Source organism: Quercus lobata, chromosome 1 (assembly GCF_001633185.2).
Source record: "Quercus lobata isolate SW786 chromosome 1, ValleyOak3.0 Primary Assembly, whole genome shotgun sequence".
Taxonomy (NCBI): Eukaryota; Viridiplantae; Streptophyta; class Magnoliopsida; order Fagales; family Fagaceae; genus Quercus; species Quercus lobata.
Window position 1 is genome coordinate 40,194,811 of NC_044904.1, and position 72,089 is coordinate 40,266,899.

The 72,089-nt window shown below is 36.6% G+C and overlaps 3 protein-coding genes across 5 annotated transcripts; all 3 read left to right on the forward strand.

The window, feature by feature from the left end:
- Positions 1-13,588: 13,588 nt before the first annotated feature.
- LOC115990147 (LEAF RUST 10 DISEASE-RESISTANCE LOCUS RECEPTOR-LIKE PROTEIN KINASE-like 1.1) lies at positions 13,589-25,416 on the forward strand. 3 transcript variants are annotated; one of them, XM_031114004.1, is made up of 4 exons: positions 13,589-14,535; positions 23,494-23,526; positions 23,950-24,204; positions 24,353-25,416. In XM_031114004.1, the coding sequence occupies exons 1-4, from the start codon at positions 13,773-13,775 to the stop codon at positions 25,315-25,317; spliced, it is 2,016 nt and encodes a 671-aa protein (XP_030969864.1). In that variant the 5' UTR covers positions 13,589-13,772; the 3' UTR covers positions 25,318-25,416. The 3 variants fall into 3 exon arrangements, with proteins under 3 accessions (XP_030969864.1, XP_030969873.1, XP_030969867.1); XM_031114013.1 differs by lacking the exon at positions 13,589-14,535 and adding an exon at positions 17,623-18,079; XM_031114007.1 differs by lacking the exon at positions 13,589-14,535 and adding an exon at positions 21,742-23,172.
- Positions 25,417-34,582: 9,166 nt separating this feature from the next.
- Positions 34,583-40,625, forward strand: LOC115990164 (LEAF RUST 10 DISEASE-RESISTANCE LOCUS RECEPTOR-LIKE PROTEIN KINASE-like 1.1). The gene is made up of 5 exons (XM_031114022.1): positions 34,583-34,815; positions 36,025-36,728; positions 37,604-37,636; positions 39,080-39,334; positions 39,477-40,625. Exons 2-5 carry the CDS (start codon positions 36,035-36,037, stop codon positions 40,463-40,465), a joined length of 1,971 nt encoding a protein of 656 aa, XP_030969882.1. The 5' UTR covers positions 34,583-34,815; positions 36,025-36,034; the 3' UTR covers positions 40,466-40,625.
- A 5,811-nt stretch (positions 40,626-46,436) lies between these two features.
- LOC115990186 (LEAF RUST 10 DISEASE-RESISTANCE LOCUS RECEPTOR-LIKE PROTEIN KINASE-like 1.1) lies at positions 46,437-49,304 on the forward strand. Its single transcript, XM_031114039.1, has 4 exons — positions 46,437-46,869; positions 47,000-47,035; positions 47,511-47,759; positions 48,193-49,304. Exons 1-4 carry the CDS (start codon positions 46,617-46,619, stop codon positions 49,113-49,115), a joined length of 1,461 nt encoding a protein of 486 aa, XP_030969899.1. The 5' UTR covers positions 46,437-46,616; the 3' UTR covers positions 49,116-49,304.
- Positions 49,305-72,089: the final 22,785 nt, after the last annotated feature.

A 72,089-nucleotide genomic window follows, 5' to 3' on the forward strand; every position in this document is an offset into this window, starting at 1 on the left:
AGTTCCTAAACCATTGGATTTGTTGCTCTCGATGTTAATGAGAGAAGGAGAAACATTGAAGACTTACTCCAATTATTATTGGGAGCTTTATAATGAAGTTGATGGGGATTTTGAGGATGTCATTGTACGGACTTTTAAGGTGGGTCTTCCTATGAATTCCGATTTGTGGAAGTCACTTACCATGAAACCCCCTCGGAATGTGCACCAATTAATGAACCAGATTGAAGAGCATAAAAGGGTCGAGGACAAACAAGGTTCCGCTAGAGGTAAAAATAATGCTTCTACCAATGATCGGAGGGATAACTCAGGAGGCCAGTTTATGTCTTCCCGACCAAGGAGGGAATATTATCATCAAGCGTCTCTTGATGGTGCTACTCCTCAAATGGTGAACTCGGTGTTCAAGGAACCGATATACCAAGTTCTGGATAAAATCAAACACGAACCATATTTTAGATGGCTATACAAAATGGGGGGTGATCCCACTAAAAGAAATCAAAGCTTGTATTGTCATTATCACTAAGATCGGGGTCATATGACTAAGGACTGTAGGACCTTGCAAGCCTTTTTGGTGAAAGCGGGCAAATTGAAGCAATTTCTACAACAGTCTAATAATTAAACAAACCAACCTGGGAGTGGATCGCATAATGGTGGAGTCCCTCAGGTATCTTTGTTGACAATAAATGTTATTTTTGCAACCATGAGAGAAGAACCTCACCCAACTAAAGGGGTAATGCTGATGTCGGTGCAGGTGGGAGGCCCTGAAGGGGAAGCCTTGAGTAAAAGATGTAAGGTCTCGAATCAACCAATCATAGGTTTTTCTAAGGATGACAAGTTGGGAACCATTCAGCCACATGACGATGCTTTGGTGGTGACCGTGCAGATAGTGGGGTATGATGTCAAGAGGGTGATGATTGACTAAGGTAGTGGGGCTGAGATAATGAACCCAAACTTGTTTAAGGGTTTGGGTCTCAAACTTGAGGATTTGGACCAGTATGACTCTCCGTTGATTAGGTTTGATGGGAGTTTCACTATTCCAAAGGGGAGGATCCGATTACCCGTTTTAACTGGGGATAGGATGGTAAGCATGTACTTTATAGTAGTAGATGCCTTTTCACCATACATTGCCATTTTGGCTAGATCGTGGTGTCGTGCTATGAGGGTAGTTGCATCTTCGTTGCATGTTAAGGTGAAGTATCCCACTAATGGAAGGGTGGCTAAATTGGTGGGATGTTAGTCAACAGCTAGGCAATGCATGGTGGCAACAGTGAATCATCACGTTACTGAGTTGAGTTCCTCCGAGGTTGTCTTGACGTTGTAGCAATCACAGCAAGGGTCGCCGGCATGCTCGGACAGTTCAATATTGTGTGAGGAGTTGGAAAGGGTCATTATTAGGGAAGATGTATATCGAAATTTTCATGTTGGATCTTTACTCCCAGCAAAGGATAAAGTGCAGTTGGTGGAGTTTTTGAAAGAAAATCTTGACATCTTTGTGTGGAATGCATATGAAGTGCCTAGAGTTGATCCTAAATTTATTTATCACCACTTGAATGTTAACCCTAGAGTTATTCCGAAGAAGCAAATACCTCAGCAGTCCTCAAAGGAACATGCCGAAGCTATTAAGGACGAGGTCCATAAGCTGAAATAGGTTGGAGCAATTAAAGAGGTTTTCTACCCTGAATGGTTGGCCAATATGGTGGTGGTAAAGAAGAAGTTGGGAAAGAGGAGAGTATGTGTTGATTTCACAAACCTCAACAAGGCCTATCCAAAAGATCTATTTCCTCCAGAATTGATCAATTGGTGGATGCAACATTTGGGCATCCGAGGATAAGCTTTCTGGACACTTTCCAATGTTACCACCAAATTCTTTTGGCATTGTCGAACCAAGAGAAAATTTCCTTCCTCATTCCAACGGGAAACTTCCATTATAAAGTAATGCCATTCGGATTAAAAAATGTTGGGTCGACATATCAGAGAATGGTGACGATAATGTTTGAGAGTCGGTTGGGAAGAAACATGGAGGCTTATATTGATGATATGGTGGTGAAAAGTAAAGAGGAGACAGAACATTTGTCAAACCTCGGTGATATTTTTGCAATCTTAAGGCAACACAAGCTACGTTTGAATGCTTCAAAATGTTCCTTTGGAGTCGGATCAGGAAAGTTTATGGGATATATGATAACTCATCATGGGATAGAGGTTAACCCCGACCAAATTAAGGCCATTCACGATTTGCATCCACCTTGGAACCTGAAGGAAGTTCAGCACCTAACCGGAATGACGGCTGAATATGTTTATATTAAAGTCTGTAGAATGGTGTAGACCATTTTTCCAGCTATTGCATAAAGGGAAGGATTTTACATGGTCTGAAGAGTGTGATAGATCTTTTGCGGAGTTCAAGGCATATTTGGCCCATCCACCAATCTTGTCTAAACCAGAAAATGAGGAAGTTTTATATGCTTATATGGCTGTAGCTTAGCATGCGTTGAGTTTGGTCTTGATACGTGTGGATGAAGGAGTTCAGAAACTAGTGTATTATGTAAGTAAATCCCTACAAGAGGCTGAGGTTAGGTATCTTCACTTGGAAAAAGGAATTCTAGCTATCATTCACACCATTAAAAAGCTACCTCATTATTTTCAGGCACATACTGTGGTTGTTTTGACTTAGTTGCCCTTACAGGCCTTGCTCCAAAAATCAGATTATACGGGAAGGGTAGCCAAATGGGGGGCCATGCTCGGAGCATTTGATGTCAAGTACATGCCTCGAATAGCTGTGAAGGGTCAAGTTCTAGCTGATTTAGTAGCAAAATTTACTGAGGAACTAGGAAGCTCGGAGGTGGGGGAAAGACTCGAAGGGCTTGTGCATTTGGAAATGGTAGTAGCTCAATGTACCTAGCAGTTATTCGTGGATGGTGCAGCAAACAAGAAGGGATCAGAAATAGGGGTTGTGATGGTTTCACCAGATGGTATTACCTTGGAAAAGTCACTTAGGCTCAAGTTTTTAGCAACAAATAATGAAGCAGAGTATGAAGCTTCGCTGGTAGGTTTGAATGTTGTGTAAAAGAATGGTGGCAAGACCCTAAGACATATTATGATTCAAGACTGGTAGATGGACAAGTCCTCGGAGAGTATAAGGCGAAGGATTTGAGGATGCTTTGGTATTTAGGTCGAGTAAAGCAATTGTCAAGGGAATTTCATTCTTTTATGCTTGAGAAAGTTCCTCGAGGTAAAAATTCCCATGCTGATTCACTCGTAACTTTGGCCACGGTTAGTAGGGTGGACTTGCCTCGGATCGTACTCATTGAGAGTTATGTGTTGCCTGCTTATAATGAATTGCTTCTAGTGGAAATTAATTCTACGAGGGTAGGCCCTAGCTGGCAAGATCCATTGGTCGCATTTTTGAAGGATAGAATTTTACCCGAGGACTGGGTTGAGACGGAGAAGGTTCGTAGGAAGGCGTCAAGGTTTTGGCTTTCTGAGGACCAAAAACTATACAAATGCTCATATTCGGAACCATACTTGTCGTGTTCATCCTGAGGCAGTGGAAATATTGTTAAAAGAATTACAGGAAGGGATTTTTGGCAGCTATATAGGGGGCAGATCACTTGCTCATAGAGCTTTGATGCAGGGGTATTGGTGGCTGAGCATGCAAGAATGCTCACAGGAGTATGTTAAGAAATGTGATCAGTGTCAGAGGTATGCTCCTAACATTCATTAGCCAAGAGGACTACTGAACCCACTGAGTAGCCCTTGGCCTTTTGCCTAATAGGGATTGGACATTGTAGGACCTTTCCCTAGAGCCACAGTGAATCGGAGGTATCTCCTGGTAGCTACTAACTATTTTACTAAGTGGGTAGAAGCTGAACCATTAGCAAATATCTGAGATCAAGTTGTAAACATGTTTGTATGGCAAAATATCATCAAAAGATTTGGGGTCCTGAGCACCCTTGTTTCAGATAATGGACTTCAGTTTGACAGCAAGGCTTTTCAGAAATATTGTTATGAGTTAGGAATAAAGAACAGATACTCTACTCAGTCATATCCTTAGAGTAATAGGCAAGCTGAGGCCACTAATAAGGTTATATTGGATGGTTTGAAGTAGAGATTGGAAGATGCAAAGAGAAAATGGGTGGATGAGTTACCTCATGTTTTGTGGACGTATTGCACAACAACAACAAGATCCATGGGTGAGAACCCTTTTTCCATAACCTATGGTGCTGAGGTAGTCATTCCTACAAAAACAGGGTTCCCAACTTTGAGGTTCAACCAACCCCTTGGTGATGGCAATGAGCGATCCCTTGCTCATAGCCTTGATTTGGCTGAGGAACTAAGGGAGGTGTCTATAGTCAGGTTGGCACAATATCAACAATAGCTTAGGCAAGGGTCCGAGAAAAAGGTAAAGGTTAGAGCTTTTATTCCAGGGGACTTGGTCTTGCAAAGAGTTGTTGGGAGTGCAAGAAACCCCTCTCGGGGAAAATTAGGTCCTAATTGGGAGGGGCCATATCGAGTAACTTCAGTAATTGGAGTGGGGGCTTATAGGTTAGAGGATTTGGATGGACTTGTTGTACCTCGTCCATGGAATGCGAACAATTTACGAAAGTATTATTTCTAATCCAGTAGTATTGTAAGGGTTTATATTTTATATGCAATTTAGATGTATTTTTAAGACTCTTCTTGTCCCACTTATGTTAAACAGAACATTGGCTAGGTTCGACTCCTCGGGTCACCTGCCATGGGTAAATTAACACTTAGCTTATTTTTATGTTAAATAGAACCATGGCTAGGTTCAACTCCTTGGGTCACCTACCTTGGGTAAATTAACACTTAGCTTATTTAAGGGTCACCTGCCTTGGGTAAATTAACACTTAGCTTATTTTTATGTTAAATAGAACCATGGCTAGGTTCAACTCCTCGGGTCACCTGCCTTGGGTAAATTAACACTTAGCTTATTTTTATGTTAAATAGAGCTTCGGCTAGGTTTGACTCCTCGGGTCACCTGCCTTGGGTAAATTAATATTTGGATTATGTTTGTTTTGTTCAATCTAACCTTGGTTAAGTTCAATTTCTCATATCATCTACCTCGAGAAATTAACACCTCGGTGCAAATACTTAATTTTATATGGGCACGATAAACAAATAGTAAATCATGAAACTATAAGTACAAGTTAGTAAGGCAAGATTTTAACAAAAGTTTTCCATTAAAAGAAGTTTAAATGAGTACATATATAAGATAAGGTAAGTAAAGACAAAATGCCTTCTGCAAATAAATAAATAAATAAATAAATAAAACCAAAAAAAAAAAAAAAAAAACAACAACAACAAATAGTCCCACTATTGCATCCCCTAGGCCTTGGGAGTCTTCTGTGTCCCTGTGTGCTAAGCTGCACTTCAGCAGTTGGAGTTGGAGCAAAGGGAACCACCTTAGTTACTGAGACAGTTGTGGAGGAGTCTCTTGCTGTTTGAGGCACCTTAGCTACCACCTCGATGCTTTGTGGAGTAGCTGCACTGAGCTTAGAGAGAGGTGGCTTGGGTTATTTGGTCTTAGCAAGGATAGTGTGCTTGGCTGCTGTTCAGCTGGTTTGGATTAGATAGGAGCAGTAGTGCTGGACTTTGGTGGGAGGTTCTCAGTAGAGCTCGTTGGAGTTGGGCCAGAGGTACTGACAGAAGGCTGAGTGATTGGATGCACCTTGATTGCTGGAGGGTAGAAGGCTTTCTCTAGATTCCTTAACTTTGAATTGGGGTCTATTTCGGTAACATTAAGGGCCTCAATCCAGGTTTAAAGGCAAAAGCTATAGCACACAATAGGGAGTTGAGATTTGAGGTAGGCCTCAGTCTCCTTCTACCCTTGGTCATATGCGGTTTGCTTAACCTTGTTTAGCTCCTCATCTTTCTAGCTTAGCTCTTTCTTCAGCTCAAAAATGGTAGACTAAGCAATTGCGAGTTGGCTCTCTACCTCCCTTAAGTGTAAGAGTTGCTCCCGAGCTTGCCTCTCCATGCTCTCTATTGTAGCTTCAGCACTCTTTTTAGCCTTATAGCATTCTGCCAACTTGAAGAGAGTCTCCTTAGGTTCTTGTCTGTTAAGGTCAGAGAATTTTGTGTGACATAACGCTTGGACTCCTCTTCCTTCAAGTCACAGAATGCCTAATCAACCCACTTTTCTGCTACATGTGTTGCTTGGGTGGCCTATGCGTGAATAGTTGAGGTAGAAATTAGTAGGAAAGTATGCGTAGAATAGACAAGAACTAGGTCCTTCTTTACGAAAAGAAGGAGTTCTTGCTTCTTCAAGTTTCAAAGTTCATCCATGTCTTTGGGGAGAAGAAGCGATTATTCCACAGCATTGGCCACATAGCCCGCTCTTCCGCTGTCGAAGTTAGGGATTGAAGCATCTTCACTGAGAGGTGAGCTGTCCAATTCAAAGGTAGGATTCTAGTTCGGAACCCGAGATCGTCGCTTAGAGACAGCGTTTAAGCTTTCCCCTCCTTTTCTTTGTTGGGCTTGGGTCATCCTTGCCACCTTGGTGGGCTTAGGAAGGGTCTCCTCTTGGACTTCGCCCTTTTTGATAAGGCCTTTGCCTCCTTTCTTTTCCCTTTTTCATTTTTTATCAACTGGTTCGGTTTGTTCAGGGGTAGGAGGAATTAGAGTTAGAGCCTTGGGAACTATTGGGGCCTTAGGAGCTGTGGTCCTAGCATGGGATTCTAGTAGAGAGAGTAAATCTGGTAATCTTTTCTCTATCATCATCCCTTCAAGCACTTCGATAGCCTCTTGGTCCTCACTAACTAGGGTTGTAGTTGGATGTGGGCTGAGTCATTCCTCCTCGGACTTGTTTGTACGGTAAAAAACCTCAAAATCCTTGTCTCCGACCGAATTTTCAGTGTTCTCCTCTGAAGTGTTATCCTCAATTTCTATCTCAACTTCTTCGTCTGAGGATATAATTTCCACTACGACAAGTTGAGGATCCTTAAAGGTAGGAAGCTCGACTAATTGTGTTCCCTCTGGAGGAGGCTCGCTTATAAATCCTTCAATGGCCACGTCAACTAGGGCAAGACGAGAGTCAGGCCTTAATTACGTGCTTGGACACTTGGAAGCGATTGGAAATGGGTTTAAAACCTAGAATCACACGAATTATGTGAAGCTGTCCGTCTCAGTGTAGGAAGATCTCGAACCTTAGAACCCGGTTCAGTAGATCGAAGTTCACCAAGCTTCATCTCTTGGTAGTATCTTTTTGATCTTAGGAAGAACAATTAAGAGTTCATGTTAGTTTGCAAGTCGGACAAGCTCAAGTTTTGGCAAGTAAAAGAAAAGTATATATACACAAAAGTAAAATGATGAAATGGCGAATATGTAAATAAACTGTTTATAGAATTTCCTAAGCTAACATAGACTTTTTAAGTGTCCCTAAGCCATCCCACCTGGAGTTCCATCTTGGGTAGGACAATGGAGTCTGTCATGCCACTCGCCTAAAACGATGAGAAAGTCCTCGTCCATGCCTTTGTTTGTCTCGGGGAGGCATGAGATTAGCCTAACGGTGGGAACCCTAGTTTTTAAGTAATATCCCCCATCGACACCTTTCTAGCAACTGTACACCTAGTTTACGTCATGATGGGTAAGATATATACCTAACTTTTCATTCAGTGCGTCTACACTACCTAAGATTCTAAACATATTTGGAACACATTGGGTAAGGCACAATCTAAAAAGATTCAAAAAATCCCTAGTGACTCTACCTATAGGAATCCTCATACCCCCTTCAATGAAGGCAATCATGGGAATCGCGACGACTCCGATAGGCCTCTTCTCGTGCCATTCACCTAAGTTGCAATGTCGTATTGACACATTACTAGGAATCCTATAGTATCTCTTAAACTTCTCTCGGTGTTTGGGAGTGTCAACAAAACTAAAAAATCTACCCATTTGGGAAAAAGAAAAAAGAAATCTACTAGTATGAAAAAATAAGGGAAGAACTCTTGTTAACAAAAAAATGCACACTTACAAATTCGGGGAAGAAGGACTCTTCGGACGAGGTTATCAAGTGCGAGGAGTGTATTTATGTTCTATTTTTGCTTCTAGGGAGGCAAAATGGAGATAAGAACCTCTCATATCTCTATATATAGGCTGGGAAAAAAGGAGAGGTAATCTTCCTGCCCCTTCTGATGACGAATTTAGAGCCGTTTGATCACGATCTGTAGAACATGGGAAACAACAGGCTGCCTGTTGCATTTATTGCGGAGTTGTGGATTCCGAAGCGTTAGGAGCGGGACACAGTTAGTTGAAAAGACGTGCTCACGTGGGAACCTATTCACGAGTGTGCCATTGTTAACAATTTTTATTAGCCAAAACCTCACTTTTCTAGGTTAGGAATCAAAAATGAGGTTCTAGGGGGCTATTGTGGGGACAAGGATCCCAAATTTGATTTAAATGGGCAGTTAAGGTAATTTCTAAGGATGCATCTCAGACCTCGGGGACGAGCACTAGTTATGTGAGGCGCATAAAATTAAAACATCAAAAAAGAACGAAAGTAGACTTGGCACGAAATACGAGAAGGATGAAGAAAGAAGGGTATAAAAGCCATCCCCTCCGCATTAAACACAAGACAACCACTCCTTTGGCCACATTAATGAGGAAATAACTATGAATAGTGGTGGCATAGCTAGGATTACAGGGTAAAGCTTGCTAGTATGTTTTGGATGGAACAGGAGTTCTAGTAGTAAAATCTTAGCCTTCCAAGTGTAAGATTCAGATGAGTTGTAGCTGGGGATAAAAGAAAAAGGAAGATCCAGATGCCAGGGGAGAGAAAAAAAGGGAGAGAGAAAAAAAGAGAGAGAAGAAAGAGTCTATTTCTCTGTAACCACAACCTCGGACTACACCCGAGAACTAGCACTTGTATTTTTTCTTAACTAGTTCTTAAACTGTGAATTAAGAGAAGAGGCATCCTTTTTTATTCAATTCTATGACATAAACCTTCTAAGTTTGTGCATTGGATATCATGATCAGATTTGACTTCCCATCTCTAAACAAATTCATTGTGATAGCAAACTGTAAAATCCTCATTTATTTCCACAAGTTGATGAACTGCATTTTTGGCCGTTACAGTAATTATTAAAAAATTTAAATTATATAAAATATAATAAAAAGAAAACTTTATGTATTGAAAAAAAAAACACACACACACACACACACACACAAATGCATAAAATCTTACCATTTCTTTATACAAGTTTACTTATTTTAAAATGGGTAAATTGCAAATTACACTCCTAAATTTCAGGGGTGTTTAGATTTTATACCCTGAAGTTTTAGAATTTGGATTTTATCCCATGAACTTTAGAGATGTTTGGATTTTACACTTTAGTGTTTCAGAATTTGAATTTTACCCTCTAAATTTTAAGAATGTTTGGATTTTACTCCTTAATAATAATAATAATCTTTTTTCATGGTTAAGGTGGTCACAAGACCACCCTGCCTTTAATGTGGAGCCGCCCCTAAAACCATGCCAATTAAATAAGTGTCCTAAATCCCTGATCCCTATCCATAATTAGGCAAGCATGTCAGGTCTCTGTTAGGGTCTTAAAGCAGCGCTTGGATCTTCCAGGCTCACCTTCTCAAGATCCATGCCTTGTAAAAAAAATTGTGAGCAAAGTTGTTTCTAGACTTACTATTGTTTATTTTTGGTAGTCGAACACTTGAACCCTTGACTACAGCTTACTTATGTGGTTAAGAAATGATAAATTTATATATTTATTTATTTAATATAAAAACTTGATTATTGTATTTTGAAGGTGCAAATAGTTTTCTCATTCCACGGTACACTTGGTGCTCCTTTTCAACTTCTCGTAGTCGGATGAAAAATACTAAACCTCCCATTTTAGACTTTTTTTCGATAAACACCTCCCATTTAGGACTTGTGATCAAAGGGTTGAACTTAATGAAGAGGCCTAACAAATGAAAAATTAAGGTAGAGGACCAGAGGTAACGTCTTGAGTGGCTGTTCAAACTTCAAAGTGGTCGGTTTGACTTAGTGGTCACGATCGAAAGAAGGACCACATCTCTGCTTGACAAGTGAACCCACTGCAACTTGGTGATCACGTTACGTTCACTCAATGAGAGATTTTTGAGAGAATATATATATATATATATATATAGAAAATATTTTTTTTTTCGTAATATTTTTAGATATTTTCTTTCTACTAATATTAGTGTTGTTTATAAAAGAACGGGAAATGATTGTGTACTCCCGGAATACTATAAATGCGTACTCCTCACCATTCATGTGAGAAGGGGAGTACACATTTATGATACTTCGGGAGTACCTAATAATTTTCCTAAAATGACTTATTTAAATAGGGGATAAATTTCTCTAAAAAATACAATACTTTAGAGATAGAATTAGACATGACAAAATATGTTAGAATTTCCTGACCTAACTTGAAAAATACCTAACCCAAATTTGATTTATTTTTTTATTTTTTTTTAATTCGAAGCAAAAAGGGTTGACTTGTGATCCGACCTGTTTTGTGCAGGTCAACCTAACCTGACCTGAGACTCGAACCATTTAATAAAAAAATTTTGGTAAAAAAAAAAAAAACAATATTGATTTAATTGTTTGTTGTGAGTTTTAAGGAAACAATTAATACTCTTACATAACATAATACAAATAAATTGAAAGATGAATTGTTGATGCATTCTATAACGAGTAAAGATTTTTTTTATATCAAATAACAAAGTAGATGCCAAGTTAATCTGGTTACAGTAGAGTTAAAAACATATATTTAAAATTATAGACATGTATGAAAAACATTCATAAGTGTGAAAAGAGTGAAGCCAAAGTATCAATGAAATTAGCATAAATTATGAATGTGTAGGCTTATTTTTTAATAATTCATGTCTAAATAAACGATTTCTCAAATTAGATTATGATATTTCCTAAAATGTGTGTTGCTTAATCATGACATGATATTCATAAAAGATATCATGTATAAATAAGTAAACAATCAAACTTTAATGTATATTCTCAAACTAAAAGAGAGTGTCAATCACAATTGATAATAGGTTATAAAATTAGTTTTTAAGATTATAAAGTTCTTATATGTTTTTATTATTTGTCAAATTAGTTATCCAATAAGAAATTTGTAATTTTGTTTTATGTTTTGGGATGTTGATATTGTGTAGAAATGAAACTTGTGTATTTGTTTTACTTATCTTTTGTACTATTTTGTTTTGGTTAGTAATAGGGGATTTGTATAATTTTAAAATTATTAAAAAAGTATTAATTTGTTTAGCTGAGCTCATTCTTGATATGAGTGAGAAATTCAAAGTAATGCATTTATACCAAGTAATTTGCTGTGTGACTTTCCAAATAACAAATACACGTTGTTTTCTTTGTAAAAGAAATAATTCATATAAAAGGTAGTAGTCAACCCAACCCAACAAGCAATCCAATTTGACCCGACCTGAATCCAACTTGACCCGCACGTTTGCTAAATCTAGATAGAATAGGCCCAATGGGGGATATATTTTACCGGATTGGTGGTTGATACAGAAAAAATTCTGACCAACACAAAACGGGCAAATCATAAAAAGTTCCATGGCATCTTTATTGCATATATACGCTTTGCCAGATTTAATTTGTTTAATATAAAAAGTAACTTCATGAGATTAATATATATATATATATATATATATATATATAGTAACTTTATGTACTCATGGAGTAGACCAACTAAATATTAACACGCAAAGGTAGGTCACATGACCACATAATTGTTTTAATCAGGTGCATATGGGCCCAAATCTTGTGTTTATGCAAGGACATTTCACAAGTTCTCCATTTGAGGATTATATTTAAAATTTTATCTCTTCATCTCCTCCAAGACCTCCACTTATTTACTTGACCGTCAAGGGGAAAAAAATTAGAAGAATAAAATAATATTTTGAGCTTTATGAGGTTGTTTTATATTAAATGTCACTATTATGAAATTTCAAATTACACCCTCTACTTTTAAAAAGGTTTTGACTCCAACGTGGACAAACTACACATAATGTCAATGACCGATCCATGCATACAAATCAATGGAGATGGAGGGTGGCCATGAAAAATGTTATTAATGACATAATGCATGAAAAATAAAAATTATTTTATTTATTTTTGTTACTATTTATAAGCCTCACTGCATTTTTTGGTATTATTCATGGTCTTACTGTACTATTTCAACTAACTTTTACTTTTATCTACAGTACTTTCAGTAATAAATTTTCAGTTTCAGCAAAATAAGCGATATCCAAACAGACCCAATATGTAGTTAATTTTGTGGTGGATGGTGGCTGTCAATTTGGTGTATTAGGTCTCTCACATGCACCAATCCACACAAATCAATGGAGATGGAGGGTGGCCAAGTCCAAATGTATAATACCTAGTTTGGGTTTTGGCTAGGTTGTAACCACACTAAATGAGTTTGTTTGGGTACGATTCAGCTCTCTCTCTCTCTCTCTCTCTCTCTCTCTCTCTCGGAAGATCACATGATCAATTGGATGAGATTTGTGTTTGTAATCTGATTGCGTTGATTAGAAATTGGAGATTTCTAGGGATCATGTATGGGTCAGTTTGAAATTGTGTTTGTGATTTTGTATCCTTGTGAATTTTTGTTTGTGAATTGGTTTTTGGCTATGTAATTGTGTGTGTGTGTGTGTGTGTTTTTTTTTTTTTTTTAAATAAAAATTATTGTGGATCTCACGCCCATAAACCAAGGAAGTTAATATTGTACCAATACTGGTCATATTGGGGAAATATATTGTATGAGCTATTAAACTGATACTGGTACTTCTTCAAAATGTGTTGGATAAAATACTAGATTGTATCGACTGTATTAAGGATATTTTGGGTGTTTCGGCCGGTACAATAAAAAAAAATTTTGAAAATATGAAAAATTGGAAAAATTGGGTTAATTTACCTGAACTAATTTTTACACTTGTAAAATATGTGAGTTTTTAATTTTATATTGATAAACATAAAAATTAATAAATTCATTCTTACATAAATAAATTAATACACACACATATGTAACAATAATCTCAAAATAATACAAAAGTTTTAACCGGCACTAAAATATTTTGTTCCTTTGACTAAACTGAAAAGGCTTCCGATATAAAATTGACTCCATTGTCAGAAACTTGTGGGTGTGCAATATTGTGTGGCCGAAAATGGTGAAAGAATTTGGAGAGAGAAAGTGTTTTGCTACTAGTTTGGAAGGAGAGAGAAAAAATAAATATTTAAATGAAATTGGGAATAAATTACTGAGGCCAGCCAAAGTAGGAATATTTGAAAAATGGTTAGTTAAACTAGAAAAAATTTAGTCTCTTTTTTTTGGGGTTTTGCTAAAAAACAACTAGGCGTGTGGTTTTGTTGTTTAGTCAGTAGTCGCTGCTTTATACGTAACTAAGTAAATAAAGTTTGAGGATAAACTCTACATTAAAAGGTTGAAGTCAGATCAAGTTGCAAAACATTCAAATGCATAATAATGATAATATATACATATAGTTCACCAAAAAAAAAAAAAGAAGAAGATAATATATACATATAGGAATGGCTTGAATTTTCAACAGTCTAAGATTTGAGGCGGATATGGACAATCCCCATCCACTACTTCAAGTTGCAGCTAGCAGGTCAAATTCATCCCCCTTAAGGCTTAACTCCACTATTTCCTTCTCTTTCCTGTCACCATAATACAATAAATCTTCTCTCTAGCAATATCTCTACCCTCCACGATTTTTAAGATCCACAGATGAGTCAAACAAACTTGCTTCCCACCCTTCTATCACCCATTTCTCCGATGATAGTCCTATGCATCCTCTTCTTTTCCCTTGTTCCAAAAAAATCCCTAGGTGCAGTGGACCCATACTTCCAAGCCTGCAGTGTTCCTAAAACCTGTGGTGATGGGCAAGCCATAAGATTCCCATTCTACATCCAAGACAAGCAAAACTCCTCTTGTGGCTACCCTGGATTCAACCTTTCTTGCAACAATAATGGTCATCCAACTATCCTCATATCCAATACCAATTACACCATCCATGAAATTTTCTTCCAAAACGAGACGCTTAGAGTCTCAAACTCTGCCTTCTCAAATCCAAACTCCAGTTGTATACCTTCTATAAACAGCATATCCCTTCCGGGTGGCCGGTTCGATCTAGCACCAAACCAAACCAATCTAGTTTTGTTTTATAATTGTAACTCTTCGGTGCATGAGAGTTGGCCTTCAGAGTTTTATCCTAGTTGTTATGGCGAAAACGACACTGTTCTGGCCCTGTCTGGACAGGACCGGAAGCTGATCAGCAACGTATCAATGGAGTGCAAGTCTTCGGTTCGAGCACCGGTTGACGCATATGGAGGTGGGATTGGAAAGTCGTTGAGAAATGGGTTTGTGCTAAAATGGAAAGCCAGCAACTGTAGCATTTGCGAGGATAGTGGAGGGAACTGTGGGTTCGATAATATTATGTATCATTTCAAGTGCTTCTGCCCAGACAGGCCTCATGCTTGGAACTGTCCTGGTCAGTTTTTCTCTCTAGAAATTTCTCTTTCTTTTTGGTAATAGGAAATTTCTCTTTCTCAGTCTAGTCTTGGCATTATTATGAAACATTTGAAACTTACTGTCCATTAGCCAAATGTGTCACATACTAGGCTTACCATATCCACCTGTTTTTACTTTTAGCTTTACGAGTGGTTTGCGATCCAATCAGGCCAAAATGAAAAGACTTCTGACTATTGAGTATATATGTTTGATTCAGCGCTTGCGTCTGCGTGTTTTTTTTTTTATGCACGCGTTTCACCATTTTAGGAGACGTATATTATTTTGTATGTGATGCATTGTTTACAGGACCTATAATCACTTTATTTGTAAAAAAAAATATTAAAAATAAGTTTACGATATTATTTATATATTTAAAAATAATTTTATTATAATATTTTTAATTTTTAGCTTTTTAGCAAAATAAGCTGTTTGGATACGGACTCAAGTTTAAACTTTTGTAGAACAGTAGAAGTAGAAGTAGAACAGTAAATTTTACTGGAGGATGAGCTTTATCACACTTCTTTACAATTTCCATTCCTTTTGTCAAACAAGCAAAATACCGTCATCTCAAACAATCGAAACCCCCCGTGTTCTTATTTGATTATATATGAGAATGAGAAGTTTATCAAAAAATATATGAGAATGAGAATAGAGAGATTGTAATTTAAGTACAACGAGTACAAACGCTGGTCCAAATTATAAGAACATTGACCCAATTTTATAAATTAAATTTGGGAGGAACTTAGATAACTGCATGTGATATGGGTACTTTTATTATTTTAATGTCAATTTGGACTAGACGTCCAACTTAGGTTGCTCTTCACGTTGTATCAAAGGTAAAGTTAATACCCGTGAAAAGCTGTTTCTAGTTCAAAATTCAGATTATCTTCATTTCTTTAATTAATGCCCTATCGGACAGACTCAAAAGCGTGCTACCTGCCTTTTAAGTGATTATTCTAATTAAAATTGGGCTTGTTGTTTAATTATATAGAATAATATTTAACCTCTTTATTATATATTATCCAATAAAAAAATATCTCTCCCTAACTAGCTTAAGTAATCTTTTCGGTGGTATAGTGGTCCATTACTTTATCAAAAGGTATTGTGGTCCAATATTTGCATGGTTTATATTAATGAATAGTCTTGATATAAAATAATGTCTCTGGAAAATGTGGGGTGGAAGTCATTATCATACAATTAATATTATAGGGTCGGTTTATTCTCTATCATCAAATTTCATTTCTGCATCTTTCTCAAAAATATATATATATATATATAATAAAATAAAATTCTTTTCTGCATCCCTACATGTAAATTTCATCAGATTCACCTCCTCTATAATTAAAATTGCGTAAAAACAAAAGGGAAATTATTCAATATTCTTAAGAGTATATTCCCTCTTCTCGTGTGAAGGGGTGAACTGAATTTTGAACTCCCTATATAAGATAAATGGATCTTACTTTGGAAGTGCTGAAACTTGCTTGAATTCCACGTACCAACGGGTCATTTTAACTATTTTTATTTATTTATTTATAATTTAATAGTTACATGGAGATGATTTAAACTCTGAATATTTCCATTAAAAACATCAAATGTGCTAATTACTTGTGTTACAATTCTCTTAGAGTCTTAGCTTTTTATTATAAATCAAGAGACCAACTGATTTTTAATATAAATAGAAAAACCACCGAAAGAAACGAATCTACATAATATATAACTTTTTGTTTTTGTTTTTGCTTTTGTTTTGTTTTTTTTGTTTTGTTTTTTGAGAAGAAGAGTCTACATAATATGAGTGCATGCATTACAATGCCAACGATAAATTATAAGTTTATAACCCATTATTTCAAATCAAGCACCAGCATCAGGTACTAATTTTTAAAGTCGTTGTCTTACGATTTAATACTACTAAACCCCTAATTGATGCGTGAAGGGCACACTTTCAAACTCAATTATTGGATATCAGTTGTCATTTTATTTCCAAATTGATAGGGAGGAGAAAACGGACTTGGAAGGTATAATTTCAGTTTATATTAGAGGAGACCATCAGACCCATGCCATTTTAACTTTAAATACTTCAACTCCAATTTTATGTCTATTTCTATTTCATTTAAATATTATTGTTCAGATATTTTATTTTCTTTTCATCCGTCCTTTCCCAATTCAACATTTCCGAATCAAACCTAACCACTCATCCAAAATCCACAACCCATTTGAACTTGCATCGATTCACAAAAATAAACAAAACAAAACAAAACAAAAATTTACAACCCAATCAATCCACAACCAACATCAACCCCAAAAAATCCACAACCCAATGAACCAGCAATAATCCAAAATTTTGTAGTTTTTGTAGTCACAGTGAATTAATGGTGGTTGTGGTAAGGTCTCGGCAGTTGAATCTGTTTGTGTGGTAGTTAGATCTATTTTTGTATTAGAGAGAGAGAGAGCTTTGGCGATGAAGAGTGTTTCACTAGAGTTATTTAGGTACTGTTCATTTGTTAAATTTTCTTAGTACAAAGTTGAGCCTAATGCACGATAGTTTTGGGTGACTTTAGTTATAAATTACTAAAACATTAGTTTGACTAAACTAATAAGAGTGCTTTTACATTACAAGTACCTATTTCAGATTCCGTGCAACAATGTACATGAAGATTTTTTTTTTTTTTTTTTAATTTTTAATATGAAATTTGATGATAATGATAATTATTAATAAGCATTTGTTATGATTGTGTTTATATATGAAATTATATATTTTACCATTAGGCATTTATTATGATTGTTTGTGTGTCTTTTTTTTTTAATGGGTGTTATAATTGTATTTGTATATTCGGGTCCGTTTGAATTGAGCTTATTTTTGCTGAAACTGAAAACTGAAACTCAAAACACTGTAGCAAAATAATTTTTAAATATGTGAATAGTATCGTGGGACCTATTTTTAATGAAAAAGTTGCTAAAAAGTGGAATTTGTGGGTCCGTAAACAATACACAAATGCACTGTTTACAGTAGACTTGGTCAAATAATACAGCTGAAAAAAAAAAAAAAAAAAAAAAACTGGAAAACGCAACATTGTATTTCAGCCACTTTCAACGCAATCCAAACGCCCTATGAGTCATGTGCATTGCATGTGACAAGAACATATCCCTTCCGGGTAGCCGGTTCGAGCTAGCACCAAACCAAACCAATCTATTTTTGTTTTATAATTGTAACTCTTCGGTGCATGAGAGTTGGCCTTCAGAGATTTATCCTAGTTGTTATGGCGAAAACGACGCCGTTCTGGCCCTGTCTGGACAGGACCCGAAGCTGATCAGCAACGGATCAATGGAGTGCAAGTCTTCGGTTCTAGCACCGGTTGAAGCATATGGAGGTGGGATTGGAAAGTCGTTGAGAAATGGGTTTGTGCTAAAATGGAAAGCCAGCAACTGTAGCATTTGCGAGGATAGTGGAGGGAACTGTGGGTTCGATAATATTATGTATCATTTCAAGTGCTTCTGCCCAGACAGGCCTCATGCTTGGAACTGTCCTGGTCAGTTTTTCTCTCTAGAAATTTCTCTTTCTTTTTGGTAATAGGAAATTTCTCTTTCTCAGTCTAGTCTTGGCATTATTATGAAACATTTGAAACTTACTGTCCATTAGCCAAATGTGTCACTAGTACTAATAATTCACTCCTCACCAGTCACCATGCCTCTATACTTCCTAGCTAGTTCTTTCCTCCTAGTGTTGTTCCTCAATCATGTCCCTCCTAATGGTCTTACACAACTCATTCAGTTGGAAGGCATTTTTCTTATTTAGGATCAACATCCTCATCTTTTCCTTCTTGTTAGAGTCTGTTCTGCCATCAAACAGTACAAGATATGAAGCTTGCAAACCTACAAATTGTGGTACCGACCCAAACATTAACTTCCCCTTCTATGTTTTTGGGACGGAAACAGATCGCTGTGGCTACCCAGGTTTGGGAATTGTCTGTAATCGAGGTAAGCCTGTTTATAGGACCCTCGAAAGGCAATATGTCATCCAAGATATCTTCTATGAAAACCAGACATTTCGGCTGGTTGATGAAGAATTCTCGCTAATAATTCTTGCTTTCCTCCTCCTTACAAGTTCTCCTTTGAACTCTCTTTCCTTGAGTTCACTCCCAATGATGCTAAACTGTTTTTCTTTAATAACTGCACGGCACCACTTTCTGCTAGTTTTGAGACATCTTTGATTCCATGTTCTTCCAGAGACACAAATAGTTCTTTTGTTGCGTTAGTGAAGAAGAATGAGCAATTGAGCGAGAGTACTGCCTGTAGGCCTTCTGCGATTGTACCTGTTGAAGTGGAGGGAGGGAATTCTAATCAAACAATAAAAAAATGTTGACATTGAAATGGAGAGGAAGAGGATACAATTGTGCTGACTGTCAAAGAAGTGGTTGGCGATGTGGGTTTGAAAAGGGAAATGCCGTATGTTATTGCCTCAGTGGAAAGACCCATAAGCTTTATTTCTTTTTCTCGATGAATTAGCTTTGCTTCTTTATCATTTGATCTAGATCTTATTCTTATACTAGCCTTATTCTTATTCTAGTCTCATCATATACTCTTTGCATTCAATGAATTTTTTGTTTTTGGTTAGTGTCATAATTTTCTATTCATGTCAACTTTTTTTTTTTTTTTTTTTTTTTATACAAATAAGAATTTTTACTCTAACCTAATATAAGTGTATATGTGTATAAGTCTCTCTTCTAGAGACTTAAACTCCGACCTTTACCCCCACCTCACAAACATTTATATTTGTAGAGTAATCACCGCACCAAGGGTGCGCGGTAGTTCATCTCAATTTTTAGATTATGACACAACATAAAAATTAAATAAAAGAAATAAGTAAGTCTTGATAAAGTAAAAAAAAAAAAAAAAATATTATGCGATCTTGAAGGAAATATATAAAGTGGACTGAAAAGTTTTTTTTTTTTTAATTTTTAATTTAAATTTTGGATAAGTTTGTTTTGAAGACAGGGGAGTGTCTTATTTTATAAGCATTTTAAATAGAGTTAGAGATATATTTTTATTAAATTATCTCCAAATTTTGTCTTTGTTAAACATAAAGTCTATGTGTATTTTTGAATTACGTAAAAGTTATCCAAAGAGGATAATATGGTTATATAGATAGTATGTATAAGTTACAGGAAAACTATAAGAGCCATAATTGGCGTGTGGGCAGTTCAAAGTTAGTTATGGTTATATAGATAGTATGTATAAGTTACAGGAAAACTATAAGAGCCATAATTGGCGTGTGGGCAGTTCAAAGTTAGTTCCAGGTTCTTTCTCAAAAAAAAAAAAAAAAAAAAAAAAAAAAAAAAAAAAAAAAAGAAGTTAGTTTCTGACTTTTAGGTGGGCTCAATTTGGGTTCAGCCGAGTTTTATTCGACTAGTTTGATAAACTTCATCCGGGGCATTACAGTTTCACATAGGGCCTATAAAATGGCTACCCAACCCATGCGAATAAATTCAAGGTAGTGAAGCCCAAGGCCGACTAGTCATGTTAAATTTATCACCTCGTAAATGGGATCAAATCCACAGCTCTTCAAGTCCACGATGTTACCGTTTTGTTTTTTGTTTTTTTGTTTTTGTTTTTTTTTGTATAGAATATGGATTAGTACATGGTGGTACTTAAAAAGTTATATTGTTATTTTTAACACCATCAAATACCAAAATGCGATTACATTGGTAGGGTCAAAGTTATATTTTTTGGCTCCACAGCTATAATGCACAGCTACTTTTAGCTTGGCACTATATCTCATAGGTTAAAAAAAAAAATTATTAAATTGTTATATTCACATTACTTTTTAATAAAAGAAAAAAATCTCTTTTGATTGTGTTCACACTACCTTTTAATGATTTTTTTTATATTATTTTAATCAAATGACTAAAAATATAAATATATTAATATTAAGTGTATTGTAAAGTAAAAAAGAAAAAATAGATAAAAAAACTTTTTGTAATATTATATTGCTAAATTTATGACTCCACATGTGGAACATGTTGACGTGACTCAATTAGTTACACACACAAAAGTAAGGTGCATAATTTTTATTTGCCCTTTGTTTTTTATTGGGTAGGAAGTCAAGCTCAGCTTTTTAGTGAGTCGGTGTGTCGAACCTGATCTCATCCTTGGGAATGCCTGAGGCGTTATTAAGGGTGTGTTTGGATAGAACTTATTTTGCTGAAATTGAAAACTGAAAACTGAAAACTGAAAACACTGTAGCAAAATAATTTTTAAATGTGTGAATAGTACCGTGAGACCCATTTTTAATGAAAAAAGTTGATAAAAAATGTAATTTATGGGTCTGTGAACAGTGCATATGTGCACTGTTCACTACAAAAGTCAACAATTGCGGTTACTGTTCATTGAACAGTAACCGCAATACTCCAAATGAAAACGCGTAAAAAAAAAAAAAAAAAAAAAACAGAAACGCAACGCAACGCAAAAAAAGTCCAACCCAAACACACACTGTGTGTGTTTGTATCGAGCTTTTGCGTCTACGTTTTGCGTTTCCTGCGTTTCAGTTTTTTTTTTTTTTTTAGCCGCACTTGTTGACTTTTTGTCCGTGAACAGTGCAAGAATGCACTGTTCACGAACCCACAAATTTCACTTTTTATCAACTTTTTCATTAAAAATGGGTCCCACGGTACTATTCACACATTTAAAAATTATTTTGCTACAGTGTTTTAAGTTTTAAGTTTTCAGTTTCAGCAAAATAAGTTCTATCCAAACAGACCCTATAAGTTAAAATGCCTACACAAAAATTTTCGTTTGCTTTGATATTTGTTAGTTGTTACAGACTTTTGTCTTTGTCAATTTCGGTGTGTGAGATAGAAGATTCCTACTTGATTGTTTTTTTCTTATACCTGTACCTCATTCATTAAGCAACAGAGAAAGCCCCTTGGTGTCAAACGTTGATGCAGAAAATTATAATCGCCAGTTGTTGCATTAAGCCCCATTTGTCTGTCTTGATTACAAACAAATTTCATAGCTTCACTCCACCTGCTCATCTAAAAATACAGAATTGGGATAAGCTAGAGAAACGAAAAGGCACACACATCCCTCAGGCCGCCCTAATGAATTTGAGAAAGAGATGGAGATCTGAGAGAGCTAGGAAAAGAATGGCTACAATTTTTGAAACAATTCTGAACTTAAATATTTATCTATATATATATATGACTTTACAATAACTGTACGTTCCTTTGTCAATTTTCACACTCTTTAGTCTTTTACTACGTCTCATATTTCACTAACAACTCACAATGACCGCAACTGAAGGAAAGGCCTATTTTCTACCCATTACATAAACTTTCAGAAATCAGATGTGACCATGACCAGGATAAAAATGTTTGATATGTCCCTCTAGCACCCACCACGTTAAAATTTTTCAAAGATGCCAGATGCTTTTACTCTTTAATAAATGGATTTCTTTTTTTCCCACACAAGATTGCCGGAGACTTTTCCAAAGTTTGTGGACCACACAGCAAGCTTTTTGGTTTATCATGAGAAAGACGCGTATTTTACTCAAACCAGCAGAAAAGATTTCATAACAAAGTTTTGAGTGTTGAGAGGTTTTGAGGAGTCAAGGAATCAAGTTTTTCCACTGCGGCTCAATGGGGAAGGTGAGTAGGAAACTCTCTTCTGTTGACTTCGTAACTTGGCATATATGAAGGGATTTCCCGATGCACATATCATGTTTCACATGTACTTCCACCTTGCTCTAACTTTTAGTCTGCTTTTACAAGTCTTTCATACCCAATTTCCAAGTCAGCTACTGCGTTAACCAGAGAAATTACTTATATTAGTGACTTAAGATGAAAAGAAGCTACAAGAACACGTAGTTTTGATTAAGAGTAAGAGATTCTTGGTGGTGATTGGAATCTTGAAATGGCTTCTGTCTTTCTGTGTGTTTTTTTTTTAATCTCGCACCTTGTGTTGCTTTATTCGGCTGAAGGAGAAGAGATATACCCACCAGGCTGTCCACCCTTTTTTTGCGGAAAAGTCGGCACGATTCGTTTTCCATTCGCCAATGACACAAGCCCAGAATGCGGTTTGCTCATCTTACATGATTGCGGAGATCCACATCAAATGAAAACCCCGAAGATCAAACTGGAGAGGAATGGAACACTACTGTCGTACAATGTTGAAACCATCTCTCAGGCTAATATCATACAGTTTAAGGACCCACAATTGCAGTCTGTGTTGGATTCCAATCGTTGCGAATCCTTAAAAAATTGGACTCTTCCCAGTCCCAGATCTCCATTCATCTCTTTTCATCTAGTCTCACACAACCTGACCCTGTTCAAATGCAACCGCGCTCTCAATATTCCTCCCCCTACAGGTTTTAATAGAACAAATTGCAGTAACTATGACATCTATTATAGTCCTCCACATTATAATTTGACGCTCTCTCCACCTAAATGTCCAATTATTCAGCTCCCATGGAACTGGCAATATAAAGGTAATGACCTGTTTAGATTGTTATCTGCTGAGATTTTTCTTGAAGTGCGTGTGACTAGAGGTTGTCGCGAGTGTCATATCAAAGGTGGTCAATGTAAGACTGACAACAAAGGAAAATCTTATTGTACCAAAGGGACGAAAGGTATGGGTATAGGAATAATGCAAATCTATTTGGATGTGCACGACATACATTCACGAAAAAAGCACATAAATTTCTTTATAAATTTTAGGTAGTTGTAGTTATTCCTAATACATGTACTGCTATTTCCGCCCAAATTAGTTTCAAATTTGAGTTATGAGACGGAAATAATTTTGTTCAATAAAACTTATATTAGATACATATGACACAGTTTTGACTGTTTTTTGTGTAAAGCAGTTAAGATTTCCATGCATGCCAATTTGGCTGCGTCACATTAATCCTCATTGTTAAACTAACACCATATTTGTATATCTCTTCTTGCAGGGAATAGCAAAAGGGTATTAGTGATTGGATTTGGTAAGATGCCTCAATCATATTACTTCTTGAATTTGATATTCATACATAAATAGAAATCCAATTATTCTTCCTGAAAGTGATAGATTTTGCTTTTAATCGCATCTAACTTGTCAGTTTGAAGAGATCATTCTTTTCCCCTTCACTGGGTATGGCTAGCAATCAAAGCTTTAGAGCATTAACTTCATGCTAAATTTCCTCATTTTCTCCACTGCTGTAATCCCAGAGGATTTGCATTGTGCTCTCAAATATAATGATGAATAATGAGGATAACATCACAAGACTTACAAAGATGTCCTTAACTATTAAAATTTATGTGTCCGCATGAATACCTTTGTAAACTTCAATATAAAATTTTCACTCTCATGAATTTCCTTCATTGCTGCCCGACATTCTAAACTTAAATTCTTCCTCTCTTTGCTTTAGCTACTGGATGCTCGACCCTCATAATTTTCTTGGTCGTTGGCGTTGCTATCTGGGTTGTTTACAAGAAAAAACACCCTTCGCAAAAATTTCTTTCAAAGACTACTTATTCTGATAGATCCTCAAGATCAGACCTGGAAGGGGGGAGCGTCTATTTTGGAATCCCTGTTTTCTCCTACACAGAACTTGAAGAAGCTACAAACAATTTTGATATTGAGAAAGAACTAGGAGATGGAGGATTTGGAACCGTCTATCATGGTAAGATGATAAACACGCTGCTTCAGTTTCAAGATCACCTAATTACAGCATAAACTTTTCAAGCAAAAGCGAAAAAAAAAAAGGTATAAAAATTAAAAGAAAAAGACTTGGCATGCATCTTATTACATGGTCTGTTTTTCTCAATTAGGCAAACTCCGTGATGGGCGGGAAGTTGCAGTCAAGCGCCTATATGAACACAACTACAGACGAGTAGAACAGTTCCTGAATGAAGTTAAAATCCTTACGCGCTTGCACCACAAAAATCTTGTCTCCCTTTATGGGTGTACTTCACGCCATAGCCGTGAACTACTTCTTGTGTATGAGTTCGTGCCTAAGGGTACTGTTGCTGATCATATTCATGGCGATCGGGCAACATCAGGTTCACTCAAATGGGCAACTCGTTTGAGCATTGCCATAGAAACTGCCAGTGCTTTGGCTTATCTCCACGCTTCTGACATCATACATCGTGACGTAAAGACTAATAACATTCTCCTTGATGACAACTTTTGCGTCAAAGTTGCGGATTTTGGGCTTTCTCGGCTGTTCCCCAATGATGTCACCCATGTCTCTACTGCTCCTCAAGGGACACCGGGCTATGTTGATCCAGAATACCACCAATGCTACCAGCTTACTAGTAAGAGTGATGTTTACAGCTTTGGAGTTGTCCTCATCGAGCTCATATCATCTCTGCCAGCTGTTGATATGGCTAGGCATAGGCCTGAAATTAATTTGGCTAACTTAGCCATAAACAAGATTGAAAAGTGTGCATTCCATGAGTTGATTGACCCACATCTTGGATTTGAGTCGGATAATGAAGTTAAAAGGATGGCCATGTCGGTGGCAGAGTTGGCCTTTCAATGTATACAAGAGGACAAGGAAATGAGGCCTTCCATGGATGAGGTTTTGGAGGCTTTGAAAAAAATTCAAAGCGGTAACAATGATCCAGAGGAAAAGGCATATGATGATGCTGGGATCTTGAATGTGCAGCAAACAGCTTCACCGGATTGTGATGAGGTTGGATTGTTGAAGACCAAGCAACTGCCGCCACCTTCACCAAATGATGTGACTGGTAATTGGACTAGTAGGTCTACCACACCTAATGTGAGTGGTTAAATTTCTTCTCCCTTATAATTTTTCAAGTAAATGATAAGATTATGTTTATAGAATCATTATCAGTGCACAGTGGGTTGAAATTTCATTTTCTTCCTTTTTTTTCTTGTGTTCATATAAGGCATATTATTGATAGGTAATGTTTGAGGGAATGTGCATATTTAAATTGAGTTATAGTGATGTTCATTTTTTGTAGAAATTTTTGATTCACACCCCCTACCAACCCGCCACACCACCCCCAATACTTCCTTGCTCAGGTGTCAGTGACAATGCCCAATGGATGTGATACAATCAAATGATAATGTTTGAGGGAATATGCATATTATTAAGTGGAGTTATAGTGATGTTCTTATTTTGTAAAATATTCTGATCAACCCCCTCCCCCTCCCTCTCCCCAGAAACCCCTTTCGCTTTTGATTAACTTATTTTCGGAACTCGTACCAAATAAGAAATATGTAGTTGACTACATGGTTTAAATGGATAATATTTTGCCAAGAGCTTTGTAGTTCATTTGACTCTTCTTATTTCTAAATAAAACATTCATGGTTTAAATCTCTCTTTCCATTGTAATTATTAAATTTATTAAAAAGAATTTTTAATACTTTATCGCTCAAGCATCGATGGCAATGCCCAATGGACGTGATAAAATCAAATGTTCTTGTTATATAATTGTGGCTTCAAGAACATATATGCATATCAATAAATTAATCGCATTTATGTTTTTCTTCCCATTTTATAATATACTAGCCGCAGACCCACGTGATGTGTGAGAATATAAATATCATGTAATGAGGTATAATATATCATTTTATCATTTTTTTGTGCATTTGATTAATACTTTTTTTAAGGTGAACTGTATTCTTCTAATTTCTTTTGTAGTGTATTATATTTACCTAATATACAACTAAACTTTATAATTTTCAAATTTATTATTCAAATTTCTCATCCGTTAAGGAATAAGGAAATTATCATAATAATCAAAACTTATCATAAAATTAAAATGTTATCTTAACCTTAAAATGAAACTAAAGGAATAAAAAATAGATGTAATAATTACTGGGCATATTCAAATTTATAGCCATGTATATTATGTTTTGATATAAACTCAAATTCTAATTAAAAAAAAAATTAATTATTAACTCAAATCAAAATTCAACCAAAGCTATAAAAGGAAAATTAAATACTTTTTGATGGGAGATTAAAAAAACACAATACCAAAACACATTTAAAAAGAAAAAAGAAAAGAAGAAGAACCATAAACATTAATTAGAGTTATAAGAAAGAAGAAAAATCCACCAAAAGAAAGGAGAGAGAGAGAGAGAGAGAGAGAGAGAGAGAGAGAGAGAGAGAGAGTACTCATAGTTTTTGTGTGAGAAAAATATGGATTGAATGGGAAAAATGATATCAAATCTATGCAAAATAAAATGGGGAGAAAAAAAGAACGAAGAAAGTGTAACGGTAAAATAGAAAGTAGTAGGGAGATAAAAAGGCAAAAATGAATGGAAAAAGTTGGAAAAAGTGTAATAGTATGTGTGAATTAATAGGGAAAAGAAGAGTTTTTTTATTTTCTATTTTTTTAATTTTTTTTTTTTTAAAGAATAGGGAGAAGAAAAGTTTAAAAAGAGAAAAGAAAATATAGAAAATAAGTGGATGATATGGTTGTTGATGTGACTCAACAAGAGCATAGTAATAATGAATGCTAACCTTTATCTTTTAGATATGTGTGGGTGTGTGGGTGTGTGGGGGGGACAAAAAATGTGGCACCCAAGGCCTAAAGGCTAAGAGTTGGGCTTTGGATGTGAGTCAACTACAATTAATTTGTTTAGAGATAGGTATGACAGACCAACACATGGATTCCTTGTCTTTCAGCCTAACCTGGGGGAATATGGTATCAAACAGAAAGAAAAAGAAGGATTTGAGCATAAAAAGCCTAAGTCTTGTATTAATATTCCCTCAATTGGCCGAGGAAGGTGTTACATAGCTTATAACAACTCAAGTGTGAGTGGTTTTTCCCTAATATTTTGTTCCAATCCCCCTTAATAAGGTTTTCCCTTCAGTTTATAGCCGCTTGCTCTTGATCTTGACCCTTTAGGTGTAGGGTGGCAGATTTCCCCCAAATACTTGTCCCATCCTTCCTTTGGGGGAAGTGTAGGGTGTGTTATAGGTTGTCCAAACACTATTCAGGTATCACCTCCTTCATAAATGCAACTATCCTAGTTGGTGCAGTGCATTTAATGCGGAAGTGATGGGAAACTTCTTCATCACAACTCTCGTCCCCTTTTCTTCATCCCTTACCAAGGCGACTTGCCTCAGTTTGAACCTTCTAGTGGTGGTAGCATTCCTCTCTCCCTCCTCGGGTCGTGAGAGATCTTGATTTGATTCCCCTCTCCTAGCATTTTCTATCAGCTTGTTAGGCCCATACATTCCTCGATCGTGGCCCAAATGGGGGTACTGCCCTCAGATACCCCCATAATGGGCCTGAATCCTCCTCGGTTGCGGCCCAGTACTACTGGACCCCCCCCCCCCCCCCCAACAATGTATATATATATATTAAAAATAAAATTTTTTTCCATCACCTTCATTGTCATAACTTGTGGGTGGATTAATATGTTTAAGTAAAAATTGCCACCCCTAGTCACAATCACTAACTCCACCACCACCATCCTCCCAAGTCTGGTTTAGTGAAGGTGAGAGTGAAGGGTCGGCCCTTTCAGAACCCCAAATAATTCTTTCTTTCATTTCTCTCCCTTTTTTTTTTTGGGTCAAAATAAGGGGGATGGAAAATGAGGGAGAGAAAATAAGAGGGAAAGTGGATTTTTGAGTTGTTTGGTTGAGGTAGAAAATTGGAGAAATTTTGGTGGGGCCCAGGAGTTTTCTCCTCGAGTCCTTCAAAACACAATCTCCCTAAAATGGGGAGAAAGTTGGGCAAAAATGTTTGGCCAAAATGCCCACGTTACTAGCTCCATTGTGTTCTACTATACTGCCATTGTGTTGACTAAAGATCTAATTCAATAAATTATAATTCATAGTAGTATAGCATAGTATTTTACTAAAGAATTTTGTGTGTGCCAGAGTGTGTTTTTAATTTAAAATTTGAAAAACAAATAAATTTTAATTTCGCAATTCTAATTTAAATTTAAAAAAATGAAGAACCTTTTTTTCTTTTCAGTTTTAAAGATTAAGAAAAAAAAAACTTGTAGTAACTTTTTCAATTTTTCTTAAATTTTCTTGTCAACCAAACACAAGATCATCAATAAACACAAAACTCAAACACGGTGCAAACTCATTTTTCATTTTCCTATCTCTCACTCCCTCTCGGGTCAAACATTCAAACTCCGCTCTCTCCTTATTTGCGACGATTGCCAGAGCTAAAGGCATTAAACACTAATTGTGAAGGTTGCTCTATGGGAGTAGTAGAGGGAGCAATAGCCAGAACATTAAGCTTATTTTGGGCTTGAAGGGTTGTAAGACGAGCTTCTTTTCCAACTAACTCATTTATAGCAGTATCAAGAGAGGGAGGAGGACTACGATTAAGAAGTTGACCTTGGATAGGCTCATTGTCATTGTGAAGTGACATTAAGAATTCATAGAGACAAAATTCATCTTGAACAGTAGTATATTGCTGAGCATCCTTTGAGCATGCCCAAGTTGGATTAGAAATGTCAATTTGGTCTCAAATGAAGCGAAGCTGATCATAGTAGTCATTGATAGCTTGCCCTGGTTCTTGCCTGAGCTGATGCAACTCAACCATTAACTGATATTTCATGGATCCGTGAGAAGTGGAGTATCTTTTGGCCATCATAGCCCATGCAAATTTTGCATCGTCAAAGTTGCCCAACAAATTGGAGATGAAGGAAATGGAAGTGTTCCGAATCCAAGTGAGAATCATGTGGTTGTGACTATCCCATTCAACCATATGACTGATGAAGGTAGTATCTTCTTCAGTTGCCCCCTTGATAGGAATAGTGATTGTACCAACACAATATTGCTAGAGCATGCGACCCTTAAGAAAACTATGCATAACTTGAGACCAAGATAAGTAATTCTTATTCCCCTCCAATATAGCATTGATGGGGCGAGGAAGAAAAATATCATTTTTATCCATTTATAGACACAATATGCAAAAACAAACTGTAAAAATGAAATCTACGTGAAAAACAGATTAAGGAGAACCTGGACTGCAAAAGTCAACTCTAGAGAAAAAGTCAATGTCAAAGTCAACTCTCGGTCAACAATCAAAGTTAGCGCATGGTCAACGGAGATGATGCCAGCAAGATGACATAAGCAGTTGACGTCAGCAGATAACCGGATGCTGACGTAAGCTAAGACTGATGTGGCATTGATGATGTCATGGGTGATGTTAGCTTGGAGCAGTTAATGGCGCGTGAGCTTAGATGTGAAGTGCTTGGGTGGCGCGTGTGGGCGTGTGAGGACTCCAATGGCTGTGGGCTTCCACAAGTAAGTAGATTAGCGCAAGACGATCATAGTGGTACCTGCTAAAAAATTAATCGAAGCAATATTCGCGACGGTGATGAAAGGAGCAGTGGTCTTTGCGGTGTGGGACTCCTTAATGGTGGCGGTTGCAGGTCCGAAACCTAAGGACGACGGCTGAGAGATGTTGGAAGTTCAACAGCGAGTGGCTACGATAGCTACTGTGATGGCAAAAGCGATGTTGAGAATGGAGTAACCCCAATAGAGACAAGACTGCTAAGAAAAGGTCAGAACAGTGGTTTTGATACCATGTTAGAAATACTGAATGAATAATATTGTATTTCTCAAGTAATAAAACAAAGTGGACCTAAGGCCCATGGTCTATTACACACTAATAGTTTAAACTAACACCATTTTTGTTTCTATCTTCTGTTGCAGAAAATAAAGAAAACAAAGTGGTGATAGCATCAAAGTTTTCAGATCTGGACCGTTCATTGAACCGTAAAAGGGAGAGGTTCAAGGTTTTTGAGGTCGAACCGAAGTCGAACCGTGATGACGTCATAATTAATTTAATAATTAATTAAAACCTAAATATAGATATTAAATTTATAAAACTAGAAAATTTGACAATATATCTATATATTCGAGGGAAATTTAATGATTTTCAAGCATATATTTAATAATTAAATAAGAAAGCTAATAAAATAAAATAATAACCATGAAAATATTAAAATTTATGATTAATTTTTGAAGTAAAGTTGAATATCTTTGAAGGATTTTAATTGTAATTTTTTTTTTTTAATTCCTTGTAAGAGATGAATAATTTAATTAAGTAGAATAAAATTATGTTAAGTTGTTTTTTTTTTTTTTTAATTGCTAAGGGGTTGGACCGTACGGTTCTCACCGGTTCGTACGGTCCAATCCCGGTTTTAGCGGTTCATGGAATTAACAAAAAATCCGGTTTTTTATGCTTAAAAAACCGGTTTTCATCCCGGTTCACGGTTTTCATGGTCCGACCTCCCGGTCCGGTCCGGTTTTGAAAGCTATGGATAGCATTAGGTAAGATGCCTTTCATTTTGTTGAAATTGAAATTCATACATGTGCTTGCTCGGCCAACCATAACCAATTATTCCATCTTAATGTGACATGTTAATATGTTATGTTTTCATCACAACTAAGTTGCCAGGTTGCAAGCCATTATTCTTTTCCCCTTTGATGGTTATGGTTGACTATCCAAGCTTTAAAGCACGAATTTCATATTTCATGGAATCATTAATTTTTCTAAGTAATGCTATCAGTTTGATAATGGCTCCATTTTCTCCGCTGCCACAATTATTAAGAAATAGAGTATGAAAAAAGATGAACTTTTTTATTATTATTGTATGTGAATATACATCTGTAGTTTCTTTTATATATACAGGAGAAAGCACAAGAAAATACAACTAAAACTAACTAAAGATTAACAAGACTCTCTATATGAAGCAACAAATTACAAAAGCACATGTGAGGAAATATGTTGAGGAAAAAAAAAAAAACTTTAATACTCCCCATTCAAGATGGAGTGTAAACATGTGAACATCCGTCTTGCCTATGAAACCATTGATGAAGAAAACAGAATCGTGTGCAGCAGAACCGGAAAGCTTAAGCTCATTAAGGCCAAGATCTTTTGCAACGTGAAAAGAGGCACTAATGAGATCGCACGAGAGGGGCAGCACTGATTGCGGTAACAAAAGAAGGATGATTACTAGTAGGGGGTGTTCACAGTGCAGTGCAGTGCAGTTTTGAGTCATTTTTAGCACTGCACTTTGCGATGCGGTTTAGTTAAAACCATAATTACACTGCACCTTAGTTATTTTTGCGGTCACATGTGCAGTGCGGTGCGGTTTAAAGTTTAGCCAAAACCATAACCACACCGCACCTCATTTTTACAGTCACATATGCGGTGCGGTGTATAAGATGCGGTTTGAATGATTTGAAATTTGTATATATTTCAAATTTTGGGCTTTTTCTACACAGTCCAAAACTAATTTTTCTCTTTATTTTGGTCCAAGTTTTAAACTATTGAACTAGTTTTTCTTTATTTTGGGCTGGTTTTCTTAATCAACACTTGCTAGGGTTATTAAACTTTTTTTTTTTTGGAAAACTAGGGTTATTAAACTATTAATAATATATTTAATATTAAAAATAATTAAAAATATTAATATATAGAGAGGGTGCGGTGCGGTTTTCTTATTATAAAATCGCAAACCGCACTGTACCATGCGGTGTGGTGCGGTGCGGTCCGGTGCACCATTACTTGCGGTTATACTTTTTTGGTGCGGTTTTTGCGGTTTTTGCGGTTTGGTGAACACCCCTAATTACTAGTGCACAAACTCTAGTGTACACGTAAGTACACACAAGTCACAATTTACAAGGTCCAACCATCAATGAGTAGAGTGGTTGATATGTTTGAAGGCAGCCTACGCTCCTTGCAAGTCCCTCCCAAGCTTTTTTTGTCTTCCACACCAAGATCACCAGCAGATTCTTCAACAATGGTGTCGTTACATTATCATTCGGTGTCCTAAAATCCATCTCTTCTTTCGAGGAATTCTAGAGTCTAGGTGATATTGAATTTGAGCTTCTTGAACATCCATTCTTAGTTGCTTAATGTTGTGGTGGCCTTTTTTGTAATTCTAGGCTGGATTGCTTCCTGTCGCGTTATGGCCCAATAGTTTTGGGGTAGGATAGTTGGGACTGCCTTGACTAAAACTCACCCCAAGTCATTTTGTGCACAAGATAGGACCCCTTTGCTGAGACCTTGGTCACGTCCTCACGGCAGAAGATGCTGTCACAAAAATGTTATGGCAGGAGGGTATAATATGATTAAAAAAAAAAAAAATTCTTGATGTCAGCCAAAGACAATGATTAAACCATTCTCTTAGTAAAAGGGGGGAAAGAACACAGTGATATGAGTACGGCAGAAATAGATTAATAACAACAATAAAAGAAAAGGAAACGATATTAATGCTTGAAAAAGAAAGAATGGTTAGTCTGCCATCCTTGGTTTCTTAAGAGATTTAAGTCCAGGAAGGGAATCATCCTTCAATGTGGACAATCTTACGAGGGAAATCTTGCCATAGAAATTATTCACATTGAAAGAATAGGCTTAGATGGCTTATCTCCGAATTCTTACTAGAGAGTAGGCTATTGAAAGGGAGAGAAGGGAGTAGCCTATTGGTGCATGCCTTTACCACACTTCTTATTTTCTCACTCTCTGTTTTTCCTTTCACTCTCCATTTTTTTATTTTTTTATTTATTTCTATGTTACCTCTTTTCTTTCTTATCTTTTTGCTTCTTTTCTTTCTTACTTATTTCTCTTTGTTATCTCCTGTGTTTGCCTCCCCCGCTACTGTGTACAGCCAAGGCCCTTTTATACTGCTTACCGTGATGGGTTTTACTGTTTTACCCCTCAACTACTTTTGTCTAGGTGTGAGTGTCCTTCCCAGACCACCCATTAGTTTGTTAGCTGTCCAGCCATAACCACTTCCATGTGCTAGCCGTGCCACATTCCATTCCCAGTCAAAAGAGTGTTGTTTTGTTTTCTTACTCTTCTTGGTATTCCCATCCAAATAAGGGTTGGGCATTCTCTCTTACTAACTCCTATGGCATGCACCTAGTGATTCTAGCTCATCTTTCCCTCTTTTGGGTGGTATGTCATCCTAGTAAGACATTTCCACCAAAAGAGTTAGAGCGAGAACCCCAGAATAGACTTCCTCTTCTCCCCACCGCCAGACTATACCCTCTCTTACCTCTGACCCATGGCCCACTGCTCTTGTATTGGCTGAGTACAAGTGGGTGGTGCCTAAGCTTTATGCATGCTTCACTTCCATGTGAGTCTAGGGCTTGTTTGCCATTCACGCGTTTGCCATGGCTTAGGGGCTTGTTTGGTTTTTGCTGCTCGTTCTGCCACTCATTTTTAACCTCTTGTGGCGTGGATGACTTACTAGGTTTTCGTTCTTTGTATCTTGCTTTCACCTTGGGCTTGGATTTGCTTAGGCATGGGCCTTTCCTTCTTCAATCTAGCCCTTGCCTTCTTTGTGTCGGCTGACACTTCTGCCACTCCGCCTCATTGCCTTTGCCATGTTGCATTTTGGTTTGTGCTCGTTGGGCCTGCCATGCACTTTCCCTTTTACTCAGTTCATGTAGCCCAGTACTACTGCTGGGCTTATTCTCATACTATTTTGGGCTTTCTTGGCCTGTTTTATTCCTTTGGGCATCCTCAGCCCATTCTAATCCTTCATTCCCATGGGCTTTTGCTAAATATTTTGGGATTCCCCAGCCCAATTACCATATCCTTTACTTTCCCATTTACTAATTCTTTTCTTTAGGCTCCTTTATCCCATTTTTCATAATTCTCATGGGTTTACTACTTCTTTCTTTAGGCTCCCTTGAGCTTGCTTGCTTTCTTTGGGACCTTTTGACTATCTTACAGGCCTATAGACCATTATTCCTGCCATTCAAGTTTAATGGTTTTCTTCTCACTTTACTAATTCTTCTCCCTTTTTGTCTCCTATATTGTTGGATTTTTTCTTGTTATTAGGCCTTCTTGTCAAAGTAGTCATCAACAAATATATATAATTTCATCTCTTCCAATTTGGATTAATATCATGGATAATATCTAATGCTGTTCACATTAGCTCGTTTAAAAAGTTGTCTATTTTAAAATTAAAAATTTTACTTTTTTTTAATATATATATATTTTTTAAAAGTTGTCTATTTTAAAATTAAGAAATTTACTTTTTTTTAATATATATATTTTAAAATTTTTTAACTATCTCCCTACAATCATTAACGATATTCAAAATCACTGAAATCTAATAAACTCAAAAAATAGAGAGAGATTGAGCACAAGAACTTGGTGATGGCCACGCCTCAGAAATCCAAGCCCCCACCACTATCAGACACTAATTTCGTTGATATTTTCGCTGCAAAAGGAGGAGGAGTTGGTGGCAGCGCATGGTCACACTCTCAATATGACCTCTTCATGTCTTCGCTGCCTCTTGAAGAAATGTAAGAGAAGATTATAAATTGGTAAGTAACCTGTCGATACTCTTCCACCAATATGTTCTAGCCATTTTAGTGATCCGTTTTAGAAGATTATCTATACACTCCTCTGAATATAAGATGCAAATTGTTTGGTCATATTATTAGTTTTCAGTGTCTCAGATTGAAAATTCCTAATTTCGTGTTTCAATGCACAACAGAGAAATCCATATAATTTAGAAAATAACCAATGCCTAAGATTTTATTTTTCTTTATTTTTTTGAAACAGGCCAAAGATTGATATAAAAAGTTCAATTGAAACCTTCCATCAATTAAATACCACTGTTCTGTTTAAAGTTAAAACCATATTCATACCTAGCTGTAGTTCGCTAGTAAACGTTAAATATAAAATTTGAGATACATCAGAGAATCGAATAAGGCACAACCAGAAAAGAATGGCTAGAATTGTGGAAAAAATCCTGGCCATAAAATTTACGACCTCACCATATTTGTGTTCCTTTGTCAATTCGAATTCTATGAATTTGTATACCCGTCACCTACTTCACTCCCAAATAGGTTCAATTCTATGCCCTAGTTCTCACCAGGTCAAGATTTTTGAAAGATTTTTCTTGTTTGAACATTGAACAGGGTTAACCTTTTTTTTTTTTCCAACAAGAATATTGTAAACTTTTTCAAAGTCTTTGGACCACGTAGCAAACCTTTTGTTTGATACTGAGAAAGAAGGTAAATGCAAACATTACCACTATGTTACTAAATTCTTCACCCTTAGAACTTAAAAAAGTATACACGTGAATTAGAGGTCCAACGCATCTTTCATGAGTTCTTTTCTCTTTTTTGGTTTTCGTCGTCACCCAGAGTTGACAATTCAAAACTGCTGCAAAGATTTCCATAACAAATTATGAGTGCTCAGAGATTTTTAATTGGTCAAGGAGTTAAGTCTTTCTAGTGCTTGTCATTTGTCAATAAGGAAAGATGAGTATGAAACTCCCCTCAGTGGAGTCTCTGGCCGTGATGTACAAACCATGTTTCAGATGGGTACCCCACCCTGCACTCATTCTGCTTGCTTTCACAAGTCTTCCATATTCAATTTCCAAGTCAACTACCATGTTAAACAAAGTGACTACATATTATATATTGAAGAAAGGAGAAAAGAAATAATACAAACACTCTGTTTCAATTTAGAGTAATAGTCTAATATACTCATGCTGGTGATAATTGGTTTTGCTTGTGAACCAGAAATTTTTCGATGGCTTCTGTCCCTCTGTTTGTATTCTTTCTTCTCTCACAACTTGTGTTGCTTCACTCGGCCGATGGGAAGTGGAATCACCAAAATTGTGCATCCTTTCATTGTGAAAAATTCGGCAGCATCAGCTTCCCATTCACCAATAGCACAAACTCATATTGTGGTTTATGCCCAGTAGATTGTGACGAAACAACTCCAATGATCCAACTGGGGAGAGATGGAAGATCATATAATGTCCTAAACATCTCTCAGTCTAACACCAGTTATGCCACCATACGTGTCAAGGATCAAGTGCTTCAAGAGCACTTAAATCTCCGTAGATGCAAATTGTTAAGAACTTTAACTTTTCCCAACTCTAACTCTATCTCTTTTGAAGTCACCAGTCCCTATCAGACTCTGTTCAAATGCAAACACACTCTCAATCTTACTTGCCCTAGAAATTTTAAAAATACAAGCTGCAATGACTATAATATCTACTATAGTCATTCAAACCATACTTCTCCAAGTTTTCCTCCTGAATGTTCAATTATTCAGCTCCCAAAAAATGGGACTTCACCTGATGATGCTGACCTATATGCACTCTTGACTGCTGATTTCAACCTTGAAGTGCATGTGTCTCGTGATTGTATCAGCTGTTATAATAGAGGAGGTCGATGTGAGCAACACGATGAGGGAAAATTTCATTGTCATTTGAAAGGTATAGACTATAGACATAGGAATAATCCAAAAATAGTTTGGCCCCCACACACATATACATTCCATTAAAATGCACATAAATTTCTTTGTATTTTTTGTGTTGTAGTTATTCATAATACATGTGTTACTGTTTCTGTTCTATGCCATAACCCTCTCCTCTTCAGCAATATCTATAACTGATTTGGATTAGTTTCAAATTTAGTTGATGAGAAATAGAAATAGCTTTGTGCCAATGAGTTATGGCTAACTAATAGTTCTTTCTTGCACCCATTAGTTCAAGACCTACTGAGTGCATGTTTAACTTCCCAATAAAAAATAAAAGAAATAGAATTATAGAAATAACTTTGTTGTAATGAAACTTATTTTAGGTAAATCTGAGCTGGTTTTGGTTGTGCTATGTGTAACCCTGTTAAGATCCCGAAGGATGCCAATTTAGCATCACTTCAATCTTCACTATTTGAAATTAACACCATTTTTATTTGAATCTTCTTACAGAAAACAACAAAAGGGAAGTAGTGATAGATATAATGCAAAAATATTTGGATGACACACGCATGAACGTTCATGAAAATGCTGGTGTATATAAATTTCTTAAAATTTTTACATTGTAGTCCTAATACATGCGCTGCTACTATTTCTGCAAAATGTTGTAATCCAATCCTCTACAGAAACAGCTTTAGTAGATTGAAGTTAGTTTCGAATTTAGGTTATGAGACAGAAATAACCTTGTTGCAATGCAACTTATATAAGATATAATGAGCTGGTTTTCACAGAGTTTGTATAATGCTATAAAAAGTTTTAAGCATGCCAATTTAGCTGCATCACTTGAATTTTCATTGTTTAGCTGACACCATTTTTGTTTGTAACTTCTTGCAGGGAATAACAAAAGGAAAGTACTGATAGCATCAGGTAAATTGTAGCCTCAATCATATTTCTTGTTGAAATTGATATTCATAAGTGTGCTTGAACAGCCAATCAAATTATTCCACTGAAAGTGGTATGTTATGTTTATATCACATATAAGTTACCAGTAGCAAGCCATCAACCCCCCCCCCCCACCCTCATAGAGTGTAGCTGATTATCAAAGCTTCGAAGTGCTAATTTTATGTTTCATACAAACATAAGTTTTCAAATTTCTTCTCACACCTTGTGCTGCTTCACTTGGCCGTAGATGCATCTCTGTAGATGCGACCTGTTAAGCAATTTGACTCTTCCTAACTCTTTTGAAATCTCCATTCCCAATCAGACTCTGTTATACACATGCACAATCTCAATTTTTCTTCCCCTTGAAATTTTAAAAAGTATGAACTGCAATGACTATAAGATTTACTACACTCATTCAAACAATAAATCTCCAAGTTTTACTTCTGAATGTTCTATTACATCTTGATGACCTGTTTACGTTCTTAACTGCTGAGTTCGACCTTGAAGTGCTTGTGTCTGATGATTCTATCAGTTGTTATGATAGAGGTCTATGTTTGCAACACTAAAAGGGAAAATTTTGTTGTGCCATTGCAGAAAAAGGTATAGACACAGGTGTTAATGTAAAAATATTTGGACCCACAATCACATATACATTCCATGAAAATGCATATAAATTTCTTTGTACTTAAATTTCATGGTTATTCTTAATACATGTGCTGTTATTATTTCTGTACTATGCCATAAGCCACTTACAGCAACAGCTTTAGCTGATTTGGATTAGTTTCAAATTTTCGGTGATGAGTGACAGAAATAACTTTGTTGCAATAGAACCTATGTCAGATAGATTTGAGCTGGATTTGACGGCACATTATGTAACCCCGATAAGATCACAAAGGAAGCCATTTAGCTATGTCACTTCAATCTTCATTAGCTTATCAAAAAAACTTCAATCTTCATTTTTTGAAACTAACACCATTTTTATTTGTATCTTCTAGGCGGGAATAACAAAGGGAAGTAGTGATGGAAATATTACAAAAATATTTGGATATACACAGCCATACACATTCATGAAAATGCAAATAAACTTCTATGTTGTATTTCATGTGCTGCTACTATTTCTGCTACATGTCATAATCCACTCCTCAACAGAAACCACTTTATATGATTCAAATTAGTTTCAATCATGAGACATAAATAACTTTCAAAGGATGGCCTGGTGCCTTAAAATATATTGATCAATAATAAGAATAACATCACAAGACTTACAAAAATGTTATCATTAAAGTTAAATATTGTCTCGCATAAGTTCCTTTGTGAACTTCAATAGAAAACTTTTAGCTTTCATTCCTTTGTGAACTTCAATAGAAAATTTTTAGCTTTCATGAATATCCTTCATAGCTGTCAGTCATTCAACTCCTTCCTTTTCAGCTTTAGGTATTGGATGCCAAGCAATCATAATTTGCTTGCTCTTTGTTATGTGGCATCATTACAAGAAAAAACATGCTTCTTCAGAATTGCTGCGAAGGAATACCTATTCTGGTACATTCTCAAAATCAGACCTGGAAGTGGGGAGTATCTACTTTGGAGTCCCTGTTTTCTCCTACAGTGAACTTGAAGAAGCCACCAAAAATTTTGATCTTGAAAAAGAACTGGGAGATGGAGGGTTTGGGACTGTCTACCACGGTAAGATGATACACAAAATTGCTTCAGTTTCAAGATCGCCTAAATTACAGCATAAACTTTCTAAGAAATAGTGTAAAATAAAAATTTTAAAAATAAAGACTTGGCCTGCATCATGTTACATAGGCTATTTTTTCTCAACTAGGCAAACTACATGATGGGAGGGAAGTTGCAGTCAAGCGCCTATATGAGCACAACTACAGACGAGTAGAACAATTCATGAATGAAGTTAAGATCCTAACACGCTTGCACCACAAAAATCTTGTTTCCCTTTATGGGTGTACTTCACGTCACAGCCGTGAACTTCTTCTTGTGTATGAATACATTCCCAATGGCACTGTTGCTGATCATATTCATGGCCATCGAGCTACACCAGGTTCACTCACATGGCCAACTCGTATGAGCATTGCCATAGAAACAGCTAGTGCATTGGCTTACCTCCATGCTTCTGACATCATACATCGTGACATAAAGACTAACAACATTCTCCTTGATGACAATTTCTGTGTCAAAGTTGCAGATTTTGGGCTTTCTCGATTGTTCCCCAATGATGTCACCCATGTCTCAACAGCTCCTCAGGGGACTCCGGGTTACATGGACCCAGAATATCACCAATGCTATCAGCTTACTACTAAAAGTGATGTTTACAGCTTTGGAGTTGTCCTCATCGAGCTCATATCATCTCTGCCGGTTGTTGATTTAGCTAGGCATAGGCTAGAAATTAATTTGGCTAACTTAGCCATTAACAAGATTGAAAAGTGTGCATTCCATGAGCTGGTCGATCCACATCTTGGATTTGAGTCAGATAATGAAGTTAAAAGGATGACCATTTTGATTTCAAAGTTGGCTTTTCAATGTATACAACAGGACAAGGAAATGCGACCTTCCATGTATGAGGTTTTTGAGGCTTTAAAGAAGATTCAAAGTGGTGAGGATGCACTGGATGTTCAAGAAAATACATATATTGATGCTGAGATCTTAAATGTTCAGCAGCCAACTTCACCAGATTGTTATGAGGTTGGATTGTTGAAGAATAAGCAGCTGCCACCTTCACCATATGCTGTGACCGATAATTGGACTCTTAGGTCTACTACGCCTAATGTCAGTGGTTTAATTTCTTCTCCATGGTGTTAACTTTTCAAGAGATGATAAGATTATGTTGGCACTCAAAATCACTAGAACATTTGTGAGTTGAAATTTCATTTTCTTCTTATCTACTTGTTTTGTTGTTCATACTACGCATATTAATGCCAGGCTTTGAGGTCATGACATATGAAATGGAGTTAATGGCACTGTTCTTATTTTGTAGAAATTTTGGATTATTGAAAAAGGATTTTTGATATTCTTTTGAACCTCTCTAAAGGCATTCCAAATGGGAAGTATTAACTTAAGGATTTACCTACCCAAAGAAACCACATTTACTTCCTCACTAGAACTAGGACGTATGTGTTAAGAACGCATGAAATGTGAAGAAACCTTAGTTTTAGGGGAAGTGCCGATTGGCATTTAAAGGAGGCCTATCGGCACTTCCCTCATTGCCTCAAGTGTTGATCGGTACTCCTTGGTTTGTTTGGTCTCAAATTCACTTGTTAGTTTACTCTCACTGCCATAAACTTAATTCAACCCTTGAGGAGGCGGCTTGGAGCTTAGTTGGATGAGATTTCATGGGTTGCTTATGTTAGGGCTAGTTAGTTACTAAGAGATAGACTAGCTTGAGTTAGGTTTTTTTTTTTTTTTTTTTGAGGGGGAGGGGGGAGGGGGAAGATGGATATGAGTTAGTTAGGATGAAGAACATGTATCACTTTAATCACACATGTAAATATTTGTGACCACATGTTGAATTAGTGAAGGCAAGCGTAGAACTATTAAGCCAATAATGTGGAACCAGGTGGGCCTATTAGATTAGAGCTATTGTTGCATAAAATATAAATAACGGCATGTAATTTGACTAATTTCTATTATCTCAATGAATAAAGAATACTCTTTTCTGTGCTTAGACTTAGGTAGTCTTTCCTGGAGGTAAAGGCTTCCTAAAAGAAATCTTAATTGGAGAAGGTGACTCTCAAAGAAGTCACAATCACTTTCACTCATTGATCAATTTGATGCATTACATCCATTAAATCCATCATCCATCTATCTCATACTTCCAATTCCAAACCCTAATTGCATTACCTTCGAACCCAAGTGCATTTCCCTTCCAAGAAAAATTACCAAACACTTAACCAACCTTATTACCTAAGCCATACCGAAATCCCCATTGCCCTAAACACTTAAAATTAAATGATATAATTAGTTTTTTTTTCTTCTTTAAAAAAAAAATAGAATTTATTTTCTTTTTTGAAAGGAATTTAACTGATTTTTTAATTATCAAAATATTATTTTTAAATAGTTAATAGGAGTTATGGTTGAAAATTTGAAGTGACTAATGGCCAGTAAATGCAAATTTATAGGGTCAAAATGACAAAAAAATTTGAACTTATAAAACAAAAATGACAATTTACCCAATTTAAGGGGTATAATTTATACTCGCCAAAACAAAATGTCAAAGCCAATGAATGAGTTCCAAAAAGGAAAGGAAAATGCTAAAGAAAAAGATGTAACCAACAGTACTGATTCGCAACCGATTTACGGAAAATTATTAGGTACTTCCGGAGTACCATAAATGCATATTCCCTCCTCTCACATGAATAGTGAGACCCACTATTCATGTGAGAGGAGAGAGTACGCATTTATGATACTCCGGAAGTACACAATAATTTTCCCCGATCCACATATACAATTTTAAAGTAAACAATGTAATTTATACAGGTTTCCAAGAATATTTTAGTGCTTTAAGTTAGAAGTTAATCATTAATACTTTGCTTGAAAATCATTTTAGTCAAACATTAAACAACTAAAATGGTTTTCAATGACTAACTTCAAACTTAAGGACTAAAATTATTATTATTATTATTATTTTGAGAAACAAACACACACAAAAGGGAGGGGGAGAATAAGGTTTTAACACAAAAGTACATCACAAATTACACGCAAAAGTCACAGAAATTTTTAAGAGAGGGTATGACAAATTATATTACACATAGCACACTCTCGACTAATATATATATATATATATATATATATTAAAAGCCAAAATCTAAAGCAAATCCGATTAGATTTTAATTGAAATTTCAATTTTGTGTTACGTGCCCTATCTAATTTTTAATTTGTGTGTCCTGTAAATTATTGAGTGTAGAAATTGAAAAGTCCAAACTCAATTAGATTCTAAATAGGATTTCAATTGGAGTCCAATTTTGCGCTACATGTCCATCTAATTTTTAAATTTTTGTGACAAGTAAATTATTTGGTGCAAAAACCAAAGAGTCTAAATTCAAACTTAATTAAAAAGCTAGTATGATTTTTGGGCAATTAGTGATGTAAATTGCAATTTTTGTCAATTTTTAATGTACGTATAATTTTTTAGCTCCTTCCTTCCACTATGTGCCAAACAGAAATCAAACCCTCACTCACAGCCCTTCCTTACAACTATTAATTATGCTAGTTGCAAACCCACGCAATGCTTGGGAATATATAACTATTTTGTAACGTGATATAATGTATGATTTATTCTCTAAAAGGTATTCGAGATATTATTTCTAGAATTATTTTTCATCTCTTCATCTCTACAAATATATCATTCTATTATTTTGAGTTTTATTTTATTTTTTGAAAAACTTAGGTGCATTTGATTGATATTATTCTATTTTTTTTTTTTTTTGAGATAAAAGATAGAAATACTATTCTTTTTTCAAGTGATATATATTATTCAAACTTTTGTATAGTGTGATTTTTTTTTTCCACAACTAAAATTTTTAAGTTCCAAAATTAATTATTTGAATTTCTCATTCTCTTAAGAAGATTATCATGATAACCAAATCTCATCACAAATTTACAATTGATATTACTCAAATAATTTATAGAGACATTCAAATACATAATCATCTCACTTTTATAATTTCTAAAAATTAACTCAAACCAAAACTATAAGAGGGATAGAGATTATATGTGATAAATAACTCAAAAAACACACCACCAAAGTTTATCATCCAAAAAAAAAAAAAAATCATCAATCTAAAATAGAGTTGCATGAAAGAATTGACGAGAGAGAGAGAGAGAGAGAGAACAAACACCTTGGGAAGATAATGTGAGACAAATAATAAAATTATATAAAAGAAGATGAGTACAATAATATTCAAAAGAAAATGTATAGTTATAAATACCAAATTATTTAAGTCATGCTATGTAATAAAATAACAGTAAATTATTATGTGATTACATAACATGTAACAAACAAAGAAAATAAAATTGAAAAGATAAAAATTTAAAATATAAACAAATCATATTAGCTTAAAGTAGAATTAAACATAAAAATTCATCAATCTAAAGAATTAAATATCCACCAAAAGAAGGAATATATATATATATATATATATATAGAGAGAGAGAGAGAGAGAGAGAGAGAGAGAGAGAGAGAGAGAGAGAGAGAATTCACCTTTTTGTCTAAGTAAAATATGAATTGAATGTAAGAGAAGATAAAAAAAAAAAAATATAGTAAAAATAATGGGGAGAAAAATAATCAAAATAAAAGAAAGATGAAGGGAATGAGAAATTGTAAGGTTAAGGTATAGAGTAGTGGGGAGAAAAAAAGATAAAAGTAAGTAAATGTTAAAGAAAGTGTAATTATAAAGTGACAAATTAATAAGGAGAAAAATAATTAAAAAGAAAGAGAAAATATTAAAAATATGTTGATGATATAGCACTGAGTGGCTCAAAAAGAGCGCAACAAAATTAAAAGTTACCCCCTAATATGCAATGAACTGGAAAAAGAGAGACAGATAGCGGAAGAACCTGGAGATGGCAACCCTTCAGAAATTCAAGCTTCTGGCGATGCAATGCGGCCATCCTGCGTATCCTCCTCAGTTGAACCACCACTACCATCAGCTGCCGTTCACACTCTACAGCTCAGCCGCTAGTAATGGAAGTACTGGCCACAGAAGAAGGACAACAAAAAGAGAAGGATGGAATGGACACACATACAATGGACCTGTTCATGTCTTCGCCACCTATAATACAAAGAAATCGTGAACAAAATGAAAGAGAGGATATCATTAAAATAATAATAATAATAATAATAATAATAGGACTGTTAGGGGCAAGAGCGAAGAGTTTGGTTCAGTTGGGAGTAACGGTGTTGCTGACGGTTTGATAATTGGTTAGTTATCTGCCAAATTAAATACTAGTAGTCTTAGGACATTTTATGACACTTCGGATACAGAAAAATTTCCTTCAATTGGATATGTTTCGCATACACATAGGAAATGAGGCTATTTGGTCATATATTATGTTCAGTGCCTATGACAGAATAGTTCTTATTTTTTTTCCTTTCTTGTTCAGTGCCTATGACAGAAAGATTCCTACTTTTTTGTTTCTTCCTTTCCCTTAGTCTGAATCCATCAGCTGTCTTTGCAGAACAGTGTACAGAGAGAGTCCCGTGAATTAGAAAAAGCCAATGGCCAAAGAATGATATAAAAGAGTATAATTGAAATTGATGCATTACCTCCATCAAGTAAACCCATTTCTCTGTTTTGTTTAAAAACATTTTCATCTCAGGGAAAATAAAAATAAAAATCTTAGCTGCACTCCAAAAGCAAAATGTCAGATACAAAAATGTAATAAGACAGAGAAACGAATAAGGCAAAACCCCCTTCCCTCTTCCTGAAAGAGAAAAGAATGACTAGAAATTATGAAAACAATCCTGAACTTAAAGTAATCATCTATAACTTCAGCCTAAATTGTGTTCCATTGTCAAAATGCTCCTTTTACCCCATTTCCTACTTCACTCACAAAGACGACTAATGAGTGAAGTGTCCATGGACCGGAGTACATGTGATGTCTATGCCCCAGTAGTACCCACCACGTCAAGATTTTTCAAAGATGCCCAATGTTTTTCCTTTTTTTCCACAAGACTCCCGTAAATTTTTCTGATGAAGTCTGTAGACCGCCACATAGCAAACCTTGCTTTTAATTATGAAAAAACGCTAATCTTCTTCACCCTTTGAAATTTACACACGAGAGTTAGAGAGCCAACACTGCAACGCATACTACATTAGATGGGTATGTTTGGATAGAATTTATTTTGCTAAAACTGAAAACTAAAAACACTGTAACAAAATAATTTTTAAATATGTGAATAATATCGTGAGACCCATTTTTAATGAAAAAGTTATTGAAAATGTGATCTGTGAAAATCATAAACAGTAATAAATGTACTGTTTACTACTGACTTAATCAAAAGATGCAGCTGAAGCAAAAAAAAAAAAATAAAAAATAAACGCGTGAAAACATAAAACGCAGCCGTGGATGCAGATCCAAACCGCACCAAGGTCTTCTTTTTACTTAATTTAAATTTTCCTCGCTATTAAGAGTTGACGATTCAAACCATCCGCAAAGATTTCCTTGGCAAAATTTTGAGTGTTTTTGAAGGAGTCAAATCTTTCTAGTGCTGGTCAACGGGGAAGATGAGAAGGAAACTACCATCAATGGAGAGTCTCTGGTTGCGGTAGGTACAGACCATGTTTCACATTGCTACCCCAACTTGTTCTAATTTCAGACCGTTTTTAAAGTTTTCCATAAACAATTTTCAAGTCAACTACGTACCGTGTTAATCAGAGAAACTACACATTATATAGTGAAGAAATAAGAAAGGAAGTTATACAAAGACGTTGTTTTATTTTGTAGTAATAGACTCTTGGTTGTGATTGTTGGTAAATCGGGAATTAATTTTGGAATGGCTACTGTCTTTCTATTTGTTTTCTTTGTTCTCTCACCCCTTGTGCTGCTTCCCTCAGCTGAAGAAGAAAAGAGAAATGCCAAAAGTTGTTCGTCCTTTCAATGTGGAAAATTTGGTATGATTGGCTTTCCATTCAGGTTGAACAAAAGAAACTACTATAAATGCGGTCTTTTGCCAGTAAACTGTGACCAAACATCTCCGACGATCCAACTGCCACTGGGGTGGAGCAAAGGAGCATATGAAGTTATAAACATCTCGTACACTAACACCACACAATTCACACGTGTCAAGGACCTTTCACTTTTGGAATACTTGAATACCAACAAATGCGAATACCTAACCAATTTTACTTTACCTAAATCTCCATCTATCTCTTTTAAACTTACCACACCCAACCAGAGCCTATTTAAATGCAATCGCACTCTTGATTCTAATTCCTATAAAAAATTTAAATATATGAGCTGCGGAGACCATAATTTCTACTATACTCATTCAAACGAGAGTACTCCGAGTATTATTTCTTCTCAATGTTCGATTATTCAGCTCCCAGTTAAAGAGCGTTCAGATAACAATGAACTGAATTTAACTGCTGAGTTCGACCTTGAAGTGCATGTATCTGCTGCTTGTAGCAGTTGTCGTGGTAGAGGAGGTCAATGCTTCGATGACAGTAAGGGAAAATTTAGTTGTTCCCATGACAACAAAAAATCAGGTACGATTCTGCTGGTTTTCAAAGTGCTTTTAAAACCTAATATCTAAAAGGATGCCAATTAATTTAGCGGCGTCAATTCTATGTTCATTGTTGGAACTAATACCATTTATGCATGTATCTTCTTTTGCAGAAAATAAAAAGAAGGTCAATTTGCTTTTAGGATTCGGTAAGATGTCTCATCAATCGTATTTCTTGTTTGAAATTGATATTCACTAGTGACCTTGGAAATTGGTCCATCTTAAATTGGTATGTTATGTTTTTCATCACATCGATCGAAGTTGCCAGTTGCAACTTGCAAGCGAATTCCTTTGGGCATGGCTAATTGTCAAAGCATTAGAGCACTAATTTTATTATTTTAAGAAATAATAAGTTTTTCTTATTTCTACTATCCGTTTGAGTAATTAATGGGTCCATTTTATCCACTGCTATCCTAGAGGATGGCCTGGCCCTTGTGCCTTCAAATTCAAAGGAGAATTATAAGGATTAGTCACATGACTCCCAAAGTGTTGTTAATTACTTAAATCTGTGTCGCATAAGTTCTTTGTGGCCTTCAATCGAAAAAAAAAAAAGTTCACTATCGTGAATTTCATCTATTGTTGCCTGTCATTCAAAGCTTAACTGCTTCCTTCTCGCTGCTTTAGGTGTTGTATACCCAGTCATTTCCATTATTTTCTTGTTCATCATCCGGCGTCATTATAAGAAAAGAAGTGCGTCTTCAAACTTGCTGGCAAGGAATATTTTTTCAGATCCATCTTCAAGATCAGACGTGGAAGGTGGGAGTGTTTACTTTGGAGTCCCTGTTTTCTCCTACAGTGAACTTGAAGAAGCCACCAATAGTTTTGATATTGAAAAAGAACTTGGGGATGGTGGATTTGGAACCGTTTACCATGGTAAGAGCATTCAATTCAAAGGAGCTAAAAATTTTAGCTTTTTAACAATTTATTTTACAATATATATTTCATCAAAATATTTTTTTTTTACTATTTTATTTAAAATAATATAAACAACTCAAAATAATAATAATAAAAAATTATCTCCACAAAATAGACTGCTCTCTATGGCAGTCTACTGTGCCAAAATTTATAAAAATAGTATTTTTGCTGTAGAGTGTCGTTTGTGGGATGAGGTGCTTAAATTTGACTTTTTAGCTGGTAAAAGTTTTATTGTGAATGCTCTAAGATTACAAACTCATTGATTCTGTTTCAAGATCACCTAAACTACAGTATAAACTTTCAAAGCAAAAGGGTATAAGAAAAAGGAATAGTAATAAAAAATAAAAGACTTATCATGCAACTTGTTAAATGGACTGTTTTTCTCAACTAGGCAAACTCCAAGACGGGAGAGAAGTTGCAGTGAAGCGCTTGTATGGGCACAACTATAGACGAGTACAACAGTTCATAAATGAAGTTGAAATCCTAACACGCTTGCGCCACAAAAATCTTGTCTCCCTTTATGGGTGTACTTCACGCCACTGTCGTGAACTTCTCCTTGTGTATGAATACATTCCCAATGGCACCGTTGCTGATCATATTTATGGCAATCGAGCAACACCAGGTTCACTCACATGGCCAACTCGTATGAGAATTGCTATTGAAACCGCCAGTGCATTGGCTTACCTCCATGCTTCTGACATCATACATCGCGACATAAAGACTAACAACATTCTCTTGGACGACAATTTCTTTATCAAAGTTGCAGATTTTGGGCTTTCTCGGCTGTTCCCCAATGATGTTAGTCATGTCTCAACATCTCCTCAAGGTACTCCGGGCTACGTTGATCCAGAATATCACCAATGCTACCAGCTTACTAGTAAGAGTGATGTCTACAGCTTTGGGGTTGTCCTCATTGAGCTCATTTCATCTCTGCCGGCTGTTGATATACTTAGGCATAAGCATGAAATTAATTTGGCCAACTTTGCCAAAAACAAGATTGAAAAGAGTGCATTCCACGAGTTGATCGACCCTCATCTTGGATTTGAGTCAGATGATGGAGTTAGAACGATGACCATTTTGGTGGCAAAGTTGGCTTTTCAATGTTTACAACAGGACAAGGAAATGAGGCCTTCCATGGATGAGGTATTGGTGGCTTTAAAGAAGATTCAATGTGGTGACGATGTGCCAGAGCAATCAGCTTCACCCTATCGTGATGAGGTTGGATTGTTGAAGAATAAGCGGCAGCCACTTCCACCAGAGGCTGTAACCGATAATTGGACTAGTAGGTCTGCTACACCTAATGTCAGTGGTTAAATTTCTTCTCATGCTGCTAATTTTTCAAGTAGATGATAAGATTTTTGTTTCGCACTCAGTGTCGAACAGATGCATTGAGTGGGATGAAATTTCATTTTTTTCTCATCCACTTGTTTGGATGTGCATCAAGGCATGTTATTGAATATGTTGCTGTGAGGGAATGGACCTGAACCACGTAATAAATTTTATTTTCCTGTGTGATTCAGTGTTTTATCTCTCGAATAAAAACCTATCATATTTAACTATATTCCCACCAAATTGATATCAAATTTTTTAATGTCTCGACATTAATAAATACAACTTCCTAATGTAATCCAAAATACATATTGTTCTTTTTTTTTTCTTTTTCTTTTTTTACCGTAACATATAGATCTTAAATATATAACTTCATTAGAATATATTTCATATTAAAAATTCATCAAACACGAACAAATGAAATTGAACTTTCCATAGTATTAGACAACATAAAACAACTTAAAAGAAAGAGATAAATGTATAGGAAAAATTATAATTAAAATGAAAAATTCAACATTACTATGGGAGGGGAGGGTCAGAACACAACATAGAGCCCACAAGCCCAGTCTGAGAATGGAAAAGGGTCCATTCGCACACTAGTCTAGGCTTGACACGTGGATAAAAGTCCAAGGAGGGAAACATAGAGACCCATTGTCCGAGGAGCCCAAAGAGTGAGTACTCCTCGGGAATTCTTCAGCTGGCCACTTGCACTAAAGGACAAGATACCGAGGAAGACAATAGAGATGTGCAAGTAAAGAAGAGAGGAAATATCTGAATAAAGTAGTCATTACCTCCGCATTCAATGAATTGTATCAGCTCAGTTGACCGCATTAATGAAGGAATGACCCCTGAATAGTAATCCCACAACTCACAGCACACTTTACCACCTCCAGCAAAGTCCTAATGGGACAAGCATCCAAATTAATAGTTTGAGGTGTACGCAATGGGAGAGACTATATAAGCAAAAGAATCCCCCCAAGAAGGGGGACAAATCATTAAGAAATGATTAGAATTGAGAGAATATCATCTTGTATCAAACACTTAAGCACTTCTTTTAAGAACACTAGTCGCTAATCTGTGCGATGCATGGGAAAATTACTGAAAATGAAATCTAATGAATACAAAGCAATTATGAAAAATACCATTTAAATTAAAAGACGAATATTAGTAAATGTCGTTATCCTTAGTTGTTTGTGTTACATCTAGAGTTTCATATCTAAGTTACTACAATACTACTTGTAGTAACTGAAGCTCACAATATAAGTATATTATATGAGGCCAAACTTATATTATCTTCAAGCTCCCCTTAGTCTTACAGAGTCCCTAACAAAATTTCTTTTGTATTGAATTTGATTTCAGAGGACTTATTCAAAATTATTTGAATTAAACCTCACAAATTATAAAGAAAAAATAAATAACATTACAACATTGTAGTTGATTAATATACAAATAAACTACCAATTTAACATGATAAATCACTATTAGTGATTTAGAAAGCAAAAATTAATAAAATTAAATTTGTTACCCATTTAACTTAAAAATTTTCATATTCTAAAGTTGTCAAACACCTATTAACAAATAACTATTGATATAAAATATTCAGTAATTACTTCTATGGGGCCTGAAATTTGAAATCTCAGCCCACTTCACATTAAGGGCCCAAAGCCCAAGCCGAGGAGCCTATTGCCGAGGACGATCTCACGCTCAACACCTCACAAAACGTCTGAAGAAAATGACAAACTCAGTACAAGATCAGTACAAACGAGAAAGCTGCCAACACCATAATGTGGAGCCCAGCGCCTGACAAGCCCATACTCCATACCATGCTATCCAGTTTTTTCCAACCACTCTGATGTATGGATTGATAGGACGAGTAATTACCCCAAATAGGGAGAAACTGACACGTAGATGAAGAAGGGGAATTGAATACTAGTATAAAAGGGAAAAGGGAACTAAAAAGAAAGGGGGGGAGGCCCCGGAAAAAGAAGGAGAAAAAGGAGGAAGAATGGTGAGAAGATACTGCTCCTCGGATTAATTCCGAGGAGTCAGACCTTTCAAACCACATCCGTGTAAGGTTTAGCTATACAGGCCAAATCCACCTTCGTATGGGCTTCCATGAAAATCCTGACTAAACCGTTGCCCAACAACCAATGTCCAGCCTTTCTATCCCACTCTCTACAAATCATACTGTTCGGGCCCTTTACATACGAGCCCAATGTCATCCTTGGGCCGTTAAAAATCGTGTCCCTACAACTTAAATATTGCAAGTTGTTCATGCTGTAAAAAAATTAAGAGAATAACACTGTAACGCCCCAAAATCATAAGCAATAAAAGCCTATTTAATCTGAATAATCCATAAAAATATTAAATAAAAGAAACTAGCAACCTTGAATCTGATCACAAGAGTCAGAGCTCTAATTCACCAAATACAAAACATCCTCAAAGATAATTCTCCAATACAATGTTTAATGCCATAAAATAATAATAAAATCCTCAGTTTCCTCAAAAATAGTTCGTAACTTCTGTCTCCCAAGAATCTCTACTCCAGTAATCCATCTAATGTATCTGTAATGGGAAATAAAGGGGAGGGTGAGATAACTCAATAAGTGGAATTCACTAACATTTGGGTGTGGGAACAAACCTTTTTTATAAATAATTCTTTCAACAAATTCACAACTTGTAACTCATCAATATTTTGTTATCAAATATTTCACGTAAAAGAAAATAGTATATTTATATTGTGAGCCATCATAATATATACCGTCATATAAACACTTTCCTAGGCTTTTCTCGTGGTCAATGTTTACGCCCCGTTGACAGGGTTGTGCTGTCCCCTTTTAGGACTAGAACCTCCTTTCCATCCCTTTTTCTTAAGGATGGCTCATTTGGAACCTAAAGGTGCACTGCCTTGTTAAGGAGCTTCCTTTTTGGATCCTCAATAGTATACTCCCTTGCTAAGGAACTATCAAATGTGCACTGTCCCCTTTTCTGGGACCGTCCCTTGCTAAGGACTAGCTGCAGTATGATTGTCCCTTACTAAGGACTAAATACCATACTGAGCTTCTAATTACGACTTGCCATAGGTTTTCAAAACATATTCAATGTGCTCACAAAATAATCCATTCATACTTCTCAAAATATAAAGACATATTCACACATACAAGTTTAAATAAATTTAGGTTGTCCCACTAGTTTTTCAAAAAACGAATAGTTAATGTGCACATCAAAAAAATTATAAAATATCCATTTATATGTATAGAATAACAATATATTTCTTATATATATAATAGTTTAATAACCAACACTGTTTGGGAAAACCCCCAAAATTAGTAAACACCCCTTACCTCTTAGTTGCAAAAATAAAGGAAATCAACCTCCCTTGAATCACAACAATTTAGTAGAATTAGAACCTAGTAACACCAAAAATAGGTTCATCAATACACAAATTCCCACTTAAAAATCTGTTTTCACACTTAAAATGGTTTTATCCTAGATAACATTGATTTTTCAAAATCCTCTATTTATTCACCTAACTATTCAATTTACTTTCGGCTTTGATCAGATTTTTGGACCATACTTTGTAGGGAATAGCATGGCAATACGTGATGTAGCATGGCAATAGCATGACAATTAGTCAGAGTGTATTCAATATTCATAGTTTTTCAACCTCAATGTTGGACTATATTGTAATCATCACTCCAAAGACCCAAAATCTATTACACGGTTGAACTAGTGTGAATGCATATAAACCGGTCAACAATTAAGGCTTAGTGTGAAAGCAAATAAACCGGTCAACAATTGAGGCTTAGTGTGAAAGCAAATTAACCACAAACTCTATTGGTTCAATTCAAAGACTTCCTGACATACGACCATAATACAATTCTTAATCAAATATAATAACAATTCTAGGAGCCTTTTCTCTATTAGTATAATCATAAAATCCGTACCTGTAATCTCTACTCACAGCCACAGTGAAGAGAAGCAAAGTTCAGTAGTCTGATGCGGCTGAAGCAAAAAGAAATCCCATTAGCAAAAACAAGTGTGACTTAAGAGGAAAAAGGCCAGGGTTTTCAAGGCCCATATATTTACTTATGCCACCTCATTTGGGCTTCATATTCCATAGTATTTATCTTCTTTTTAATACCTTAGGCCCAAATTAATTTAATCCATTTAATTATAGGCCTCCTTTAAAATTTACGTATAATAATTTAATTGGTATCAAAATTATGGGGTGTTACAAACACAGCAAGCATTTTAAACTCTTTCTTGTTTGGATCCTACAAAACAATATATATATATAGCGATGGAGACAAAACATGCCATTAAAGAGACAATCAATTACGATAGTGTTAGAGGCAAAGTAAAAGATAAAAAAAAAAAACTAAAGAAGCAAGCAATTTGGCTAGCATATCAGCTAGTTAATTTATATCAAAAGATATAAAAGTCTTACAATCAAATAGAATCCATAAGTAAATAAATACATGTGGTAAAATTAGATAAATAAAAGGTTTGTCAAGATGATCAAGTTTGGCAATGAAGAAGACGCAGCAGCTATTGATAAGGTTAATCTCTATCTTAAACTTGTGATAATGATGAAGATGCAACAACTACTAATTATGCAGATCTAGCATAATCTTATTTTGATTCAACTACAACAGAAATGACGATAATTACAATAAAAAGATTATATCAAAAAAATAGCCAAGAGTACAATCAAAGCTAATAGAAGGAATTTTAAATCGATTTCAACGATGAAGGAGGGATTCACTTAAATGAGAAGACCAAGAAAAAAGGAGAAGTATCATGTTCTGAGTATAGTATTGAATTTTAAACTCTATAATTCAATTTGCTAACTACTAAAATACCTTAGCAAATTGAATTTCTGTAAGCATGGATTACAACATTCAATTGAATTTTTGCAGGCACAGATACTACTAAAACTCTATCATTCAATTTTCTAACTACTAAAACTCTATGACACAAATTACACAATATAAACCAATAATGTTACCATCTCAAACATTTAAAAAAAAAAAAAATCAATTTTAAACATAGAAATAAACAATCATATATCAGTACAAATACCCAACCTAAATACATAAAAACTCATATATGACCCACAACACAAAAGAGGTAGTAACAAAATTTATTATAAAATAAAAATAAAATAAAATAAAAAGCAACAAAAAAGAACAATATTATTAATCTAATCCTTACATTGAACTATATGCAGGCAGCCATAAGAATAGAGGCCAAGAGTAGCTGGGATTTAGAGATACCTAAACTGAATCATCTAGCTTTTCAGTATTAATATAGTGTGAGGAAAGGAAGAGATGAAGGAGTTAGAAAGCAAAAGTCTGGTGTTAGGAAGTTGAAGGGTTGTCGTTTGAGATTGTAACTGTGGAACACAAAGGGTTGCTATTTAAAATTGTAACCGTGAAACACAAAAGGGTTGCCATCTAAAATTGTAACCATGGAACACATAGGGTTGGGAATTATTTTCTTTTTATTAGTATTTTTAACTTTAAGAAAACTAATTTTAAATTGTAGGACAAATTCAGGAAAAAGAATGGTAATGACATGACAACTGATGCGGCTCAACCTGAGCATAGCAATATTAAATGCATTGCTTCAGCTTTTAGTAATATATAGATTACCTACTCGGCCAGACCCGAGGAAGTGTTTTATCCATATTTCGTACTTCTTTTTGTTACTTTATAAGCCTTAATTCCACTGACTTCATATCTGGATCATAGCAAAGCATTAAAGTTGACCTTGCTAGCCCATCCTCTAAAAAATTAGTTGCACTGGGCTTGAAATATCTAACTCCACTATTCTAAGTGGGCTTAGAAATTAAACTAATAATAAGTCTCTCCAACCTAAGGCGGCGCTAAAACCCTAGGTTTGGTAGAAAACATGCCTACTCCCTGAGTGAGGCTTTTGTTCCTGTTATCTGGTTTTCTGACCGGCGCGGCAGTAGTTTTTTTCCAGTTTGACTACGAATGGAGAACCTGTCTGTCCTTTGGGAGTCTTTTTCGCTAACGGAGTCTGAAGGGAGGAAGTATCAAGTTGAAGACGATGGGCTTGAAGGGAAGTTTCTTCTTGCAACACGGTTTTTCACTGGCAGAGTGCTGAATATTGAGGCCGTCGCTTGCACTTTCAAAATACTATGGCACACTAAGAAGGGCTTTGAAGCACGTGATATGGGTGATCATCGTGTGCTGTTTATTTTTTCTGAGCAGAGTGATATTGACAGAGTGCTTGCAGGTGAGCCATGGTCTTTCGACAAAAATTTGGTTGCGTTGAAGAGGATTGGACGTCAAACAGAGATGAAGGGACTGATTTTCGACAGAGCATCTTTCTGGGTGCAGGTACATGATCTCCCCATCAGTAGTTTGAAGCTACGAGTGGCACAAGATATCGTTTCGGTAGCAGGGGAAATCGTAAACGTGGGGGCGGTGGAGGAGGACTATGAGAGCAGCCACTTTGTGAGAGTTCGTGTGCAGATAGATATTACCAAGCCATTGTGCAGAGGTAGAAAAATAGGGCTGAGCAATGGAGAGGAAGGTTGGGTGAGCTTTAAGTATGAGCGGTTGCCGAATTTATGTTATTGGTGTGGCCGGCTTACTCACCAAGACAAAGATTGCTCAACATGGCTGTCAAGAAAGGGATCAATGCAGGGTAGTGTTCAACAGTTTGGTTCGTGGTTACGAGCAAACACTCCGAACCTGGCCAAGAAAACTGTAATTCGGGTTGCTGGGTATGATGAGGTGATACATGGTGATGATGGGTCCACTTCACAGTCGGAGCAGAGGGAGGGAGAAGATGTGGAAGGCTTGAATTTCATGCATGGCAATGGGATGAGCACACATAATTGTGATGACAATGTGGAGGGTGGGAGTGCAATCTCTGATACAGTGCATGGTCAGGAGGAAGTTCCAATAGATACGGCAGGGGATGGAAATCCTGTGGGGAGCATTCCGAATAGAAGCATGGATCATGGCCATATTCGGCGTAGCACTAGTCAAAATTTTCAAGATCAGCTAGATGAAATTGATGCCGAGTTAGAAAGATTTGATGATGGGAAGGAACTTGGGCAGCGGAATCGGGTTTGTAGGGGCAATGGAGTAGGGGATCGGTTAGAGAGGTCAGTAGGGGGGGCAATAAATTATGCACTTCAATCTGAGGGAGGTAGTTCACCTTCTAAAATTCCAGGAGAGCTGTGTTCTTTGAAGCGTCCAAGGGAGGCGTCAAGTGAGGAATTGGGTCTTGCAAATGATAATAGAAAGAAACAAGCGTTAGTAATTAAAACTCAAGCGGTGGAGGCTGATGTTCAGCCCCGCCGACAGCCATGAAAATCTTAGTTTGGAACTGCAGGGGGCTTGGGAACCGGCGTGCAGTTCAAGAGCTTGTCGACATTGTGCAAGCACAAGATCCCATGATTGTGTTTCTTTCAGAAACATGGTCATCTAAGGAGCGTATGTTATGGGTAAGAGATCAGATTTCTTTTAATGGGTGTTTTACGGTTTCTAATGATGAGAGGGGGGGAGGTTTAGCTCTTTTATGGAAAGCAGGGGTGGATGTGTGGGTGGATAGCTTTTCAAAGTACCATATTGATTCTATTGTGCATGGTGGTTCAGAGAGGGCATGGAGGTTGACTGGGTTTTATGGGGAGCCAGATTCTGGTCGTCGAAATGAGGGATGGAGTATGCTTTGAATGCTGAGCTCTAAACCTAAGCTGCCATGGTGTGTTGTGGGTGATTTTAATGAGGTGCTTGAGGTGCAAGAAAAAAGAGGTGGGGTTCCTCGGGCTCATTATTTGATGCAAAACTTTCGTGATGTGTTGGACCATTGTGGGTTTGCTGATTTGGGGTTTTCTGGACCAGATTTCACTTGGCATGGTAGGCGAAGGGGGGAATGGATTTGGGAGAGATTAGATAGGGGTGTTGCTAATTATGAGTGGCTAACTCGTTTTCCTATAGGGAGGATAAAGCATTTGCATTGCTTTACCTCAGATCATAGGCCACTCCTTCTATCTTTAGAAGGGCATGAGGAGTATCAAAAGTGGCGTAGGAAGCCTTTCCGGTTTGAAGCAATGTGGATTGATGATCCTGAGTGTGAGGAGGTGGTAGCAAGGGCTTGGGACTGTACCCCTACTGGTACTCCCATGTTTGTGGCAACCACTAAGCTTAAGAATTGTAAGAAACAGTTAAAGTCTTGGAGTCAGGTTCATTTTGGCAATGTGAAGAAGCAGATAAAGCAAGTAAAGGATCTATTATGGCAAGCTGAAGAGGTTTCGGCCAGGACTGGGGAGCATGAGGAGGTTATTCGGTATAAATCAGAATTGAATGCACTATATGAGAAAGAGGAGAAGATGTGGCAACAAAGGTCCAGGGTTCAGTGGTTGAAGAATGGTGATCAGAACACAAAGTTTTTTCATGGGACTGCTACTCAAAGAAAGAGGAAGAATTTTATTAAGGGGTTGCGTGATGGGAATGGAGTTTGGCAGGAGGATGAAGAGGTTTTTTCGGCCATCATTACTGATTTCTATACTAATCTATTTACTTCTTCAAATCCACAGGGGCTTGACAGGGTTTTAGATGGGGTCAATACTGTGGTTACTGAGACTATGAATGCAGAGCTGATGAGGCCTTTTACTAGTGAAGAGGTGGGGATGGCAATCAAGGAAATGGCCCCACTAAAAGCTCCTGGTCCAGATGGTATGCCGCCTTTATTTTACCAGACTTATTGGACTGATATCGGAATGGATGTTGCTCAAGCAGTTCTATCTTGCTTAAATTCAAGGTCTATTCTTAAATCTATTAACCATACCTTTATTACTTTGATTCCCAAAGTTCCCAATCTTGAAAGGATCTCAGATTTTCGACCTATAAGCCTATGTAATGTGATCTATAAGATTATTAGCAAGACAATTGCTAATCGCCTTAAGCCTATTCTTAATTCCATTATATCTGAGACCCAGAGCGCTTTTATTGCTGATAGATTGATCACTGATAATATTCTAATTGCCTTTGAATCTTTGCATCATATGAAGAATAGTTGTACAGGGAAGAAAGGTTTCATGGCTATGAAATTAGATATGAGCAAGGCATATGATAGGGTGGAATGGGTGTTTCTTGAAAAAATTCTTCTAAAGATGGGTTTCCCAGGTGCTTGGGTAGCTTTGATTATGGAGTGTATTACCACTGTCTCGTACTCTATCCTTGTGAATGGGGAGTCGAAGGGTATGATAGTCCCTTCTAGAGGTTTAAGACAAGGAGATCCGCTCTCTCCTTATTTATTTCTTTTCTGTGCAGAGGGGTTGAATGCACTCTTACGAGGTGCTGCAGTGAATGGTGAAATTCAGGGTTTCTCCCTTTGTCGTAATGGGCCTAAACTAACTCATTTATTTTTTGCAGATGATTGCCTAATCTTTTATAGGTCTACCTTAGATGAGTGCAACAAAATTCAAGAGCTCTTAGATTATTATGAGAATGCGTCAGGCCAAGTGATTAATAAGGAAAAGACTACTCTTTGTTTCAGTAGGAATACAGATGAAGTAACCCAGGAAGCCATAAAAGTAGCTCTTGATGTTCCAGCCATTAGGCATTATGAGAAGTATTTGGGCTTACCCTCTTTTATTGGAAGAAATAGAACGGTGTGCTTTACTCAAATAAAAGAAAGAATATGGGGTCGTATGCAAGGTTGGAAGGAAAAGTTGTTGTCTCAAGCTGGCAGGGAGATTATGATTAAGGCAGTGGTCCAATCTATTCCGGTTTATTTGATGAGTGTGTTCAAGCTTCCAATTAGCCTGTGTAAAGACATTGAAGCCATGGTTCGAAAATTTTGGTGGGGTAATGGGGATGCTAAGAAGATTCATTGGGTGAAATGGAGCTCTCTTTGTTCCCCAAAATCAATTGGCGGGATGGGGTTTCGAGATTTCCAGAAGTTTAATAATGCTCTGTTAGCAAAACAGGTTTGGCGTCTTATCCATAATCGAGACTCCCTTCTTTTTAAAGTTTTTAGTGCTAAGTATTTCCCTCATGGTAATATTATGGAGGCGGAGGTTCATCCTAAATGTTCTTATGCCTGGCGGAGTATTCTTCAAGCACGTGGAGTTATTGAACAAGGGGCTATTTGGAGGGTTGGTGATGGAAATTTGATTGATGTGTGGCAACATAGGTGGCTGCCTGATCCTAACCACAGTAAGATTATTTCTAGTAGAACTGACTCTTCAGTTCATCGAGTTTGTGATTTGTTCTTTCCTGATACAAGAGTTTGGGACTCGGGTCGTCTTGAGAGTTGTTTAATTCCATGGGAGGCAGAATTGGTGAGGAGGATTCAAGTCTGTGAGGATGGGGCAGAGGACACTCTGATTTGGCCTCTAACCAGTGATGGGGATTATAGTGTTAGGAGTGCTTACCGAATGTTAGTATCTGCCGATTCTATTCTTCAGTCGAGTTCATCTAGTTCGGGTAATCCTGGGTTGGTGTGGAAGAAAATTTGGAAGATGAGAGTTCCAAATAAGATCCGGCATTTTATTTGGCGCACTGCAAAGGATTCTCTGCCTACGAAACAGAACTTAAAAGCCCGGCATATCCCAATTGATGAGGTTTGTGATGGGTGTGGTGAGCATACGGAGTCGACTGTGCATTGTTTATGGCTCTGTGATCAAGTGCAGTCAGTATGGATGTCGCTCCAGGAGTTTCGGTCTTTGGTTCATAAGAAGTTTCGGACCTTTTATGAATTATTGGAGGAAGTTCTCAGTACAGAGTCGAATCGGAAGGTTGCTTTGTTCGTCACTGTGGCATGGTGTTTATGGCAGCGTCGAAATCGTGTGAGGGAACGTCAACCATCTTGGCAGCTTCATGAGCTGGGTGAACATGCGCATAGGATGGTTAATGAATTTTGGAACGTGAATTCAAAAGAGCATGGTGCGTCTATCCCTCGTTCAGTGGTTCGCTGGTCTCCTCCGCCTGAGGATCGTTTCAAAATAAATTTTGATGCAGCTTATTTAGAGGATTCGGGTTCTGCAGGTATTGGTGTAGTTTGTCGAGATCATTCAAGGCAAGCTATTGCGGCTCTGTGTCAGAATTTGGGCAAGGTGCAGTCAGCTGAGATGGCTGAAGCTTTGGCTGCTCGAAGAGCTGTGATTTTCGCCAGGGAGATGAGTTTGTTCGACATTATTGTTGAAGGTGACTGCCTTACTGTTATTCAGGCTTTGCTGCGTGGTGGCCCTTGCCCGCTGCTGTTTGGCCATATCATTGATGAGACAAAAAGACTTGGTGGAGTATTACGACGTTGTATGTTCCAACATGTCAAGAGGAATGGGAATAGATTAGCTCATTGTCTAGCTAAAAAAGCAGTTTTATCTGCAGGTTTTGAGGTTTGGGTAGAAGACCTACCCGAGGACGTGGATGTTGTTTTCCAGTCGGATCTTCCTTGACTTGGGTTTTGTTTCGTTGTTTTTTTGTAGTTCGTTCTTTATTATTAATAAAATTTCGCTTACCTTTTTCTCAAAATAAAAAATAAAAAATAAAAAATAAAATTAGAAATTTACTTTTAAATTAATTTATTTCCACTTTTAAGGAACTTGATTATGAATACCGAAATTTCACAAAACAAAAAATCACAATTGAAAATATAATAAAACCATTAAATTGAGCAAGAAGAGAGTAGGGTTCTAATTTGGATAGGCATCTCTCAAGATTTCTGTTCCATCTCATTTGGGAAGCACAAGATTGATTTATTTTTAAACCATTCAATGTTTATTGGTTATCAAATTGGATTTAATCTCTGTGTGACCTTTTCATAGAGAGAATAAAGGGGGTGAAATATTTGAATAATTTAAAAACAAGTAATCAACAAGATTTGGGATTAAAGTTTCTCTGTTTTTCAAAGAAAGCTCGCTCTAGCTCTCTCTTAGACAGTAGAATTGAGGGTCACTTCTCCATGGAGTGTTTTAGTCTTTCTTTTAAATAACGTTAGTTCAAAGCTTGTTGGGTTCCCTTTTTCGTGGGATTTGTGGGAAACAATTGTGTCTTTTTGCCCTATATTATTTTTTCCTTCGTCTATTTTTGCTTTCCAACTATCATGGATGATTTGACTACCAATTGGAATCGTCTTACCTTTTCAAATATGGAAGGACTAGGTTGTTGTCTTGATGATGAATTGAGTTCCCAGGAGTTCTTCTTGGCCACTAAGTTTCTAAAAAAGAGGGTGATAAATGTGGCGCTCAAGGAATAGCTTCAAGGTTTGCAATTTGTGAAACCAAACAGTATTGTTTGTGTTTGATAATAAAGAAGGGGTTGACAAAGTGATACTAAGTGAGCCATGGATCTTCGACAAACACTTAATGGTCTTGGAAAGGTACAATAAGAACAATTCGGTTAAGGAGCTCCAATTTACTAGGACTACTTTTTGGGTGCAAGTTCATGGTCTTCCAATAAATTTTATGAATGTTAGGGTTGCAGAAAAAATCTATGATGTCTTAGGCAAAGTGATACCTTCTACTAACACACATGAAAACGAGGGAGGTAACTTCATTCGCATTAGAGTTTCAATGGATGTAACTATCCCATTATGTCGAGGCCGTTTGGTTTTAGTGGGGAGAGATAAGGAAGTGTGGGTTAGCTTCAAATATGAACGTTTGCCGAACATTTGTTATTGGTGTGGATGTTTTGACCACGATGGCAAGGATTGCGATGTGTGGCTGAACAGTGAAGGCACCCTCACACAAGAGCAAAGACAGTTCGATCCAAATCTTAGAGTTACACCGTTTTATCCTTCAAGGAGGCAGGTGGTATCAGTCCCAGGGTTCTACAAGTTTAGGCAGATCTCATCTTCGACCACGGCATCTACTTCTATGGCTGAAGCGGGGAAGCAAAAAATGCAAAAAGACTTGATGACTGATCCCTCACCGGGAGTGGGCATGACCCCTCATCTCAACTGTGGTGTTACAACTACTCTGGAGTAGGGATGAAACAGTCTAAATGAGAAGGTAATGCATGTTTCAATGCAATCTGAGGTGTTAAATGAGGGGCATCTTAGCGGAGTCCAAATCTTCTATCCCACTCTTCTTGCTTCACTATATACTCCACAAATAAAAACATGCCACATGTCCATCTAATTTATTAAATGCTAAATTTATGCCTTCTATTATTTCAATTACCTAAATATGAAGAGTTATTTATTTATTTATTTTAGGAAATTGAAATAATAAAAGGCATAAATTTAGCATTTAATAAATTAGATGGACATGTGGCATGTTTTTATTGGTGAAGTATATAGTGGAGCAGAAAGAGTGAGACAGAAGATTTGGACTCACACTCCCCAAGCTGAAACGGGTGAAAGCCAAACCTCTGCTAAATACACCTCACCTTTACCTACGCGGAGCTTTGAATGGAAATTAAAGGAGAAAGAAACGGCTTTGAATGAGTTAATCACCAGAAATTTCCTGCCCAAAAAGGTAACGTCCCAAAACCATTAAATACAAACTTTACCCCACTTTCAACCACGCATTCAACCCCAATTGTTAACACCCATCCAACTATCCCTATCCAAAAAGGAAACACCCCACCACCTTTAACCTCGGCTTCAATTCCATCATTCACTCCTATACATGATAGCCAATCAACACGTGCCAACCACTCAGCAAATCCCAACAAAAATGGAAACCAACACACACCATTACTTCTAGATTCTATTCCAATTTTAATCCCATCATGTGCCAGCCTTTCAACACATGCCACACTTGAGCTCCCTAGGGTTTCCCTTCAACCACCTAAACCGAAATAGACCAGGATTGGTAGACCATGCCTTCCCGCTTTAGCCAACTCGGATCAAACAAGTCCAAGCCTAGGGAAAAGATCACCCATGCACACCAAATGTTACTCTGAGTTACCAAACAAATATTAGCAGGTTTCAAAGAGTGAAGAGGAAAAAATTTTGAAATTGGTGGAGGCTGATATTTAGCCCCGCCAGTCACAATGAATTGCCTAGTTTGGAACTGTCGTAGGCTTGGAAACCTACATACAAGGAAGGAGCTTGGAGATATAATCCGGGCAAAAGATCCCTCTATCATGTTTATAGCCGAAACATTGGCAAACAAAGCAAGGCTGGACACAATGCAACGAAGTATTGACTTTGAACACAAATAGGTAGTACCTAAGGAGGGCTGTGGAGGTGGTCTCGTAATTTTTTGGAACGCAATAGTGAAACTGGAGGTGATTGATTCTTCACAATACTACATTGACACTTGGATTGACTAAGGTTCCAATAATGAGTGGAGATTCATTGGTTTTTATGGGGAACTAGAGACATCAAAGAGAATTAGAGTATGGGATAGCTTGAGAAGTTTAAACCACCATCCACAAATACCATGGCTATGTGCAGGAGATTTCAATGAGCTTACTCAGTAGGATGAGAAATTAGGTGGAGTTATCTGACAACATAGGCAGATGCAACTTTTCAGGGACGTAATTGATGAATGTGGCTTCTTTGACCTCGAGTTTGTGGGTAATTGTTTCACTTGGAGCAAACGCTTTGAGGATGGTCATTCAATTTGGGAAAGACTTGACCGAGGTATGGCTAATGACTCTTGGTTTCTGAAATTGCCAGGTACGATTGTTCATCATCTACAAAGTACTTCCTCAGACCATTACCCACTATTGATTAGTCTGTCGAGCTTGGACCTGCCCCCCAAAAAAAGAATTTTCATGTTCGAGGAGATGTGGTTTTCAAATGAACGTTGTGCTGAAACGGTTGAAGCATTTTGGTCTTCCTATTCCTTGGGGCATAGTCACAGTGATATACTAAAGAGGGTGGAAAATTGTGGAAGAGACCTTGCTTGGTGGAACCATAATATTTTCGGCAATGTAAGGAAAGAATTAAAGAAAAAAAAAGCACTCCTAGTAGATGCCAAATTTGCTACTATTGTAAGTGGTTAGAATGGTCGAGTTAGAGCATTAAAGGATGAGATCAATATCCTGCTGGATAGGGAAGTAAGAATGTGGAATCTAAGATCACGTATTCTTTGGTTAAACAATGGTGACAATAATACAAAGTTTTTCCATTGTTACTCAAAGACATAGGAAAAATCGAATCTGAGGTATCATGGATGAGTCCAATACTTGGAGAGTGGAACTAGTGGAGATAGCATCGGTTTTGGTAAACTACTATAAGGAACTTTTCTCAACCTCAAGGCCAGATCATCAATGGGCACACCTAGAGCACATCCCTTAGGTGATTACTGACGAAATGAATTCAGTCCTAATTGACACTTTTTAGGCAACCGAAGTAGAAGAAGCCTTGAAACAAATGGCACCTCTCAAAGTACCGGGTCCTGATGGCATGCCACCTTTGTTCTTTTAGCATTTTTGGGGAGTGGTAGACACCGATGTAACAAATTCAGTGTTATCTTAGCTCAATTCAGGTACTATCCCACATCCGCTAAACCACACTTTTATCACTCTCATCACAAAAATAAAAAAACCCTAAATTTGTTAAAGAGTACTGACCCATCAGTTTATGTAATATGTTGTATAAAATTTTCTCTAAAGTATTGGCCAGTAGACTTAAGAAAATTTCACCATGTATCATAACTGAATATCAATCAGCCTTTGCAAAAAATAGGATGATTACGGACAATATCCTTGTTGCCTTTGAGTCACTTCACTATATGCAAAATATAAGTTCAGGAAAAACAAACTACATAGCTGTAAAGCTTGACATGAGCAAAGCCGACGACCATGTGGAGTGGGTGTACCTGGAGAATATTATGAGAAAAATGGGTTTCAGTGAGAAGTGGATTGGCTTAACCACGGTGTGCATCAAAACAGTGACATATTCTATCCTAATCAATGGAGAAACCCAAGGTCTCATCCAACCTACTAAAGGGATCTGACAAGGGAACCCATTGTCTCCTTTTCTCTTCTTGTTATGTACGGAAGGTTTACATGGTCTTATACAAGAAGCTACAAGAGTGGGGGATATTAAAGGACTATCCACTTGCCAGAGATGTCCTCAACTAACCCATTTACTGTTTACAGATGACAACCTCCTTTTTTGCAGGGCAACTATTGAGGAGCATAGGAAAATTATTAAGATTTTGGATAGCTATAAGGCGGGGTCAAGCCAAAAGGTGAAAAAAAAAGAAGATAACTATTTTCTTTACCAAGTCCACTCCGAAGGGTACTAAGGAAGAGATAACGGAGGTTTTGGGGTTACAAGAAATTGTACAATATGACAAATATCTTGGGCGGCCCTCATTAGTTGGAAGAAAGAAGAAGGAGAGCTTTAATTTTATCAAGGAAAAGGTTTGGAGGAAATTACAGGGATAGGAAGGAAAGGTTTTATGTCAAGCTGGGTGGGAAGTTCTTATCAAGGCAGTGATATAGAAAATTCCAACATATGCAATAGGGTGCTTTAAAATTCCGTTAGGACTTTGCCATGAGATTGAATCAATGGTTAGAAAATTTTGGTGGGGCCAAGGAGGAGTTAGAAGAAAAATTCACTGGTTGAAATGGGATGAAATGACAAAATCAAAGGTGGAAGGGGGTATGGGTTTTAGGGACCTAGCAATGGTCAATGATTCTTTGTTGGCAAAACATGCTTGGAGGCTCTTGCATAATTCGAACTTGCTGTTTTATAAAGTTTTTAAAGCCTGTTTCTTCCCTAATTGCTTTATAATGTCCTATGCTTGGAGTAGTATTTACATGGGAGAAATGTGTTGCTTAGAGGGTGTAGGGGGAGGGTCGGTAATGGGAGATTAGTGAACATATGGCAGAGTGCATGGCTGCCACAAAAACATCCAACTCAGGTAATATCTCCACTCATTGATTCTATGGCAAGTGCAAAAGTCGAAATCCTTATAGATGAGGCCACACATCACTAGAATCATGCAGTAATAGATGGAATCTTTATTCCTGAGGGGGCAGAGTTGATCAAATCCATTCCTCTACCACAACAAGAGGTGGAGGATAGCTTGTTTTGGCCTTTCACTCAATCTGGGTCTTATATAAGCAGGTCAGGTTACAGGTTCTTGAAGTTTGAGGATGAAGTTGTTGAAGATGGTGAACAATTAATGCAAGAAAGGGAGTTATGGCAAGGGATTTGGTCCTTACAGGTGCCAAACAAAATCAAAAATTTCATATGAAGGGCTTGCCGAAATTCTTTACCTACGAAAGAAAACTTGGTGCATTGAACCGTCATCGAGGACCCACTTTGTGATCGCTGCAAGTGTGCTACTGAATCTGCCCTCCATGCTCTGTGGTCATGTGGTGAGTTGGATGTGGTTTGGGAGGACCTTACTTTATGGAACTATCGGCATAGAACCAGCTTCATCAACTTCAAAGAGCTGCTTTCATGGCTAATAAAAAACCAGCAACATTTGGAGCTCTTTTCGGTCACGACATGGTCTATCTGGACACAACAGAATCAGGTACAATTGAATAAACCCAATTGTAGTCCTCACTTGATCACTCCATTGGCAAAAGAACAACTTCAAGAGTTCAAGACAATAAACCTATCTCCTTCATCTATTCAGAGAAGGCTAAATCTACTTAACCAAAGACCTAAATCCGGAGACTAGGTTACAGAATGGGAAGGTGTTAGGTACCCATTCCGCCCAGACAAAGTCTGGTCTTCTGTACTCTTGTGAACAATGTACCTTTTTCATGCTTGTCATGAATAATATGTTGAACATGTGACACCAAAATTAAATCACACAAATTTATTTATGAATGAAGTCTATTCTTTTGAAAAGAATCAAATTTGTTTTGATTGGTAAAAAAAAATGATTTTGATTTATCAAAATACCAGATCTATTTTTTAGTATTTAGAAAAAAGTGGTTTTTGATGATAAAAATTCAGATTTGTTTTGTGATGATAAAAAAAAAAAAATTGGATTTCAATGACAGAAAAATCAAACCTGTTTTTTATATGTTTTAAAAGAATGAAAAAGATTTTTTAAGAGGAGAGTTTTACTCATAATTTAAATTTATGCAAAAAACACAAAAACAATCATGTTTTATCTTTTTCTTTATTTCAAAAATCTGCATGCATTAAAAAAATCGGATCTGTATCTAAGGAAAATACAAATCACTTTTTTTTTTTTTTTTAATAAAAAATGTTCGGATTTGCATCTAATGAAGACACAAACCAATTTTGATTAAGGAAAATCTAGATCTACATCTAAGGAAGATGTAGATCCATTTTATTTTAAACAAAATTTAGATCTACATCTAAGGAAGATGTAGATCTATTTTATTTTGAAGAAAAACAGATCTACATCTAGGGAAGATACAGATCTGTTTTATTGTGAAGAAAATTTTAGATCTATATCTAGGGAAGATGCAGATTTATTTTTATTTTAAGAAAAAGAGTTGTTCACATGTAGATTATTGATATTCAAGAAAGAGATTATAACAATTGCATAAAAACAATCATGCTTTAAACAAAACAATGACTAATAATTCATGCTATGGATAAAAACATTCATCAACATAAAAAGAAGCATAAAGAAAAGATAGGGTGAAGGAAACAACCTCTTGCAAGAGCACTCTTTGTTCTTGAGAGGATGTTTTAGGGTTCAAAGAAACTTATTCAGTTATATTTGAAACCTAAAAACCCTAATTTAAGCAGCAAATCTCAGAGAAGATCAACAAGTATCAGGAATTTGAGAGCCTCAAAACGCGTGCCTCTCAAAGTGTAGAAAAAAAGGTTGCTAAATTATGAGGTTCAGTCTCTATTTATAGAGGCTAGAAGACTCTAAAAAATAGGCACAGATGATTAGGATGTGAATCTGGACGCATCCTTTTGCGAAAAGATCGAAAAGGGTGTGCCTTATAGTCACCTGAAGGCTATTGGGCCAAAGCCCAAGAAAGGAAAATTCGGCCCTTTTGGAGTGCCGTTCAACACTCCAAAAGTGCCCGAAATTGGCTCTTGGACACCGAACGCTCTTTCATGTTCGGGTATCGTTTAGACTCATCTTCTAGGGTTTTTTGACCGATCCTTGCACCTAGACGTTTTCATCATCCGTTTATGATTTTTTATCTCTTTTTTGGATAATTTAGGCTTTTTAAGAACAATTATCTTGTAGATAAATATCCTAAAATAAATCTTGACAAAGTTCAGATTATCCACAATTTTATTGTTATCCACTCACCATTTTTATTCCTATGAATGCATCCCTATTTTAAACACTAATTATCAACCAATCACAAAATTATTTAATTAATTTTAATTGCTTAACCAATCAGAATTAATTTAAATTGATCATGCGTGGTCGACTCTACCTAGATACACTGCATATTGACCTTGTAAACTTGATCATGCGATATCTTTCGATCCGATGGTTTGATTTGGAAACTGGAAACACCGTTACAACCGTTAGAATCTCAAGATCATTTTTATGATATGCAATGAATGAATTGATACATGTAATGCAAGAAGAAATTGATGCAGGTAATGTAAGAACAAATTGATGCATGTAATGCAATCATGATTTTTAGGGTACATGGATGGTCATTCAAGTCATATTCCTTGATTAAATCATGGGTACAAAATTGAGTGTCTACAGATATATATATATATATATATATTGGAAGTGGAGCCAGCAAAACTCATTTCCATCCCATCACTTTTACACTAATTGTCCATTCTTTCACAAGAATTTTTAAGAACTACCAACATGTGAAACAATCAAAGCCTAGTGACTACGTGCCTAACTTGGAAAATGCATCACCTAGTGAGTGGAGGCCTAATTATTTAGAATAAGCAACTTGCTCTTGCTTGTTTTTTCCATTCAACGTATGAATTTAAAGCCAACACATGATTTTAATCATTTTATTTGGAATATGCAACATGCTTTTGCTTCTTTTTTTTGTTCAACAGTTGAAATTAAAGCCCAACTCATGATTTGAAATTGCAAAAGAAAAGAAATAAAACCAATCAATGAACTCACAAAAATTAAATGCAGCCAATTCCCAACAGGTTCTTTCACCCTCTTACCTTGAACTTTTGGGGGGACTAGGGAGGAGATAAGTGGAATTCAAGAGAAGAGAAGGATAACCGAAATATACCATTTTATCATTTTCTTCTGGTAGTTAGTAAAATCCGGTCAGCCTTCTCCCCTCTTTTCTTCTCCTCCTCCTTCGACATCTTCCTCCAAACATAAATCAAACCATCATTGAAAAAATCCAATTAATTTGGAAAATAAATAAAGAGAGAAAGAGGAAGAACCTGTTGTGATACCCCAATTTGATTGATTGTATGATGTGTGTGGATGTGTGATGAATCCCACATCGGGTATTTATTGGGTAGATCTAGGCTTTATTAACAACTACAAGGAGCCTCAATAGTGATTAGTCCTTTTGAGGTATAGCGCAGATGTGGCTAGCGCTTTTTCCTTGGGTCGTTATATATGGTATCAGAACCGACCCAGTAATCCCATATGGGCTCAGAGGCACTACCCTACAAAGTGGGCCCTTACGAGGACGTTAGGGATTTAAGTGGGGGAGATTGTAATACCCCAATTTGATTGATTGTATGATGTGTGTGGATGTGTGATGAGTCCCACATCGGGTATTTATTGAGTAGATCTGGGCTTTATTAACAACTAAAAGGAGCCTCAATAGTGATTAGTCCTTTTGAGGTATAGCGCAGATGTGGCTAGCGCTTTTTTCTTGGATCGTTACACCTGTAGATGGGGATGTTGTATATATAAAATCATGCTTCTGGCCCCAACCAGAGGATGAGCTTTGTCTTCACAAGGCTTTCCTTAGCTGAATCTAAACCATCACTAATCGCTAGTCCCATCGAAATAATGGCCTCAAAAGGAGACAAATAAAGTCATCATGGAGAAATAAACGTGAGAATTATGAAGGACGAGAGGGAAAAGTTTGGTAAGTAACATTTGATAAAGGAAGCACAGAAAGCTCGAGCTTGAGGACAGGCACAAAAAGCCAGAGATTCAAATTAGAGCAGAAAGAGAGCAACGGCTAGTTTGCTAACGGTCACATACGCTCAAGACCAAAATGTTGTCATGTGATTTAATGCCAAGGTGTTTTAAAGAGTGTACAAAAATGATGTTGTTTATGCTTTAATGAGACGACGCCATTTTGTAGCTCTTCCAGAATTTCTTTGCCTTTTCCAGTGTGCACACAAGTTCATTCTCATAGATAGTTTTCTAGTTTCAGTGACAACAGTCATTCCTAGATTTATGTTAGAGTTTGTTATAGGGTTGCTACAATTCTATTAGGATAGAATCTTTTAGAAGGTTCTTGATCCAATCTAAACTATGATCTATAAATAGAGCCCTATATAATGTATTATTGATATCGAGCTTGTATATACAATTTTCCTCAAAAATATTTCCCTACCTTTCTCTCTCTCCTTTTCAATTATAGTTTTTCCACCATTGTTAACCAACTTGCAAGCTTAGAATCTTTCAACATTTGATTTGATATCATTTGCAATTGCACATATTTAATTAAGAAATGAAATGGGTGACGTTTCATCATATTTTCTTCACTCTCGCAAAACAGAGAGAGCCGCTAAAGAAAGTGTTAGTTATCTGTTACTATTCCATTGTAACCATAGCTGATAGCTAGCAGTACTTAGCTGATGGTTGGAGTTTGTTAGTATATTCAATTGGTTAGTACAGTGGGTTAGTTGGTTAGTATAGTGATTACTGGTTAGTACAGTGGGTACTTGTATAAATAGGGAATAACTGCTCGTAATTGGGCATTGATGAATAATATTATTGATACAGTTCTCTCTCTCTCTCTATCTTCTTCTTCTATGGAGGTCCAGGTCCCCTTGAAGTGACCTACTCACAATTCCTTTTGCATTAATTCTACTAGAACCTTAACAGAAAGATAAAAAAGAGTAAAATTGAAATGGTTGCATTACTTCCTATCAATTAAATCTATTTCTCTGTTTTGTTTAAAATTGTTAACATGCAATAGGCTAACTTATATAGTACACATACTTGTACTGCACACTCTGCCTCCTATATAAAGGCACTCATGTATATCTTATTACTGAAATACATACTATTCATTCAATATTTCTAACACGGTATCAAAGCCACTGCTCTAACCTTTTTGATGTCTTGCAGTCTTATCTTCTTCGGCATTCTCCGCTGCCTTAACCTTCTCCGGTTAGTAAACCCATCTGTGCCCTTTTTCCGACTACTCCGCCACCGTCAGAGGCACTGCGAGTTAAATCATCACCGCCAGAAGTCTCTCTCCACCACCAAGATCACCGCCTTCGTCAGATCCGTCAATTCTGAAGCTATGATTACGACACTAGAGACACAATCATATAGATCGTCAATCGATCTACTCAACGCCGCCAGAATCATCACCATCTGAGTATCCATGTGCTACACAAAGATTTATGAGTTGTCCCACATGCTACACGCACCACCACGCACTGATAACTTTTCAGTGAATTTCTTCCACATGCCTCACACGCCGATAAAGCACTTGCTAACGTCATCACTTCCAAGTCAGCGCCACGTCAGCCTTAGCTAACGTCATTTGCCACATCATCTGCTTACATCAACACATCTATGTCATCCGTTGACCTATCATGTCAACCATCCATTAACTCTAACTGTGGACTTTGACTAGCGTTGACCGTTGACTTTTTGTCAAGTTTGACTTTTTGCAGTTTAGATGCTCTTTATCTAGTTTTTCGCGTAAATTTCATTTTTGCAGTCCATTTTTGCATATTTTTCTTCTAAATGAAGAATAAGGACAGATATTCTTCTTATTCCAACAATTGTTGCCAACAATCCAACAAACGTTTTTGCAATTTTTGCAAATGTATTTGTCATAATATTAAGACTTGTTATCATCGTAACAAATTAGTTGTTCCCATTTCTGCTGCTATTGTTGCTAACACTGAGAGTATCCAACCAATGGCTCCTATCTCCACAAAGTCCAATTCTTC

Excerpts from the sequence above, each read along its gene's own strand:
- LOC115990164 (XM_031114022.1), top strand. The coding sequence starts at position 36,035 with ATGGCTTCTGTCCCTCTGTTTGTATTCTTTCTTCTCTCACAACTTGTG. Across the intron at positions 36,729-37,603 it reads ATTTCATTGTCATTTGAAAG|GGAATAACAAAAGGAAAGTA; the intron begins GTATAGACTATA and ends AACTTCTTGCAG. Across the intron at positions 37,637-39,079 it reads GAAAGTACTGATAGCATCAG|CTTTAGGTATTGGATGCCAA; the intron begins GTAAATTGTAGC and ends CTTCCTTTTCAG.
- LOC115990186 (XM_031114039.1), top strand. The coding sequence starts at position 46,617 with ATGAGCTGCGGAGACCATAATTTCTACTATACTCATTCAAACGAGAGT. Across the intron at positions 46,870-46,999 it reads CCATGACAACAAAAAATCAG|AAAATAAAAAGAAGGTCAAT; the intron begins GTACGATTCTGC and ends CTTCTTTTGCAG. Across the intron at positions 47,760-48,192 it reads ATTTGGAACCGTTTACCATG|GCAAACTCCAAGACGGGAGA; the intron begins GTAAGAGCATTC and ends TTTCTCAACTAG.
- LOC115990147 (XM_031114004.1), top strand. The coding sequence starts at position 13,773 with ATGAGTCAAACAAACTTGCTTCCCACCCTTCTATCACCCATTTCTCCG. Across the intron at positions 23,527-23,949 it reads GGTATTAGTGATTGGATTTG|CTACTGGATGCTCGACCCTC; the intron begins GTAAGATGCCTC and ends TCTTTGCTTTAG. Across the intron at positions 24,205-24,352 it reads ATTTGGAACCGTCTATCATG|GCAAACTCCGTGATGGGCGG; the intron begins GTAAGATGATAA and ends TTTCTCAATTAG.